Here is a 72089-nt window from a genome sequence, read left to right on the forward strand (position 1 = left end):
ATGAGGAATTCTGCTGAAAAGTGTAGAGAAGTACATGTATATTGTTTGTACATTAATGCAAGATGAAAGAGACTTGAATCGTTGGTACTTTTAAGGAAAACATCGGATTCATATTGCATATTTGGTTGGTAGTTTTATAATTAATCTAAAACCCGACTTTGATAACACTTATATTGACATTTTCAGTTTTTAAATCTGAGCGATGAGGCAGTGAAGATATTCATCTTTTGCTGAATCTTAAAGGAAAATGAAACAGATGGAGAAATGATCAGAATTTCCTGTTTTTTTAAGTGTATTCGGAATTACGATTGGATTTCCGAGTGACTTTATTACATAGTAGTTTTGTTGTCAACCATTTTATGTAATTTGTGATTTAAACACAAGAACATATAAACGAGGACACCAAATAATTGCATTTTGAAACCAGAATATATGATAGAAGGAATGATGTCATCTTTGCATTGTCAACTTTCAATTAATAAGCAGTACTCTACCCTCTCATTGTCACATAATGATTATATATTTCAGGTATAATTTAAGATCTAAAGATAGAGACTTTCATTACAGGGATGAGAACTTTAATAAACACCACCTGTTTAAACAGAGTTATGACGAAAACGTTTTTAAATCGACTGTATATAACTGAACGTATCATTTATACCAATATTGCAGTTATGTATGTTTGTGGTGCGTTCCATCTACAAAAGACTCATCCGTGACGCTCAAATAGGTAAATAAAAACACAGTACGTGGTCGAAGAGCATACATTTTAAACTTAAGATCAATATTTGGTTGAATGATATGAAGTGTCAGTTTTTCAGTTGATTAGTGGACTTTGCTTTTTTTCTTTAAATACCAATTTAAATATAGTTGTCTGATCTGTAATTTTCCGAAAATGTTCGATACCTAATTGTCAAATTTATACTGATTCTCAAAGCGGATTATACACGCATTTCAATAGATGTTTACTATGTCAACGTTCCCGGTTTTGCTCCTTTTAAGTTCATGCGATTCTTCTTGTTTTATTCGTTACCTTCATGTCCGTCTTATATGAATTAACAGGCTTTATATTTTCATGGGCATCACAACGGGTAAACTACTGATGGAAGTGTTTAATAAAAAGTTTTACCTTGCACATGAAAAAGGAGCGATCAATATCACACAACTTCAAACATACGTCTTGATTTCTATATAGAAACAAGGCTAAAGTTTAATCTGCATGACTGTGATATCTGAAAGCCATGGATGATATTATATAGAAATGAACATGTTATCATTTTTATCTGTTTCGAAACCACGCTAGTGTTTTCATGATCAGATTAATAAGACTATGACGTTTATATGACGTTTCTATGGTTACCTACTTTGGAATACATGTCCACAGACATTGATTTCCTCTTGAAACCATGTTCACGTGTTACCAACATAGTCTTCATATTTTAATTTTTATTTGGCAGATAAACAACATATATATTAAACTAGATTTCATAGAAGCAATGATAAAAGAATCATGAAATTAATGTTAATGATAACATAAACACAGTATTGTTTATAGAAAATTACAATATAAAAAATGATGAATATTGTCATAAATAACAAAAATATCTATGGTGCTTGTTTCCATAGAGACAATTCTATGTCTGGTATATCTTCGCATGGGATTCTTTTGTTCCTAGCAAAAACAAAACAATCATATTAGGACAACTGGATCCTCATTTTATAAAGTACAAACAGAATTATTTTTTTTAATGCAAACCTGCCATTCTCCATTCGGTGATGACATAAATATCAATAATGTGGTAAATTTTATAAATTTCTTGTTTACAAACATGACAAATCTTTGAATTGTTCGAAAAACTAAGAATTGTCTTATCCCATGCATAGATTACCGTAGCTGTATCCTCAATGCTCTTCAACTTTGTACTTGTTTTGCTTTATAAATATTTAGATATGAGCGTCACTGATGAGTCTTATGTAGACGAAACGCGCGTCGGGCATACTTAATTATAATCCTGGTAACTTTGATAACTCAAGCAATGTCAAACAGTCATTTCGAATGACATTTAGAAAGTCAATGTAAACATAATCTAGCTATAAACATATAAATGCTTTTTTCATCGTTATTTAAATTTTTGAGGATAGTTGTTTTCATTGGCAATTTTACCACATCTCCTTATTATGATATAATAATGTAAAATTAAGTTAAATTGAGTATTTGCTACCAAAGACTTAAAGTCATCAAAGAGGGACGAGATATACCAAAGGGACAGTCAAACTCAAAGATTGAAAATAAACTGACAACGCCATGGCTAAAAATAAATGGAGAAACAGTCAAATAATAGTACAGATGACACAACATAGACAACTCAAGACTAAGCAACACGAACCCCGCAAAAACCTGGGGGTAATCTCGGGTGCTCCAGAAGGATAAGCAGATCCTGTTCTACGTGTGACATGGGTCGTGTTGCTAAAATATCATAACACTATGACAAGTAGTTCGCGAAATTGCACATGTTTACTGTTTGTCAGTATTTCAAGGACAGTTAAAAAATTCGCTTCCAGCAACCAGTAATTTTCCCATTTCAAGTTTTCAAACATGGAACAACAGTAAAAATAATATTTTCCGATTTTGACCTACTTTTCCTTATCCCAAAACAACCCCAACTTCATCCCTTAGGTTCATAAAGTGCATGTTTTCAAATGTAAACAAAACTTAGCTCAAAAATAAGGTTAAGTTCACATGCGTAATACACAATTGTTAAAAGTGATGTGACGTCGCTATGGGACGCAGTTTGGGCCATATCTTATGAACTTTATAATTTAATTCAATATAATTATCGGACACATAATGCCCTAAAATACTGTTGCTGTGACAGCAAAATTTTAATTACAGTTGTGAAAACATCTTATAACATATAAAGAATTGGTTCAATAATTTAAAATCATCAAAAATACATTAAAAATAAATATTTTATGCATATTTTTTTCCTTGAGTGATAATTCCTAGGATATCTGTTAAAGATGCCTAAATTGATCGATAAGACTAAAATTCACTAAACAAATAATTCTTTCTTGAGACAAATGATTCTTTATTGATACGTTCTTCAATTTGACTAATTTTCAATCTGTATTAATATCAGGCATGCTTACCATACTGTACTTTCACAACTATCGAGAACTGATGAGCTAGTGCACACAATGTCAAAATTGAGCACAACAACAGATGTTTGTTTTTTCTTGATTTACGCAAGAGAAAATCGTGAGGATCATGGGAAATGAATAAAAGTATCTACTCAATTAACACAAACAGCTTTGACCACATTGATTTAAAGAACTGGCCATACAGAGCTAAAGTTTGATACACTATCGAGAACCGATAACCCTAGGATACGATACAGTATATGATGCTCATCTTTAATGACCATATTTCATAATTACATTATGTTCTTGTGAACATCTGGCTTTCAACATATTAAAATGAAGTTACCTTGCAAATGGAAAAAAAAACAGCATTTTAAAATTTGAAACATTTTAGATTCTTTGATTTGTTGAGATATCTGATTTAAGGAAGTTTGTTTACGCTGGCAAGTTCCATATACATACATATTTCTATATGTGTCTGCTCCTAGCTAGAGCTTGTAATTCAGTGATTGTCGTCGGTCGATCACTACAGTATTTGTTTTTTTATTGTTTTGTCACCAATAAGGCACTTGGTATCGTTTTAATAGTTTTACATTTGTTCATGTCAGTACCTTTAAAGCTAACCATACGGTTTAAATTTTTCTTATTGTTGAAGGCCGATTGATGAACAATTGAAGGTCTGTGGTTGATAGCTGCCTAAATGGCAATTATAATATGCGTTCTTATTTCAGTATTCTATGATATATTTTGTGACATAATGTGACCTACCGAATTAAACTATTTACCGGATTTGCTATCACATAAGCAACACGACGGGTGCCACATGTGGAGCAGGATCTGCCTACCCTTCCGGAGCATCTGAGATTACCCCTAGTTTTTTGGTGGGGTTCGTGTTGTTTATTCTTTGGTTTTCTATGCTGTGTCAAGTGTACTATAATATTGTTTGTATGTTTGTCTGTTTGTCTTTTTCATTTTTAGCCATGGCGATGTCAGTTTGTTTTAAGTTTACGAGTTTGACTGTCCATTTGGTATCTTTGTCCCTCTTTTAATTCTACAATAGTGAACCGACGAAATAAAACTAGAAAAGAGTGCCTCGGTTTTTGATTTGAAAAAAGCAAACTAGACATAAATATGCAGTAGGCAAGTTTGACCGCTTGAATTGGTATTTGATTCATTGTAGAAACAGAAGTACTTAGTTTGTAACAATATTGCAATATTTACTTACCCTTTTCTTTGTGGAAGGAGAAACATATTTTCCTGCATTGTATTAATACCAAGGTTACGACAAAATATTTTGGATACACGTGTGTTTTCTTTTATAGATCTTAGTTGCTCTAAAAAAAAATAAGTATACTGATTGGATCATATCCAGTCAAATCAATCGTGTTTTATCTATCTTAACCTACTTTTAAGAAAAAAGTTCTCACTCATTATTAGTATTAAATTTTTTTATTTTTTTTTTTAATAATCATTCAGTTTATTGCACTATTGGTTGTTAACAAATACCCTAAGAGGTACAACTATCCCAGATAGGTTCATCCCTGTGTGTGAATTATCAAATGAACCAGGGGATTCATAACATAAACTTATTCTAGTATTAAATTAACAAAAAGGCAGAAACTATTTTTTAAAACATATCCAATCTATACTTTTCTCGTCTGTTGTTCCGTCTTTTATTATCTCATGTATCTTTCTTCGGTAGAAATTTAAGTATGACATTTTTATAAGATACCACGTATTGAATGGGTAACTATTCACCAAGATACATTAATAATACACATATCAAAGCAGTTGATATGCTGTATAAACCCTGTAGTAAAAGATTATGGACCAAACCAATTATAAGCAGGGTTTATCTTTCTTTATACCATGAAACAACCAAATTAACACACATTTCATGATATAAATGGTTAATCGATCTCGTTCTAGTATTCATATAGTTTTATGATACTTTTGTATTGACCATAAAATAGGTCAAGACTTAGTTATACTTCTATTAAAATATCCCATTTTAAGATGATAAATTCCCAATAAACGTCATTTGAATATATATTTCTATTGTATATTTAATATGATATCACTCACATGTAGTAGTAATGTAGTTTGTTTTGTATGCATAGGAGGGATTTCTTTTCTATTTTATTTAGTTTTTAACACTATCTGGGCTGGGTATTATTATACAATTTATTTTAAATGTAAGATATATTCAAATTAACTATACAATTATTTACTTGTATACATATATGTATATGTCAATGCTCGGATATGAGCCCTTTTACTAGAATCAATACATTGTCTTCCTTTTTTTCTTGTTTATGAAAATCCTACTAACATTTAAAACTCGTTTTTTGTTTTAAACAAATCATTATACTTCTTTGTGGAATAGCTAATATGTCATATCGTCAAGAAATATTTTATTAAGTCAAAACGTATGATTACACTAACAATAGTTTAGTCCATTGAAATGTCATTTAATTTTTTTTTCTCTTTCCTCTAAACGAATAGAGGGAAAGAACAAACTATATGAGGGAACTCGGTTGCCGAGGGTCTAAGTAATTACCACTGTAATATGAAGCAAGAGGGCACCTAACAATGAGGTTGTGAGTTTGAAACTCGCTCGTGTGGGCGCACTCGACTGCATTATTAATTGACTAGGATTGTCAGTGTTTATATCGAAGGTTGTGGTTTTCTCCGGGCACTCCGGTTTCCTACATCAACACAAATTAGCTGCCACAAAATAGCCCAAACGTTAAAACACTTAAAAACAAATCAAATAAAATGTTTTGTTTTACGTTCTTGGTAAGAATATACCACAAACCGTTTAAATTGTTAAGTTTACCTTTAGTAAATGAAAACGCCTCGTCTGGTCGTTCATACCAAAACCTGTCACCACGTTTGATTCTTTGATATTGCATTCCTAATAAACACTGGAATGTTGGCCCAACATTGAATTCTGGGTCTTTTTCTAGCATAGCACCCACAAATAAATCTACATCATCAGGATCCCTGAAAACAAAGGGATAAATGCACTACAGACATGTGCAATGTGTATAATGATAAACTGTATACATAATATAAGTATAGAATTAGTATCATTAGATCAGGAACCTGATTTGTAACTTGGTAACATTGATTTGTATATAAGGTGTATCCATTAACCTAAGATTTTGTGTATTGTTATGCGTTTACTTTTCTGCATTGGCTAGAGGTATAGGGGTGTGGAGATTTCATCAACATGTTTAAACCCGCGGCAATTTTGCTCCTGTCCCAAGTCAGGAGCCTCTGGCCTTTGTTAGTCTGGTATGATTTTTAATTTTAGTTTATTGCGTATAATTCGGATTTTAGGATGACGTCCATTATTACTGTACTAGTATACATTTTAAAAGGGCCAGCTGAAGGACGCCTCTGGAAGCGGAAGTTTCCCGCTACATTGAAGACCCATTGATGGCCTTCGGTTGTTGTCTTCTATATGGTCGGGTTGTTGTCGCTTTGACACATTCCCCATTTCCTTTCTCAATTTTATGTACATTATTACTGAAAAAAAAATACAGGAAATAATTAAATGGTGTTTTATTTTATTTTTCTGGCTTGCTACTACAGTGGTATCTGAATAGGATCATGCCCGGTTATGTTTTCTGTCATTATAATTTATCAAGTGTTGAATGTTGGATTTTCCTTAAAGATTTTCAATATAATTTAGGTTATGATGAATTGTCTATAATTACCAATATTTCATCCGCTACACATTCATACAGCCGAACGCACTAAACAAAATTAAACTGCAATTTAGGTTAACACTTGAAGAGAACAACGTGAAAATAAAGGAAAAATATATAGACAATCGTTCAACAACAACAAAAAAGGGTAAAGGGGGTTATCACTGTTTATGCTTACTCATATAATTCTTCAAGTGCCTTTCCAAACTTTCCAAAATTCCTGAATGATTTCATAGGTTTAAGGTCACATAGTTCCCGCCATGTGTTGTATCCAGACACTCCATGTTCCCGCCCTCTCTGTATGTTTCTGGCGACAATATCAGATCCTGGTGCTTCAGGTAAACGGAATAGTGTGTTGCGCATCCCATCGACTATAAAGCTAAAATGAAATACTAATTATTTACGAATGGACCTACGATTATATTGAATAAAGTTTAGTGATATTTACTTTCGACATTATTAATAGCATAAACGGAAATCTTTTTCTCCCCATTTTTTTTTGTGTTAGTCTGTTTGCATATTTACAACTTTTGAATAAAAAAACGTCTTTCAAATATTTGACAGCGAGCATCTCAAAAAGAACTTTGATGTCGAAATGTGCATTTAGAATAGTATGACATTGATAAGACTACAATTGGGTTGATACCTCTGCTAGGGAACTGATTGTCCTTAAGGGCATCGCAAGCCCTGTAACTATTACTTTCGTAATACGTGGAATATTCAGTCATTGTTCGAATAGGGTTGAATGCTATTTACTTTTGAAGTCATTTCAAATGAATAGAGATATCGCTCTCTTGCTGAAACATTAACACCATATATATCACCCTACTAGTCTTAATAGTTTTGGTACTTTGTCAAAAAAAATTCAGAATATATTTTTTTCACAGATGTAGAAATACTCAACATGAGTAAAGATGAGTCCTGTCTAGAACAACAGACAAAATGTCATATATCATTTCATTGCATATAACATTATAATCATCACTAGAAATTAAACAATCAAATGTTACCTATATAAATATATATATATATACGGGAAACTAGAAACACTTATGAACCACATCAACAAACGACAACCACTGTACAACAGGCTTCAGATTTGTTCCCCCTATAATGACTTACTTATCAATCATGTTACTGGCCGAACATGCTAAATGTCTTCCAATAAAAGGAACATTGACTCCACCATTCTCCTGAGTAAGTCGAGGACTTTCAAAGATATCCTCCAATTTATTGACTGTCACTGTTTTACAGTTTTCGTCAGCAAAGTTCTGCTCGTTTGTTAGTTGGGAATGACCAAAACGATGTGCAGCAACGTTGACCGAATCTAGAATTTGTGGATTAACATCATCCTCATATTGGTCATCAAACACATCGCCGTCCACATCCTCCGAAAATAATTCAAATTTCTTCATTGTAGATTTACCAATAATAAGAGGTAAAAAGTCATTGTATGTGATATGCTGAAACATAGCTATAACGATCTTCCGAGCTTCCTGGAAAACAGTTTCATCGTTCCAATGCGGGTTCAGTGTGCGCAGTTCTGAAGCAATACGGTTATGTTCCCTATGCCAAACTAAATGCTGAACACTAAGCATCGGTACATCTGATACTCGATTGTCGCCTACAAAATGAAACAAGTGGTGCATAAATGTTGAAGATTATATACAGAATGACAACGTCCAATGTCAATATCATGAGTGTACAGCATGACAACAGGCTATACTGAGTATAACAGACACGAATATGGGGAACTTATTATTGTAACTCAAGAAAAGAAGCAATCAAATCAGTGTAAATAAATTAACATTGGAGCTCCAGGTTGAGATGCCACAGTGATTTTTTGTGGATTTTAAAAACATTGTGTACTAAAAACTCTATATTGCAGTTGGAAATCGAAGGTCGTGTTAAGTATAGTAGAAATGAACAAATTGGTAAATTTACATGAAAAAGAAATAAAACGACTTGGATAGCGAAAACGACATCACACAGACAAAATAATAGTTAACACTTGTATTCACTATACACTTTGCCAGGCTTTAGATATCTTTTTTTTTTAGTTTAACTAGAAATATGATTATACAGGGGATACATCTATATATTCTACTGCTAAATAGTCCTTGTCTATTCAAACTATAAAAGCTATATAGAAACATAAAATGTGAGAATAATGCTATACGTATTGATACATGCTATACCGATTGAATAAAAGAGGTAACGGTTCCTCAAACACTTTGAATTAATACAATATGAAGTCTTGTGTGGGAAATATAAATAATTGTAAAACAAACACCAATAAAAAAACTGATGACATGTTGTGTCCGAGTGAGAATATTTTTTTTTTATTCTGGACGTTTGACGTAATGATACTATTACCGTACATAGTTCGATTGAGTCAAACATAAAACGTTACAGATTTTCTATCAATATATTTGCAGAATAGAAATCCATCATGGTAGGAAGAACAACTGCAATCGTTCTTGACTGGAGACATGTGAGAACTTGAACTGAATAATACTTCAAATTTCTGGCCTCCCATTTTTCTTATTTTGAAGTTCTTTTGTCAACACAAACTATCTTGATAACAATGATATTTGTAATTGACTTAAAGAAGGCTACGTATGTGTATGTATATATACTTTAATATACAAAAGATTACTTATTACCGGGTGTGTACTACCATTAGAAACACGACGGAAACGGAATGTGGAGCAAGATCGTATACCCCTTCCAAATACCTAAAATCACATCAATTTTTTATGGGGTTCGTGTAGCTAAGTCTTTAGTTTTTCTGTATTATTTGTTTTAGTACTGTTGTTGTTCTTTGTCTGTTTTAACCATGTCGTTGTCAGTTAATTTTTCACTTATGAGTTTGAATGTCTCTTTGCTCTCTTGTGTCTGTTTATCGGAAATAATTAATACCTGCGACTGGACATCTACTTGGTGTTACTGGTTTAAAGCATGAGTTAACTCCAGCGGGTGAGGGTAAGAGATTGTCATCGGTTTTCAACAAATCTAAAAAAAACAAAACAATCAAATTGCGTTTAGTGATTACTTTGTAATGACAATATTTGTGTACTGGGATTAATGAAACTATGTTTTTTTTTTTGTGATCAGATGTAAACATACGTTATCAAACGAAAGAAATGAACATCAGTCTTAAACATGTTAAAAATATAATTTGTTTAATATGTTTCGCTCATTTTGGAGTTTCTGGTGTTTTTTGTTGTTGTTGGTTTTAATCAATTCCTTTCCTTTAATAGTGGTTATTGACCTCTTATAACATTGTAAAGTTTGATTTTTAAAAGATAATTATATTTTATTTATGGTGTGATAATTATATTGTATTTATGGTGTGATAATTATATTGTATTTATGGTGTGATAATTATATTGTATTTATGGTGTGATAATTATATTGTATTTATGGTGTGATAATTATATTGTATTTATGGTGTGATAGTGATAATTATATTGTATTTATGGTGTGATAATTATATTGTATTCATAGTGTGATAATTATATTGTATTTATGGTGTGATAATTATATTGTATTTATGGTGTGATAATTATATTGTGCACTTGATGTTAAATCCAGCCAAAAAAGTCAACAGACAAAAGTACAAAACATTCCACAGAGTATCATCTTGTACAGGCATTTAACAAAATATCGCTGCTAATTCAGTTTCGTATATCTTTTGCACATTAAGTAAATACTGAATTGAAAACTTAAAATAACTAATAGTAAAAAAAATATAAAAAGCGAAAACACTCACAGCTATCAGGCACTCGCAAAATCTCAATCAATTCTGGAGTACTGCCATAAACAACACTGGCATCAACGAAGGCTGTTGCGAGGTTAACTTGTTGTCTAACTGTAATATTAATAAACTTCATACACTAAACAAAATACACATACTTTAAATGATATTCTAATAATAAATAAGACAGAAACTAAATCGTCGTATAAGTTACAATTAATTGTTACATAAATACTTCATTAAAACAAATGATATATTGATATTGAGCTGCAGCTCTCAACAAAATGTTGGCCCAGTGTGGTAAGTCCATATACATGGCAAATTACTGACAAAACCTCAGAATGAAAAGTGTCTGACTGTTGACAGTAAAATTGTATTCTTAACAAGGACATTATGCACCTGTTGTATTTGAATACTGCAAAGTAATTATGATATTCGGAATGATTATCAGCTTCTAAAAAAGTTGTGCTTATTTTTTATTTTATGCAATTAATTGGAATTGACTCAACAAAATTGTAAAGCTAAAAAACAATAGTTTGCAATATCGTATGAATTTATATTCATATTGGGCAATAATTACTAAATAAAGGGATTTTTTTTTAGGTAAAACAATTATCATACCTCCGTTTTCGTCTATTTGTCCTTTTGCTCTTACAAAGTTAATACATCCTGGTGGCAAATCCTTATCATTCTCGGGGATTTCAAGTGGAAAGCAAATATCCGGACTGTAAAGAAAATATATTTTAAATACTTTTTTTTAAAATTTCTTAATCCTGACTATAACATGTATAACATAGATAAAAGATCAAAACTTACTGACAAGTTCAGAAAAAACCAATAGCTCACATTTATTTTTGTGACTGCATCATATTTACTCATACAAAAACAGAGATGACGGTGAAAAGGGCAAGGTAATTTCATAGTATAAAGTCTATTAAATGTTTAGTTAAAGTTAACGTGGACAATGTCGCCATAGCAGGGAATACTCATAACAATTATTTATGATCATTGAATACTAATAATATGATTCATCCCATGTAAATAACATGAAATCTCTATGCATAAGTTCATCTCGTAATCAAACACATGAACAGCACGTCTAGTTCCAAATGTTGAGCAGAAACTTTTAACTCTTTTGGAGCAAATGAGTTCACCCCTTCTTCATCGTTGGATTCGTGTTACTCATTCTAGTTTTCTATAGTTTTATGTTTATTGTCTTGTTTATGTTTTATTGTTTTGCCATGAAGTTGTTAGTTTTTCTTCGAAATACGAGTTTTGACTGTTCACTTGATACCTTCTGACTTTTTTTTCAGATTTTTTTTTTTGTTTAATAATGCTGAACTAGAATTTTCAATTGATTTTCAAAATGTGATTAATAGACAATGAAGAAAGTTTTCGATATGTTCGACACGTGCTTTAAGTACGTACTTATTTCTGTTTGGGTTTTCACAGCAGTTATTCTCAGCAAATGCTTCAAAATAATAATAACATTAACTTTAAGTACTATCTTTGATATGACATTAATAGTTGCAAATGTTATTCAGTAACATACCAAGATAAAAGAGAGTATTGACAAATACAAGAATGTTTAATCCAGCTACGGTTATTTTGGCCTACCAAAGCCTGTCAAAGACGTCAAGTACGTCTTTTTTCAACTGTTCGTTACGATTCATTCATTTTTCTTATTATTTTTTTATGATTTTGATGTATGCGTCTGTAACTAACAGGTAATACATTTTTATGACTTTGATGTTTGCGTTTATTACAAACAGACAACATCTGCAATACTGTGTAAATGACCACGTTTTTTGGATTGATGAATAATTTCGTAGTCAAAGTATTGGCAAGTATTCTACCTCTCTAGTTTGTAAGTTTTAAATAGCCATTTAAAGGGGAAAACATGCATTATTATTATTAAGTTGCAAATGTGGCATTCAAATATGTTTTCTTCTGTCAAATACCTCAAAAAAAAACATACGGTACCATTGTGAAATGATTCTGATAAAAGTCAAGTTTGAAATAACTATTTCAAATGTATAAACAAACCATTATTTTCGAAGGGTTAAATATTACGCAGTGATGTCTTGCCATTGTTTTGTTTGGACTTGTTTGTTTAATTTGCTTTTTGGTCTTGAACGTGTTTCCCTAATATTTTATTAACTGTGTATTTGCATTCGGGTATCCCAGATCAAATGTATTCGTTCATAGTCTGTTAATTTTCGGGTTCTGATTGAGTCAAGCCTTCCAATTGATAATTTCTCGTGTGGTTTTCTATGTTGTGATGTTATGCTATTGTTTCGGCAAAAGGGAGAAGGTTTAGTACCTGTCCTAAGTCAGGAATATGATGTACAGTAGTTGTCGTTTGTTTATGTAATTTAAACGTGTTTTTTGTTTCTCGTTTTTTATATAGATTAGACCGTTGGTTAACCCGTTTGAATGGTTTTACATAAATAATTGTGTTGAAAACCGTACACATTTTATAAATTGTTGTTTGGATGGAGACTTGTCTCATTGACACTCACACCACATCTTCCTATATCCATATTCTGTAAAATTGGCGATATTTCAAGACGGAATAATTATTATTTAGTTCTTACATGGTATCTCAGTTTGAAAGACATCGTGAGCTAGTAGTTGAGCGTGTGAGACGACTTGGGCAGACCTGGTTCTATCACTTTGTATAGGTGGTCCTAAATCTTCGTCCATTATTGCTTTGGATATTAAACGGGCGTTTGGTAATTCGTCACCATTTTGTGCAACTCTGGGTAATCCTTTACCTACAAATTTGTACAAAATGATTGTTTAAATGTATATAAGTCCTATATTTAGTCAGTTGTGAGTTACACTTTTAAAAATGGTAAGAGTTGTACTTATAATGGAAAGAGATTACCAAATATTCTGTATAAGATTAACTTTGATATTATATCGGTAATAACTTTAATTTAAAACTGCTATATATGAATTATATGCTAGAATTTAGAACAAAAAGACACTCGATAATCTGAAAAAGGGATAACAAAACTGTATTTATGACAAATGAAATGTTCAAAGCATCAGGATGATACAGTTGTGATTTAAATTGCTGAAAAGCAGAAACAAGTTATTGTTCAATGATTCTTTAGTTCATATATCGAATACTATACTAAAAAATAGATCTTGCCAAATTGATTTCGGTGCTGTGTAGGAAAAATGTAATTTAATCGAACATATTTCGAAGCACTGACGTCAGTACTTTGTTGATATACCAAATTAATACTAAATTAATGTCAACAACATATCCGTATAAATTTATTATTGATACACAACATTTATGTATATTGATGTGATGTGTCTTGATCTTTTTGTAAAATATATGCAGCATTTGCATGATAAATCTGGAATTTTGAAAGAAAACAAGTCCGCAGCCAAACAGTGACAGAAATACTTTAAAAAGATAAACAATAATGTTCTTACCATCTGCATAATCAAATATATAGTTTCCATCTTCATTTACGAATCTCTCAAACAAAGTATTAGCTTTCCCGAATCCTGGATGTTCAAGGTTGTTACAAGATCCATCAAACGTTCTATATTTAGCATCCTCATCACAAGCTTAAAAATAGAAAAAAAAAAAATTATAAGGTGAAACTCGCTTTCATCCTTATCATTTTCGTATTGAGAAGGAGTTTATTAAACTTTTCCGATCAGAAAAAAAGTGAACGAACGGCATTTAATAATATTTTATTTTGATTATGAAAAATATAACGTGGACTCATTTGTCATGTTTGATATTTGTGTATTATGATGTTTGGTATTGTAAATGTATGTCAAGCAACATTATAAAAAAAGAATATAATTATGAGGCACCACAAAAAGACGGTTATTAACGAATGTTGCTTAACAGATCACAAACAGGACAAATGAAAGCAGTAAAAATAGCATATAAATACACAATAAACCGCACGAATGTATCTCATAGTTTTCTTCGTTATAACATAACGCTTCTTTTTCATAAATTTAGAAAAGCGTTTGGGATGATCGAAATCAATGCACTTTTATTTTTATATGAAAACATCGTTATTATGTTTAAGATTCTGTATACTGCGAAATAAATTTGATAATATGTGTTTAATTTTCATACAAAAAAGATCTTTCATATATTATTTCAATCAGCATGATCAGTTTTCAAAATGAAATGTACACTGAATTCAAAGCTGATTAATTTCGTCATACAACATATTGTGAACTGGAGATGACTCGACATAAAAAAATGTTCTGTGATTCTCATCATCTGTCCGTGTATTTAAGGTGGTACCCAACACCTTGACTAAAAATAATTTGGCTCGTTTAATTTTCATAAAATTTTGACAAAGTATTTACTTTTACCCTTTGACTAAAATATCAAAATTTAAAAAAATTTGAACAAACCATTTTGTCAGAAAAAATACACTGGTTACATAGCAGTTTGACAAAAACTAATTTTGATCATTGAGAAGCTTAATATTTCTTTAACAATGCAACGTAATTAAAACGTTTAGCTGATTTTACAGAGTTATCTCCCTGTAGTGTTAGGAACCATCTTAAACTATACTTACACATGTTGCCTCGCACGCTAGAACAACTCTTTGAATATTCCTGGTGTATCGGGTAAATGCATAACAACTAATAGCATTTAGATATACGCCTAAACATTGAAATTTGTTTTGAATATTTATAGTGTTGTTTTTTGTTGTATATTTTCTACAACTCAGACCTCTAACCTAATAACTGTCAATTTGAAACCAAGTAATAGTTAGATGCATGTCCATTTGAAAAGGTTTGGGTTAATAACATGTGACACATTAATTCTTATTTATATTTAAAACAATAGCAAACTTTAAAAAAGTCTTATAACTAGACCAGGATAAACCAAAAAAAATATATTTGCAAAGTCACGTCTACGAGAGCATGTAGAAGAACAATCGACAATAAAACAATAAAACTGCAGTTTTATGTAAAAATAAACAACTACCAAAGTTATATAAGTTTGATGAGACTGTTATTAAAGTGAGAGGGTAGCGCTATAGAACCAGGTTTAATCCACCATTTTCTACATTTGAAAATGCCTGTACCAAGTCAGGAATATGACAGTTCTTGTCCATTCGTTTTTGATGCGTTTTGTTTTTTGATTTTGCCATGTGATTATGGACTTTCCAAATTGATTTTCCTCTGAGTTCAGTATTTTTGTGATTTTACTTTTTTCTGTATTTCTTAAGAATTTGCAGCACGTGATAGATGTACAGGTGTTACATACCTTTAATGAGGAAGTGATAAAACTGACTTGAAACACAATTTTAAAATACATATCACTTGAAAAAACAATCAAATGATCTGAGACTGTCACTTTTATTGTTATATTGACTGATAGTATTCCTGGTTGAAATAAGTGTAAGTGGCTTTGAACAATGTTATTCTAAGTCTAACAGCTTTTTATTAACTATTGTTAGTAAACTATTACCTTATAATACTGAGTTAATCGCCCATTAAACATATAAACACGTGGCTTTTATAATTTTCAATTTTATGAAGTTAGAATAATATGAATTTGAATATCACTTCGATATTTTAAAAATAGTTTTTTTTTTGTTTCATGATTGAAATAGAACAATAGGGAGATAGGACCATACGCAATAGTTATATACAGTTTTGATAAATACAGACAATAAATGAAACGACACATCGTTTGGAACCAGTTTTGTTTGTTCAATTTATTTATTTTTACACATATTTCTTTCTGGTAATTGCTTTACTCAGGAAAGCAAACTTATCAAGAAAAGTGTTTCGCTTTTCTTTGGTCACCCTGCATATGCCTTACAAGGACACCAACATGAATTTAGCAGCGAATAATTTGCTCCGTCACTTAATGTCAAACCTGCGTATTAACCCCAACGTAAAAATCAGTAAATCAGCACAAATCTATTTCATAACTATTTTTTTATACTTTTTTATGAAATAATAACTATAGATTCTCACGTTTTAGAATGTCATCAACATGTTTAAAACGTATATCGGTTAGTCCTCCAAAAATTGCTTATACATACTGATTGATTCAATTATATCGTTTATATTTGTTATTACTATACCAAAAGGATCCGCACACGTTCAGCCTTGTAGAGATGTTTGATCAGAACAGATTTTAAATGCACAAGAAAAAAGATAAAAACCATATTTTGTTTTAATTTTAGTATAATAAGATACCTATTTAACTTTTATTTCTTTGAAATAAAATGAAAAGTTTTAATAAATTTAAACAAGCAATCTGGAAAACCTGTCCTATAGTACTATTTTGAGCACACAGTTATATAACATAATCAGACATATTTCTTCAAGTATAAATATGTATATCGTAATGATATTTTCATTGTCGATACCAGAAAAATATTTGTTACCAACAGTAAATACGAGGAAATGGGTTTATCAATCAAGGCATTGATGACGATGATGCGTGGCTGCTTTGTGTCTGGTGAGCAATTAATAAGCAAATTCAGGACTGAAACATGTTGATGTGATATGCATATTCACCCTGTAATGTACTATACTGATACGCCAGGCTGTTCTTTAACATGCTAGTTCTTACAGTAAAAGTCTTTAGGAAGACAAACGTGTTACATCTTACGCGAACACATTACTTTGACGCCTAGCCGACCAGTCTTTGTTCTTACACCTTAATGCCGCATGCTTATCGGAGAAGCAACACATACCAATTCGCAAGTCTTTTGTTTGAACCAGCCGCGGATCGATCACATGATCTCTCCTGGTAGGGAGAACGCGGTACCACTAGACCACCGATGAAGTACCAATGCAATGTATAATCATAACACTAAAATTTACAAGTTACGTTGTTTTAGTCATTTGTTAGTAATATTACCTCCAGTAAATTTAGTAAACTAATGTTTAATGAGTATCTATTCTTAAAGATACAGATTATGTGTTTCTGTAGGGTCACAAATTGTTTCAATTACGTTTGTCTTTTCAAATTTAAATTTATTTAGTTGTTCATGTTGTTTTTATGTCAAGTATAAAATATGAGAGACGTACGTCAATGTTTCTGCTTTTGAGTTAACATGCTATATATGACATGATGTTTGTTTTTTAAACTTTCACATCCCCGTCATTCAAAGTTTCATGTCGCATTTAAAATCATAGCAAATAGGCTTTTGGAATTACAATGTACATGTAGGGCGCGAATAGGGGGATCACACAATCGTTTAAGACTACAACCCAGCCAACTTGTATTTCTAGCATTATGAATGAATCACTCCTATTTGACTTCATATTCAAACGATCATTTTGTTAAATGTACACGTACTTTGAAAGCAACCTGTTTACATGTACATTTAATCGTGAAACGATATAGATAATTACAGGTATCTACTGTTATAAAAAACCATTTCCCTTCACTGGTGTTATCATCTATATAAAATGTATTCGAAAACAATAACTCGAGTATGAAATTCCATATAAATATTGTGTATATAGTTATATCCGACGATATAATCTAATGACTTCAGCGTTTTTGCATTCGGCTTTACTGGGATAACTGTTTGTCATTCAAGATGCTCGAGATAAAAAAAAAACGATTTCATAGTAATATCATAGGTAAACCTGATAATATAGAAGTACACATAGTGAAACACGTCGGTTTTCAATTGCAGACAATAATCATTTTCAATCTTTTTAATAGAAGATGCAATCTTTATTCTTCTTAAATAGTAGGTATTCCTATTTTTTGTATCGTGACTTTTGTAAGTTCATTTCTTAATAATTACATAAGATGTATGTTTCATTATAATACGTTATTCTGATTGGCTAATTGCACATCACATGCTATTCCGGAAGCAATTGCATGAGACAATAACATTTCATTCATGATGACACGAGGTCCCACAATAAAGTGCACAGGTGAATTTAAAAATTAAACTTCATGAAAATCGTGTTTTTATAATCCTAGCTAAAAAAATGTAATTATAAGTATTGAATGCTTCTTTTTGTAACTTTATAGGGTTGTAAAAGCGTTGACCGTGCGTACATTTTTAGAATGAAGCGCTTCCGCGCTTCATACAAAATGTACTTCGGTCAACGCTTTTACACCCCAATAAATTTACAAAAAGAAGCATTCAATTCTTAAACATACATCAAACTTGAATCTTGAACATATTTTAGTAACAGCCTACTAGTAATCAATACAAATTGTTCAGCACCAGATGAAATTAATGTGTCCTCAGGGATACTCGAGGAAAACTATTTTAAAATCCAAAGCGTATTAAAAGAAAACCAAAAAAAGGAAAAAAAGTATAACCAAAGTCGGACATACAATCAGAGCTTTGCATGAGGGTAATAATACAGTCCTTAATTTTAGATAGTTTTAAACTTTTGTTGCAAATTTCAATAACACAAAATCTGTTTTGTCATGCCAGTGCCAAAGCACTGGCTACTGGGTTGGTGATAAGATATTTGGGTATATGATTGTTCAAACTATATACGTATAGTATGCGTACTACAGGTATACGATAAATATATTACAGGTGTACTACAAAAAAGACCGCTATCATCGCAAAGGCCTCGGAAAACATGACAATAATTTATAGACAAACAAAGGCAACAGTAGTATACCGCTGATCGAAATTCATAAATCGATTGATAGAAAAGACAAATCCGGGTTACAAACTACAACTGAGGGAAACACATCAAATATAAGAGGAGAACTACGACACAACAGAAACACAACATTAAAATGTAGCACACACAGAAACGAACTATACTCCAGACTCGCGTTTCCTCCACACAAGACTTACCAGTCACCCTCAGATGAAAAAACTTCGAAAGCAAAAAGGAAGTACAAAGTTGAGAAGCATTGAGAACCAAAAGTTCCAAAAAAGGTGTGCCCAGACTCCATATAAACAACAAAGGAAGAAAAACAACCCTTATATGTTGCATTGTTGTCTTTTTTTTTTTTGGGGGGGGGGCAATCAAATCACATTTCATATACCAGTAAGAAAAAACAATTGAAACCTTTTATCTCAATCAATGAAAATAAGCAAATATAACAAAATATTAGAACCATTATAAATATATCTAAATGTAAGTTGTCCAACAAAATAACCCACTTACCTATAGCTTAAGAAAAAAAAGTAGCTGTTTTACAAAACATACCTTGAGAATCTGCCCTTTGCAAAATACAAACTATGCCGAAGACCAGACTGAATGGAGTCTTCATTGCTGAATATTTGCATAAATGTTTTCTTCCAAATGCAAACTGATCTAAAGAGTTTTGCTATTTATACAGGTTATACGTGTAGGTTATATATTTGTCCCTACTTAGATAAAAGCCACCTCTTTGCGTTGACCAATCAGTTGAGTTATTTGCACTTCCCTGACGACAAGACCTACTTATCAAATAGACACATTTTTTTTATAAGTATTCAAGTCAGCAATCTTTTTTTACCTGATGCATATGCAATATATTTACCTTATTATTACATGTATTTATTTTAAATGACGACATAGTCGGGTATTTGTATAACCTTCATGCAACATCTATGTCACATAAATCAAAATATAATTACGGATTGAAAAGGGTATTTTGTTTGTATGAGAAAAAAAAACGATGTTGCCAAAAAAAACTTCTTACGATATTTCTGTCGTTTGTTCAGTAAATATATATCGAATACAATTATAGACGGTTATATATAAATGAAAACCCATATACGACCTGTAGGTCCTGTTCATTAATATCTCATTTTGATATTAAGGTGTAATTGCAGATCGAAAAGGGAATTTTATTATTTATAAAAAAAAACATTATACGGTGATACAAAAATAGTTACATTGTTATCGTTTGTATTTTAAAAAAAAATACACCATTAAAGAGTATGCATTACATTTTTTCAGTACCATTTTTGTATATCATTATTCAAATAGCGTTAAATAGGCTACTAATTGAATGTTCCCTTTTGTTATAAGATTCTGTATGATTTAGAAAAATGACGATCTATGAATTTCAATTGATTATAAGTGATTGTTCCAGATGAAAATTGGAATACAAATTGAAAATTTCAGACAGACATAAAAAAAATTCTGAAAAGTGTGTCGTTCAATTTACTAAAATAAAACTTTGTTGGTGCCACTTCTAATTGAATGTTGGCCCCATGCATATTATTAACTTGAGTGTGTTTTTTATATACAAGTATGTGTCATCGATCCTTTGTTCTTACATTTACTAAATATAAAGAAACGAAGGGTTCAAACTCCTTCAGGCAAGTTATTTTTGGTTAATTTTGTAATTTATTAAAAACTCATTTTAGTCATATAGCTCTTCATGATTTTATGTTTTCTATTGTCATCGGATTTCAGATGATAGGTTTTCTACATTTTAAATCTGATCTAGCAAAGCAATTCGGATACTCAAAAATTGTTTTCAAACCGTTAAATGTTAGCCTTACAGTATGGGATTTAAAAAAAAATCTATTCATAAAACAATTTTTTTTTTATGGGAAATAACCTCGTCCGGTAACAAATTTATTTAAAAAACTAATCACTTAAATTCGAATCCGGGTACGATAAATTATACTGTTATGATCTCTTGAAAGTTCAAGACTCAATTACATTAAGTCAAAACTAAGAGGGCGACATTGCAAGGTCATTCACAGTTATAAGACACAAAGACTAGACAAGATTATGTAAAAAAAATATTTAAAGAACAAAATGAACAAATTATTGCTAAGACATTTTGAATGTAAATAATATAAACCGGAGCAATATCTTGGGTTTTACCAATACTCGAAAGTGAGCGATGATAGTGGAAACATATGTTGTTAATCAGGAAGATAAGATTTTTGGTTATCCTCAATGTTATATCTTTGAAATTGAATAGAATAATCCTTTTAACCCTGCAAAAGAGAGTATTATCTTATGCTCTCAATAATGATGTTTGTGTCTCGATACCAGAAGATTCTAAAACAAGTGTGTTGATCGTGCAATCTGTGAACTGCTAATGGACCAGTTCTGATGATGATGTCTTTTTTTTGTGACATTGTAACTGGTAGTATATTTGTATGCCTGACGAGTCATGCTTTGCCGGAGACGTTAACATTGTATACGCACCCAGTGTCGCTCCAATTGACAAAGATGGCATTATATGAAAATTCTTGTCATATAGGCTTTAACTGTGTCGGTTGTTTTAATTCAATCAAATATTAGTCTTTTAGAAATCCTGACTTGTGAAATCGATAGACCAACTTCGGGCGCCTTAAATTTATAATAATAATGCAATTGCAAAGACTGTTAAACAATAAACATCTGTAGCATAAATGGGTTTTTTCTCGAATTGATCCTACATTGATATCAACCTTTAAGTTTAAGTTAAATTTAGATTCTTTTGATGAAAATTATAGATTGATTCAAAATGAATTAACGTTACTAGCAATAATATGTATTGCTCCGTTATAATCTTATGATTAAAATCCACATCTGCTGCAGCTATTTTTAAAAGAACTATTCGACATCTCCAAGGAAGTGTTCATTTGTTAAATCTGAAATGTGAAAATGTAGTCATTCATCTATTAAAATTTGATTACGTGTGTTGGTTGGCTAATGGAATTTTCGTTGTTGAAGGCCGTACGGTGACTTATAGCTGTTAATTTCTGTATCATTTGGTCTTTTGTGGGGAGTTGTCTCATTTGCAATCATACCAAATCTTCTTTTTATTTTTAACCGATGAGTCATTAATGATTATTTGATTGATTGTTTGATACTTGTCTGCTAGATATATATTGAAGAATGTATCATTCAGGTTCAAGATATATATCTAGATACATTATGTATAAGAAGATGTGGTATGAGTGCCAACGAGACAAATCTCCATCAAAGTCACAAGTTGTTAATTTAATTCATTGTGGTAAGTCAAAGTACGGCATCCAAAAAGTAAAATCACAAAAATACTGAACTCCGAGTAAAATTCAAAACGGAAAGTCTCCAATTTAAATGGCAAAATTAAATAACAAAACATTTCAAACGAATTGACAAACACTGTCATATTCCTGTTTGGTTGAGATATTATCAAATGTAGAAAAATGGTGGATTGAACCTGGTTGTATACCGCTTAACCTATTTGTATGACTTGTATGACAGCCGAATCAAATTCCGTTATATTTACAACGGTGCGTGTACAAAACAGAAATAGTATCATGGTCACAGTAGTCATCGCTGTGTTACAATCTCAAAACAAAAAAACATTTACAAAATAGCACAAAAAGCATCCATCAAATTAAAAAAATACTTTCACTGCTTCATGTGTTTGGGCGTCAGAAAATGTAAACGCCACATAGGAAGACATTTTGTCGTTCAATGTGTATTAAAAAATCTATAATTTCATATTGGGATTGGTGGTATACAGGGTAAAAAAATCAAAAGTTCTGTTAGAATTAATTTTAAAAAAGACCAAGATTTAAAATAATCCAGAAGTTCTTTAGAATATTTAAGAATACATATATGGTTAATACAATTACGCGAGTAAATAATTTTGTCGTTTGTCGTTCAACATATTTTCAAATTTTTAATAGAACAAGAACATCATGACATATAATAGAACAATGACTTAATGACGGGATCTTTTAAAGTACAGAGTCACGTTATAAGAACAAAAGAAATACAAACAAAAAACATATTCAAAACACATTAGCAAAAATGAAAAATAATGCAAACACATTGACGGGATGTATAAGTACTGAGCCACGTCAAATGGATAGAACACAAAAAAATCAAACAGTAAAAGTAATATTAATAATTGAACAAAGACAAACGAAAGAACATTATAACCCGTTGTTAATTAATAAACAACGTCCGTACGCAGAATCTATACATCAAGACCGTCATGTACTGTTTGTGAAGTTGATACGGAGCTTTGACTCCTCACTTTCCACAGCAAGCTAGCAAGGGCATAACAATAACTAGTGTAAACCAGTAAAACCGAAAAACCCTCAGTCTACTCTTTATAAAAAAAAAAAAACGAGAAACGAGAAACACTTATGAACCGCATCAACAAACACAAACTGTCTAAGGACAGATGAAAACAAATCCAGCTCTTTTAAACTTTGAACAGAAGTCAACGTTACGTGAAATAGTTTAACATCACAGCATAGAACGACACAGTATACAATATGAATTGAAATGGTTGAACTTGATCAACAAAAAACAAGAAAATATGAATCAACTCAAATGGGGAAATACTTACACAAAAAATCAGAAAGACAACTATGACATTGGACAGACTGCCGGAAAAAAATAGCGTTCACAGGTAAATATAATTGTGTTGTAAAGACTACGTGGAATATGGCGATATTTTTGCAACATAAATAAATTTGTTATGAAAGATGGCTTTATTCATTTACAAATAGACACAGGCGGTCAGATTGTTTACTATCACAGCGAAAAAAGATGTAAATGCATGTTCGAAAGGATTAATCATAAATTATGAACAAATTACAAGTAACAATCACAAAATGATCACTAGTTGTGCGATGACACTCTATTTTTGTTTTTTTATGTTTTGAGTAATTAGATATGCATACTATTGTAAGTATCTGACAAGGAAGACCAATTTTGTTATTGCCAATGACAATATATCCACCAAAGATGATTATTAATAAATGTGTTTGGTACTATATGGCCTTCGATAATGAGCAAAAACGTGATTTAGAGTCTCTTTCAAGGGCACCAGTATAACAAACAAAGGCAACAGCAGTATATAGCTGTTCGAAATTCATAAATCAATAAAGAAAAAATCCGGGTTACAAACTAAACCTGTGTCAAACGTATCAAATATAAGAGAACGACGAAACAACATAAACACAACAAACTGTTACTAGAAAATTTAAAAAAATAATTAACGGCCCTTACGTAGAAACGAGGACTTATTACGTCAGATTAACAAACCAAAAACAGCCTTTTGTATATCATGAGTATTAACTGATCGGGTTCAGCAGGTGTGCGAGGTCTGGACCAGTCATAATACCGTTTGTGTTATATAATAACCTTTAAATATGTATTGAAACGTAGTCGGTAAAAGCTTAGAAAAGGAATGAACTACGAAATGCAGTTGGAAAAAGCACCACTGATTCCATCGACACTAGGCACCAGAACAAACACAAAACTAAAAGGAAAAAAATCTTTGTTAATCTAGAAAGGATGTCGTATCACTATGTGACTGCTTCTATCCCATTAGGTTTACAAGTTAATCCCATTGCATTGAGTTATGTTCTTTTGTATGCTTAGTGACAATTTATGAGTCAGACATCGTGTTGACATTTAAAAAAAAAACAACCTCGTATCGTATTTTTACCGGAAGGTTAATCTATTATCCCAGATGAATAACTGAAAAATATCTTAGAGATGTTAAACATTTTTTAAAACATGCAGGAGATGGAAGTTCCATCTAAAGTTTTAAAATACCCCAGTCACCTATGTTTGTCCATGTATTATTGAGTCTTTGATGTTATATCAAATAGCATAAAAAAAAACCATTTTTTTTTACGTTCAGAAAAAAAATCGAAAAAATCCAAACAAGGTCATTTAAAAAAATATTTCAAATATATGCATTGCATGAATTACATCCATTCCAGTAGGACAAGTACAGCGATAAATAAAAACCGAAGTGAAAACGAGTGTGCTAAGGGAGTCACTGATCACTTGTTATCGCCTTTATGATTTGTTTTCCATAACATCTAGAAAAAGTCTTAACTTCGAAGGTTAACTAGAAATATGTTATCTATAAATATGCATCGATAAGTCTAGGCTAAAATTAGATAAATCACTGATTTAATCCGCTATTGTTTAAAAAGCGAAAGCTGTACGCCATATTTGAATGACATACAACGTTGCATCAAAAGATTTGTTATCACGGCCTTTTCGCTGCGTTTGCATTGGAGTGCATTAGAGGTTTTTGGAAGGTAAATATTATATATTAATAAAATATTAGACTGATAGTGAAGTATATTCCCGATGTCTTTTAAAGAGCCGTTGAAATTTAAAAACAATTGAAAAGTCAAATGCAGACTTTTGATATAATAAATAAAAACATCAACTAGATTTCCCAAAAGTAACCCTATGTTGTTGATATATAAGCAAGAATTCGTCTATATCGGGAACAGTTGTTGCAAGGAATGGCGATATTAAAACTTCTAATATTTGTTGCCCTTGCTTGTGTTGGTGCTGATGATATCGGTAAGTACCTTATACAGTTTTTCTTGATAATAATTTATATTTTAAATCCTAATATCTGTCTCATATCTTGACTACATATTCAAAAAATTAATGAGGGTCGGTTGTGAACAAACTTACACGACTAAAAGATGATTGCATCTTCCCAATTGTGTGTAACAACATTCCAGAAGCGCCTGCATACAAAATTGATACAATATTCCGTACTTGTATTTACAATTATGATTTTATTGACAGAGGCTTGCCGCTCACAAGGATTTTATATAACTAGGAATTCCAAATGGAGAAATTGAAATCAACACTTCGTAAATTTTACGGACGCTATGACAAATTTGTTGACTGTTACGAAAAATTGTATTTTGTGTTTCACAAATGATATCGATTATGTTCCTTATGTCGTTATTTCAATCCCGTACCCTTTCCACGAATGTGACCTCTCAATGTAGATTATGTACTAGGTTTGTGGTAACACGCGCGTCACGTCGGGTACCACATGTTGAGTAGAATTTGCATACCTTTCCGGAACACCTAATATCACTCCCAGATTTTGGTGCTCTCCATTTTGCTAAGTCTTTAGTTGTCTTTTTTGTGTCTTGTGTACTATTGTTTGCTTGTCCTTTCTGAGTCATGGCTTTGTCAGTATTTTCACCTGAGAGTTTAAATGTCCCTCAGTATCTTCCAATGTATTTTTGTCGTCAAAATGTTTGGAAAACCTAACGTTCAATTTATTTTCTTCATTTCTAAGGTTTTTTTATATAACGCCGTTGTTTTCTTGACTTTTTCTATCATTAATGATTTTTTCATCATGATGATAATCCTCATTTCCATAGTAGCTATAAACCATTTGACCAATTTCGTTTACATGCTATAGGAAAATGTCAGTTTAGAGAATTAATTAAACACAATACGTTTACTTTGAAATGTTTAAACTATCAAATAAATGAAGTTTATTCTTGTTCATGTTTTCAATGTCAGTTTATAAGAGGATCGATCGACAACAATATACTGTAAATCAAGTTATTTTCGCGGATACTTTATTTCGCGTTTTACACTTTCTTGACCCCTTCGCAGCTATTTAATTTCGAGATTTTCTTATTTACTTGATGAAGTTTATAAAGGAAAGATCAAAGATTGACAAATTCGCGACGATTTATATTCGCGTTATTTTTTTACTCGCGAAAGTTGCGAAAATAACGCGCTCGCGAAAATTAGTTGGTTTACAGTAATTACTTTTAAGCTTACATTAGTAGTTGAATTTCATTCTTAAACGGTCAATAAAGACCTGTTCGGTCTATGTTTATACTAGTATGCAGTTTGTACTCACATGAACACTAAAGCGATCAATTAGATTGTCTGACAGTCTACTGTACAAACTGTACACTAGTATAAACATAGACTGAACAGGTCTTTATTGACTTCAAACGAATATTTTGTACTTAACTGAATTTACCACATTGTCAATTCATTTTCGACTTAAAAGTCTCCTTGGTCTCTTTGTCCCTCTTGCCTTTGACTAATGTCTCGTGAATTAGTTTTGGGAAGCAATCTTGACAGTTTAATGAATTATTATGATATACTATTTTATCGCTATTTTTTATGCATGTTTCCTTTGATCTTTTTTTTGTGATAATTTTCATATCATGCCTCTCGCTTGAGATGGAAAATTATCGCTAGAAACTAAGGAGGCCACGTGGCGTTGCTAACGAAATTGACATTAAAATTGACAACGTCGTCATAGGTAAAGTAGCGATAAACAGATTATCATTGGTCATCTCAACTCGATTGCTTTTCTCACTTTCGCTGTTCCAGCTCAAGCGAGAAAATCAATCTCGTTGAGATAATCAACGATAATCTTTAAGTATAGATTACACCCGATTTTTTAATCATTTGTTTATATAAATTAATGATGACGTTGACATCAGATAAAATTGTGCTTATTAAATTAATCATAATAACACGAGTAAAAATTTATTTTTATCCAATGAAAAAGTTCGTTGTTTCAAATTCCAAATATAACAAAGGACAAATCCCAATTTGCCAAAGATAAGCTTGATCATAGTTAAGATATACAAAATAATGCATTTCCTTTTCTTATTCGCAGTGTGTGATATTAATGCTATGTACAGAACAATTGACGGATCCTGTAACAACCTTAAGAACGGAAAAGGAGCGTCAAATACTTTCTTTAAGAGGCTACCTGATGAAAATGAAAACAATGTATTTGACTACGCTGATGGTAAGAATATAAGTCTTATGTTTGTCGAACAATATTTTTTTTCTCTAAAATAATACCTTTTTTGAACTTACTTTTCTTTAATTTGACCAGGGAATTTAGTAATTGAATTCATATTAATAAGTAGTTGTTTTGTTTTACAACTCCGCGTTAATATTTAGTACAAAATTTTTACATACTGATGTCGTGATCATTGAGAGCAAAAATATCATCCAAACATCTAGTCATGTGTAAACTGCCGAAATCAAAGGGCATTACAAGTAGTGGAACAACATCTTAGAGTGTTCTTTGGTTCTCACATCAGATTTTATTTCGAAGGTTTTTTTCAGAATTTAGACATTCATTGTGATCTTGGTGATTCGTAACAGAAACAATTTTGTTTTTTTCTTAAGGATGCTCTGCTCATCTTGTGTTTAATCGTTTTGCCAGTTTTTCGGAATTAATTGTCTTCTGTTTATTTTTTGTAGGGATAGGATTACCCCGTGCTGCAAAAAATGGTGATGAATTACCAAACGCTCGTTTAATTTCACAGGCAATAATGGACGAAAAATTAGGACCACCTATACAGAGAGATAGAACCAGGTCTGCACAGGTAGCATCGCACGCCCAACTACTAGCACATGACGTCATTCAAACTGAAATACCATGTAAATACCTTATTATTTAATTTTCTAATATCGCACTTTTCAAAGAATTTTGCAATTTTGTCTATTGCATATATATGATATAGCTTCCTTCTAATATTTATTTAGTTTCTCTATATTTACTAATAATAAAATCTAACAAAGCTTTATTGTTCAATACACCAGAAACATGTTCCGTCCACATATGTAGCAAAAAGATCCAAAAAGACGATTATCACAAAAGTCAAACGACTAGAATCTGAACAAGGGGTAGTAACAACAGCAGACAAAACACTAGCTGAGGATGCAAAAAAAAGTTACTCACGATTTGTTGATCATTATATCGGACAGTAATAAAATTTGATGTTTAACTTCTATAAGAGATTTATCTTAAAATGACTGTATACTTTTCTTTTTGAAGCATTTAATGAGAATGACTGCTGTGCAATTCCAAACAGATATGAGTATGTATATTCTTGCTAAATTAGCTTTGCTTTTTCTATGAATCATTTGTGTATTAGAATGCAATGATAATAACTGCCGTATCTAATTTTGGAGGAGTCAAAAAAATTTTCAATGTCTTTTCTACTGCAAAAATTGCTTCGGGATAAACCTCGTAAAATTGTGATATGACATTTTTTATTTCGATACCAGTATATGTATACATAATTTCTTAAATCGTCATGATTGTAAATCTAGCATTTCGTATACATCGTCCTAAAAGTGTAATTGTATGAGAAAAAAATGTATTGGAATTGTACAGTCCTTAATGTAAAAGACATATGTAACCTTTGTTAATTTCTTTTCCGTGCATTTAAAATTAGAACAGACATGTTATAAGTTACCAATACTTAATACAGATTAGTATTCTTCTCGGATGTATTCATTTATCAGTTATATATCTTTTATGTATTTATTTATGACATATTGTATTTGCATATATTATATTTGTACTGATGAGCATCATTTGCTCAAAGTAATAAAGAATTGAAATTGAATATACTTTAGTCAATCCATCAAAATATGTTATTGTTGAGATGTTTTTTCTCTATCACGCCTACTCTCTTTATACTAGACTTAAAATAAAAAAAGAAATATACGAAAAACAAAATGAAAAATAAATGCAATGCAGTTGCAGGATGCTGGAATATCTTAATGAATCAAGGATTAACAATTTTGTAACATAAAATTCTTGTTTGTTTAAGTCGTGATTTTTGTTTTCCACTTGAAATTCCAAAGAATGATACTGATTTACCACCAGGATGTATTAACTTTGTAAGAGCAACAGGAAAACTGGATGAAGAGGGAGGTAGGTACATCGTTAAAAGTACGGGTAGTTTGTAAGTTTATAAAAGATCATGAATTATGTAATGTTTGCTTGATTATGAAAAAAATAATCAATAATTGAAACATACAATTGTGTATATTATTTCCTGGTTTTGGTTAATTTGGTCAGCAAAAATAAAACATATTTGAAGAAATTATGATATCTAAAAGCACTTTGATACATTCAAAAATTAAATACTCTAAAACACTTTTTTGCATATAATGATAATTGCTGATTAACAAGTCCCCACCTGTTTGTGATTTTCGTCTCTTATGGTATGGATTATTATAACAGTTACTGTAAATCCGGAAATTTCGCGATTTGAAGACTGAATTCATATTCATACTGGTTTCCTTTTACGATTTCGGAATAGTGTATATTCATATACGATGTTGGTCCTATCCATCCAGTTCGAATGAAATTTCGCAGTATTTTTAATTTTGTGAATCCTTTACCACAAAACTGGCGAAAATTTAAAATGCTGCAAAGATTGCCATGCCTGCAGTAAAAGTATACATATTGTTTCATGCATTTTATCCGTATTGTAGTACGGCAACAGACAAACCTCGCAACAGCCTTTGTTGATGCCAGTGTTGTTTATGGAAGTACTCCAGAGTTGACCAAAATGTTGCGTGTGCCTGATAGCTGTGAGTGTTTGGATTTGAATCTTCTTCAACTTTTGAATAACTTAATATTACCAACTTCACAAATAAAAACCTTAAAAGGAAAATCACAACACTACTGAATTATGAGGGAAATTCAAAATAGATGTACTAATCAAATGTCAAAATCAAAAGATCAGACCAATGGATACCTACTGTAATATTTCTGACTTGGTACAGACATTTTCTCATGTAGATAATGGGGAATTAAACCTGGTTTTATAGCTAGCTAAACATCTCACTTGTATTACAGTCGCATCAAATTCAATCATATTGACAACGATGTGTGAACAAAACAAACTGTCATAATAGGTAAAAATGTCAAAAATTGTGGTACAGCAGTCAACATTCTATAATTATCTTAGTCACTATAAAAACAAACAAATATGTAACAAAGAAGCTTAAAAAACACCGAAACAACTATAATATATCTCTTAAAAATAAAATGTTAGGTTAATATGGACCAATATCATCGAAATAGAATGTAAGTACAACATTTTCATTCACTATTTGTATTAATACTGTACATTCATGTCCATACATTTTCATTTAATGATACGATCTAGAAACTCTGCTTGCTTTTAGAATGTTTCATTATTAAATTCTTAAGTGATATGTTCAAAATTCTAGTGTAAATTCGACGCAAAGGAATTGGAATGCAATTGAACACATATGTATATCCTTACAAATAATACAAATACTTTTGCAAAGGTTTGTATGGGATTCTTAACCTTTTCATTATTTATGGATTACACTTACTCACTTTGCCTTCACTTGATTTTCACGCAAATATATCCATTAAAATGCATTTTAGAATATAACAAGACGTGGTATTTTTAATATACATAAAATATGGATTAACATTTAGCTTTATGTTAGCGATTTCTTAGTAGTACATAATTAAGCATTCAATGTGAATATGTTAATGTAGCAATCAATAATAAATAATTCTCATTAGTGACCATTGAGGTTTTCCGAAATAGTTTGCCATATACAGGTGAGGTTATCATCTCCTTCGATTTAAATTATTTTCATTTGGACATTTTCATTCACTACCGCGGTTTGTTTTCTTTATCTCAGATTTGTTGAAAACCGAAGACAATCTTCTACCAACACCAGCAGGGGTAAACTCATGCTTTGATCCCGTTATACCAACGAGATGTCCTGTAGCAGGTATTAGTCATAGTTTTTGGGTACCAAAATCTCTAGTTTAATAGGGATTTTTCAACGATTTCATCTCCGAATACTTCTTTGTATTTACTACGGTAATAAATATATATTGGTAGTATCACCCAATATCGTGTTGATGAAATTAAAACTAAAAACGTTTATGGACTGACACAAATCAAAAAATAATTGTATGTTTATTAATTAACTTACTTTAATTCAGTCAAATTTTTATAAAATATCTTTATAAATTAAGTATTACTTGTTTTGGGGGATTTTACAATAGCATGTCTTCTTGTAATGTTAATGACAAAGTTGAATAAAATATTTTATGAAGTACAGCCACTATTAATTAAAGTTGTGTGGGAAGGCAATATGTTGTATGTATTAGTACATGTAATACGTTTGGTAAGTTAATCTTGCTTATCGAAACTAAGAACATTTGTTGTAATACTAATACTTTTGTTATTCATAATGCTCTTATTTCAATATGAAGTCCTTGTCTTGTGCTGCTTTATGAAGTTTCTTTTGTTGATTTTAGACCAAAATTTTTTTATGTACATGTCTGAAAACAGAAAATTTTGTATTTGTGTTATTAGGTCTTTCCACTTTTCTGTGGAAAGACCTATTGTTTTTCTTCTGATTATTTTTTTTTTCTTCCGCCTAATTTTGTTCTTGCGATAAACATTTGTTTCGCAATATGTCGCTTAGATATTTGGTATATGATATCGAACAGTTTATGCGCTTTTGAAATTTACCCTGCGTAAACGAATACTTTTCTTTGTAGGAATTATCTCCCCAAACACTGTTTTCCTTGTTAGCGCAACTCCTTCGCAACCGTAAAATATTATGAAAAATTTATTTTACCAAATTGCTCGTTATATCCTTCGCATGATTTGTCCCATTTTGACTGAAGTGATATGAACGCTCCATATGAGAGTTATTTCCCCTTATGCATTTGATATAAGTGATCTTGTAAATCATAAGTGCTAGAGACCAAGGATCTTTTGATTTGAGGTCCTTGGTCCAAAAAAATTAAAAATAGGTCAAAGTCAAAGGTCAAGGTCAAATTCTAAATTTTGATTTTGGCTTATTTACACTCTTTTCATTAACTTTATAAGATTTCGACAAATTATTTTTACTATATTGTTAGTTGCGACATGTCATAACTGATAAATTTTGATTGGAAGGGTGCGTAGACAATAAATGGGAGTTTTTGCCCCTTTTATATTTAGAATTATGCGTAAAGAGATATTACTCATGAACCATACATAATACAGACCTAGGGTCTTTTGATTTGGAATCCTTGGTTTATGACCTTAAAATTGAAAGGTTAATTGGACGTTCTAGATTTTGACCTTTGCTTGAAATTCATATTTATATATCATTAAGCCATAGGAACTGACATTTTCAACTGAATTTTAATATTTTCATATCAAAATAGATACTTATTGATGGAAAGACCTTCAATTGTTCTTTGAACAATTGGTTTTCAATTCTTATAGTTATGGTTTCTGTAATTTTGAATTTTGAGTTTTATTGCAAACCTTTTATCGTTTTTGTAAATTAAGGATATCATCTCCTCTCCTTTAAAAAAACAAGCGTTGTAAAACGCTATAAAAAGTAGACATTATTAAGATAAAGGAACTTGAACAAAAACAAATGGTCGGTGTCCTTGTTATTCTTCTTCAAATATAAGCAATGACAAATCTTCAGGGAAATTATTCTTTCTAGATTGTTCGTTCATTCACATCTGTTTCCTTCCAACAACTATAAATTTACAAATGCACCACATGGATATAAATATAAACTTCCAAATGTCTGACAAACATTTCAAGAAACAAGAATAACGAGCACTCTGAGTTGGTCACAATTTTGATAAACTTTTGGCACTGTAAAGCTTTACATAATGTGAGGACATATAAAGTCTACTAGTGAAGATTATGTGTTGTCCTTCAGTATCATTATGGTATTTGTGTCGTGTTGCTGAATTTGTACAAATACGTTTTTTTTTATATAATATAGATTAGACCGTTGGTTTTCCCGTTTGCATGGTTTTACACTAGTAATTTTGGGACCCTTTAAAGCTTGTTGTTCGGTGTGAGCCAAGGCTCCGTGTTGAAGGCCGTACATTGACCTATAATGATTTACTTTTTTTAAATTGTTATTTGGATGGAGAATTGTCTCATTGGCACTCACATCACATCTTCCTATATCTATCAACAGAATGTTTTGGTACATCTTTACATCCTCATGTATTATACTTGGCAAATAGATAATATTAAGAAGTGATGAGACAGTACTCGCACATACTTGTGATCTTTCAAAGTCGGACATATTGTCGTTATCTTATGTAAATGTAGATACTTATTTCAGATATAAATGTATCAAAACTGAAAGGAATACAGACTTCTTATCGGAATATGCTGTTCTATTTGTCATATGCTCTTGGAATGTTGCATAACATGATATAGCAATTATCTTTTTATTACTTTTATATTATATCTTAAAAAATAATTTCAATTTTTAGGTGACAGTCGGGTAGCGGAAGTACCCATGCTAAGTGTTCAGCATTTAGCATGGCATAGGGAACATAACCGTATTGCTTCAGAACTGCGCACACTGAACCCACACTGGAAAGATGAAACGGTTTTCCAGGAAGCGCGGAAGATAGTTATAGCTATGTTTCAGCATATAACCTTTAATGACTTTCTACCTCTAATTCTTGGTCAAGCGGCAATGAAGAGATTTGAGTTATTCTCGCGAGATGTGAAGGAGGGTGTGTTCAGTGATCTATATGATGTAGATATGAATCCACAAGTATTGGGTTCTGTCAATGTGGCAGCACATCGCTTTGGTCACTCCCAGGTTACAAACGAGCAGAACTTTGTGGATGAAGACTGCAACACAGTGACTGTCAATAAACTGGAGGATGTTTTTGAAAGTCCTCGGCTTACTCAACAAAACTGTGGAGTAAATATTCCTTTTATTGGACGCAATTTAGCGTGCACAGCGAGTAATAGGATCGATAAGTAAGTTTAAATGATTTTGATAAGAAAGAATATAATATAACTGTGGATACATTATAATTCGTAGAATACCAATTTTCGTGTTTTTTATGGGTATGGAATAAGCACGAATTAAGATGTTCAAATGTGTACAAGTTTTGAATAGGCTTGTAAGCAGACCTTAGTCAAACTATGAAATATAATTTTCCTCAATACACTACAATTGGTACCAATGAAAATATATAGCTATGTGAATGTAAAGAAATCATCTGCTTCGTCTAGGAAAAGCTTTCTTTCAAACATGTCAAATAGGCTAAACTATGAAAAAAAATTAAAAAAAATTAGCAAAAATAATTCCATTTCTTAATCAATTGAAAGATATTTCCTATTATGATTTCCTTGATAGATGATTGCTACTCACAATGAAGCTTTTTACATGATTAAACCAAGAGTTCCAAATGGTGAAATTGAAATCAGCCCTTCGTAAATTGTACGGACGCCAGCATGAGTTGGTTGGCTATTATTATGCTTATTGAAAATCTGTTTCACAGATGATGTCAGATATGTTCCTTATGTCGTAACTACAATCCCGTTTCCTTTTCACGCATGTGACCTACCGAATTAGATTATCATAAACCGGGTTTATACTAACATGAGCAACATGACGGGTACCACATATGCAGCAGGATCTGATTATTCTTCCGAAGGACCTGCGATCACCCCCAGTTTTTATGGGGTTCGTGCTACTAAGTCTTTATTTTGTGTTTTGTTCACTAATGTTTGTCTGGGTTTTTTTTCTTTCTTTTTAAGCCATATCATTGTCAGTTTGTTTCTAATTTATGAGTTTGAATGTACCACAGGTATCTTTTGTACCTCTTTTTTAAAGGAGATGTCGTGCAACTTATTACACATTTATCGTATTTGAAACATATCATTCGATATTTGCACAAATTTAACGTTATTATGAATATTTGCTGATCACAGAATAAAAAATGTAAAAGAATTAAAGATTGACACACCTCCCGCACCGAGAATGAAAAATAATGCACTTCAACTATAAAGTGGTTCAGATTTTGATGATATATGTAACCCTTTTCATAATTTAAGCTTCTAATTTTTAGCTTTTTTGTCGATGCAATGCGTAACAGATTATACCGTAAACCAGAGCCACCGGGATCTGATATTGTCGCCAGGAACATACAGAGAGGAAGAGATTTTGGAGTGGCTGGATACAACAGATGGCGGGAATTATGCTTACTGGAGCCCATAAAATCATTTGATTCTTTTGAAAAGTTTGGGAAGGCACTTAAGGAATTATACAAGTAAGCATGAAAAGGGAAATTCAGATTTACTTGTTCTGGTTTTTTTTGTGTTTTTTTTTTACCGTACGTGTTGTGCTGCTTTAATTTCAATATGCATGTTTTTGTAGTACTGAAACTTTCTGAGTGTTTTTTTAGTATTGACAAAATTAATGTGTGTTCATGTAGCAAAGAAAATCTGATGTTAGATCGGTATCCCATGCCCTGTATCACACCTACCGTATCGCAATCATTTCTAGAACATATTGTAATAGTTTTCTAATCTCCTTACAATTATACGATACCGCATAGTTCTCGATCTTTTTGAAAAGATTTTGATTTTGACATACCTTGGCCTCGAACATCCCCGGGGGAGACATATATATATATTAGATCTACAAAATCAAACCGTTGCCGCAACAAACAGTCACTGCATTGAGATAGTTTGATTGAGAAAAATTAGCTCACCAACAGTCTGCAATAGACTACGACAATCTGCGTTAGATGTTTCCACGGTTTCGGACTGTTACACAAGCGGAATATGGTCCGATGGTACAAGATATTGAGGGTCTAGACACTCCACAAATATTGCGGAATTTTGTCCAGTGATAAACCCCGTTTTTATGCTTCAGATACGTGATGGGAGAACTCGTGTTTATACCGGCGCATGTATATTATTTTTGATTCCTCTTGTGTAAAAAAAACAAAAATAATCTGAGGTTTCGTGATGCGGGCGGCTATCTCTAATGAAAGTAAAACGGGTTTGGTACTTGTTCCGAGTAATTTAACAGCTCTTATTTTCAGAACCAAAATTCGTCAACCTCACCTCATGTATGTTATTGATCAATGTAGGGAGTTATTCCAAAAGGGGGGCTTGTTTACACATTTGCGTTAAACAATCACAAAAACTGTATCGGAGGCCCTTTATCTGCGAATATTTGATGATGAAGAAAAAAACATAGACATTATGGTAGTAGACATTTTTTTCATAAGATAGAATGAACCATCCTTCTTGTCAATATTTGTTGCAATCATTAGTTTCTAGTAAATAATATTAGTTGTTTTTCAATTAAGATAAACAATTCAAATCAAATCCCTTTTTTAGCGCTTTATCAATTTCCGATCAGTATAATCTTTGAACAAGAGTCTTCTAATTGAATAAGCTAAATTGCTCTGTTTATATGTACGATGAAATTAATTATACAAGAGAAATATCGTATCACATGCTGTATCACTGTTGACCAATCTCAGCCGTCGATTCTACGACACTCTACTTGATATTGGATACTCAGAACTATTCTCCAAATGTCAATGTCAGTCAGGTTTGGTTCCGATAATTATGATACTAATGTTGTTTTCTGAGTTAAGTATTTTGATTTTACTTTTTATCATGATACAAAATTTTAATTTTTATGGTGCCTTTATTTTTTCTATTTAAGTGATATTGATGATATAGATTTATTCGTTGGTGGACTGTTAGAAAAAGAAATGGGTTTTAATGTTGGACCCACATTTCAGTGTTTGTTGGGATTTCAATATGAACGAATGAAACAAGGCGACAGATTCTGGTATGAACGACCGAACCAGGTGTTTTCCTTTACTGAAAGTAGGTGAACCATAAATAGTTGTGTATTCTTACGTCGTATATAACGACAAGATAGTACATGCATACATTCTAGTCCTGGGAAAAACAAGAGAGTTAATTTATAAATTTATATCATCGTAATGCCGCGCGTTAATAGTATTTGTTAACAGTTTAAAAAAAAGGCATTTTATAAACTTCTACTACATTCCTGTAATGCCAATTCATTTTTTTAAATTTTATTATAAATAGTAAGCTATAGTTTGTTTCAGACAAATGAATTTTCGGACGATATAGATTACCACAAATATAAATAAGCATTTGCCTTCATAGTTGTTGCGTTATCGTCAGTTTTTAAATGATATCGATAACACTCGGTTGAGGCCAGTCTTTAACGTGTTGTTCCTTCGATGTTTGTTGGGTTTTTTTTGCTGTGCATACATGTATACTGATTTTGTGTCATTGATGAATAGCCGAACTCCTGTTTTGTCTTTATTATACCAAAATTGTTATTTTTAAATGATTGTTTTTTTTCAGAGCAACTTAGATCTATAAAAGAAAACGCACGTGTATCCAAAATATTTTGCCGTAATCTTGGTATTGAAAAAATACAGGAAAATATGTTTCTTCTACATCAAAGCAAAAGGTAAGTTCTTTGAAATGCAAACAAAAAAATCAAACACCTTGCATTAACATTGCTTTCATTTGAAATTAATCACCGAGTCTTACTTTGAATCATTTACTCTCGTGTTACTTGTAAATTAAAAAAAAATTATAGAATTGTATTTGCATAATGAAGTACATAAAGAGGATTCACATATTTAAATATCCAAATAGAAAAGTTTAAGTCGTTTATCATCCTTATTAAATTGTATAAAAAGTAGCATTTGATTACGAACAAATAGAGATATGGGAAGATGTGGTATGAGTGCCAATGAGACAACTCTCTATCCATGTAACAATTTACAATTGTAAACCATTATTGGTCAAGGCACGGCCTTTAACACGGCGCCTTAGTTCACACCGAACAGCAAGCTAAATATAAAGGGCCCCAAAACTTTCTAGTGTGAAACCATTAAAACGGGATAATCAACGGTCTAATCTATATAAAAACGGGAAACGAGAAACACGTATGAACTACATAAACAGACGACAACTACTGTACATCAAATTCCTGACTTAGGACAGGTGAAAACATATGGCTGATAACATATACAAGAAAACCTGTCATTAAACATAACTTTGTGTTTTGCCCTCTGAAAACAAGGGGGAAAACACGCTATAAAACGAATGGAAGGACTGTGCTTATGTATCATAACCTTGATGACATGAAGTGAATAAGCATACCACAAACATCATAACGACTTTAAAAGGTTATAGGTGTTCAAATGTTTAACATTACTGCATAGGAACAAAATTGCCTTTTCACATTTCATTCGAAAAAAAACTGTTTGTAGATCCTTTTCTCTCCCGATTGACATTTTTTTTAGAAATAGAAGCTAAGTGGTATGAGATTCGCTCATTTTTGAAGGTCATATGGTGACCTTTATTTGTTAATTTCTGCGTAATTTTTTTAATCACTTGTGGTAAGAGCTTTCATTGGCAATCATACCAGATTTTCTTTTTATATGAACAATAGAAAGTCTTTATTTTATTTTAAAATACTTTCTATAAAAACCTTTATCATAGATTCATTTATATTCGTTGCATACTAGTTTTCGTGGATTTCGTTGTAACCAGGAAACCACGTATTCAAATGTTCAACGAATTACACATTTTCAAAAGGAATGTATGCAGACTTTGTCAAAACCACGAAATTAAATATCCACGAATATGCAAGTTTTCCTCAATCCACGAACTTTGGTAACAACTAAAATTAAAAAAAATTGTAAGGGTTCCGCGAAATCAGCTGTCTAGCATACTTTTGCTGTTAATCAAAGGCTCAACAAAAATGAGGAACCACATTTATAAAATTATTCCTTTCGATACTATCTTTTGAATATAAAAAGCTTCTGTCCAAGTTCGGTAAAAATCCAGGAAAGTTTATGAATCTAATAAATGTTTTAAAAACTTTAACAACAGACTGTATGTAATGTTAACTGGAAGACAAACTAAGTTCATTTATATGCAAAATACGGAAAGCAGGTACAAAATTTTAACAAAATTTCCTTCTACATATAAGCTTTTTATCAAAAACAAGCTTCTGTCCAAGTGTAGTAGAAATCCAGAATAGTTTAAGAGAGTTATTAAAAATTTTAAAAATCTAACCACAGAGTGAATGTGATGTTTCCTGGCAGAAAAAAGTCCATTTATAACATGAATAAGTAAAATATGGAAAAAAATGGATTTTTTGTTTTACAAAATTTGCTTCTCGATACTATCATATGATCATAATTAAACAAGCTTCTGTTCAAGTTTGGTACAAATCCAGGATAGTTTCAGAACGTTATTCAGAACGTTACGAAAATAAAAAATAAACATTAACCACAGAGTGAATATGTGTGGACGCCGCCGACGACGCCGACGGAATGTAGGATCGCTATGTCTCGCATTTTCGACTAAAGTCGAAGGCTCGGCAATGAATCCATAGTATCTGCTGAAGTTTCAGTTGTTCTGACATGATGTATTTATCTTTTTCTAGGAACAAAAGAGTTGCATGTAACGATATACCAGACATAGACTTAACTCTTTGGCAGGAGCACTATTAGTTTGGATTCTTCACAACTTTAGTATTGTTTATATTATCTGCCAACTTATAATTTGTGATTATTGATTTATAACAAACACTAATAAATGGTACTTTTAGTGACCATGAGACCCGGGTGATAAGTTGAAATAATCCCTTCGAAAATTGTATAGACGACATCAAGATGTGGTTGGCTATTATGCAATATCTGTTCACAGGTGTCGATGGAAGTGTTCATAAGTCAAATCTACAATATCTGTTTACAGGTGTCGATGGAAGTGTTCACAAGTCAAATCTACAATTTTGTTCGCTTTACCACAGTGACTTACCAAATCTCTGGGTTTTTTATTACACATTTTACACGAAACAACGTATGCCACCATAGAGCATGATCTGCTTAATCTTCCAGAGTATCTGAGATCAACCCTGGTTGGTTGCTCACTTGTTAGATTTTTCGAAATGTTTTGTATATTGTTGTAAGTCTTTTGGTCGTGTTCGTTATTTGTGCAATGACGTTGTTAGTTTATGTTTGACTTATATGTTAAATTTCCTTTGGTATTTATGGTTTCACGTTCTTTATATAAAAAAAAAGATGTAGTAAGATTGCCAATGAGACAACTGTCCACAAGAGACCAAAATGACACAGACGTTAACAACTATAGGTCACCGCACGGCCTTCAACAATTAGCAAAGCCCCTACCGCATAGTCAGCTATAATAGGCCCCGATATGACAGTGTAAAACAATTCAAACGAAAAACTGACTACCTTATTTGAATAAAAAAATGAACGAAAAACAAATATGTTACACATAAACAAACGACAACCACAAGCTCCTGGCTTGGGACAGGCACATACATAAATAATCAATGTGGCGGGATTAAACATGTTAGCGGGATCCCAACCCTACCTCTAACCTGGGACAGTGGTATAACATTACAACATAAGAACTAACTATTAAAATCAGTTGAAAAAGGCTTAACTCATCAGATGGACAAAAATACAAATGGACGTGGCCGGGTACTTGTAAAAATAACTAAGAAATAACAGTTTTAATACCATCGTGCTAAGAGGACCTTGGATGGATAAAGCTATAAAAGTTATGTCTTTTTTGACATTTAGCTCTTCAACTTTTTAGATTCTAATATATATTCTCGTATTCAAATATTCTGCTGTGTGCGTTCCTCCTGACGGAAAACATAGAATAAAGGTTCTGGCGAATGAAATTTATAAGGGATTATTTTTTTATATTTTATATTGGTTCTACGTATAAAAGCATAAGCAATTCAAGTACACAAATCTCTGTAATCCAATGAAGGTAACGTAAATATTATACCTGAATCCTGTTTCAATACTTATATTATATTAAAGGTTTATTTACATAGAGTATATAGCATCGGTTACAATAATCTTAATGATAATGAAATTAAGAAAGGAAATGCTGAATGTATCAAAGCGACAACAACCCGACCACAGAGCAGACAACAGCTTTATTTTTAATTTTATGAATGAGTATACTATAGAAGACAGAATATTTAAAAAAAAATATTTGTCTACAGTTGGGTTTTATTTGCACTATTTTACTTGAAATGTGCGTTTAAAGAAACATACAAAAAAACAACTCAGTTTCGTCTTCTGATTTCACTGGTTACTATATTTTGATATTCAAAGATAATTCTTTTTCAATTGTTCACTTATTTAGATCTGTTAACTGTGGTTAGTTCAATTTGACAAATTGCGTGTAATCGATTAAGATCTTGTTAGTGTTGTTCGTACTTTTCATTAGTTGTTATTTATCTGTAGACCTCAAAATCATATTAAATAACTTGAAAAGATATTTGTCTTTCAACTCGAGGCTATCAATATTTTAAGCGATCTGCGCTGAGAAGCTTATACTGCTTTTCAGAATGATAAATAATTATTGTCTATACAAACTTGTTTCTTAATATACATACAAATTACAGATGGAGTCCGCAAAACGATTAGCGTGACACTATAGTTTCAAAGTATGTTCTACTTTATGTTTAATCGCATCACTATGTTATATTCAAAGTATATATCAATAAACAAATTATGGTTATAATCATTATCTTAACTAACAGATGAAAAGAAAACCATGTTATTACCATCAAGCCTTCAATCAGTAGAATAACCCCATACCATTTAGTAAGCAATATAAACATTTGGATCTACAATTTGTGTATTAATCCAAAAGGGAACCAACACCATATATAGCAAACAACAACCACTTGATGAACGTTTCATCTATTAACATTACATGAAGGTGTGATGCCGTACAAATCCTGACAGAACTATATACAAATTTGATAATATTCTGATTTTATAATCAGAACCAAGATTCCTCAATTAATGAGACATATTTTTCGATCATCGTGAAATATGTGAGTCAAACTTTAAGGGTTCAAATACTATGAATACATCATACCTTTCTTTTGTTTAATTGGAAATGGCAACTCATTAGAAAAGCAAAATAACATTAGATATGAAATATTTTCCATGTGTTTACATCCTAGTTCATTGTTATACAATCTCTTACGTGAACGATTGATGTCCTACTAATTCTGACATTAAAACTATATTTACAAGCAATTTGGGCAAACATTTCTACGTCATTTAGTCTCTGGTGAAGAGTTGTTTGATTTGCAATCATACCACAGCTTCTTATTCACATATTGAATGTTTTACTGATATTATGGGTATAATATAAATAGAAATGTAAATGAGGCCTATATTTCGATCTCCCAGTGACCAATGTAGGTAACTCTACCATTGATGATTGATAGATATTATACCACAGTACATAAATGTAAACACGACCATCACCATTTAACAAAGTCAACCATTCATAAAAAATACAACTGCAAATATTCTTATATAAAGTGATATGCTGTGATATATAAATGATGTTGTTCTTTTTTCTCGATCATTACAATACTAATTCAAATAGAAAGGAAATAAATATATGATCTTAAAATCTTTTCATGTGTTTACTTTCTCATTTTCTTTAATAACATCCTTTCCTTTACAAGAAGTTGCGATGCCCTACTAATCCTGACTTCTATATCTATACATTTAATGCAATATTGATATTTTAATCAGAATCATAATAAAATTGTTAACGAGGTGTATGTTTGTATCACTAAGTTTCCAAATAGCATAACTCTTTTTTTAAAGGTCTGCAAATGTTTCGCCAATGTCTATCAATATAAACATTCGACTTACCATTATGAAAATTCAACGAGTCATAAAAAAGTGGATTGCAAATAATGCTGAACGATGTTTTTTATCAATACATTTGTAATTAAAATACGCAGTTCATTAGAAAAGTAAAATAACATTACATATCAGATATTTTCCATGTGTTAACTTGCTATTTGTTGTTTATGACATATTTAGAAGACGTTGCACAACAAAATATGACTTTATCACTACATGTACCGATAAATGTATATTCAACATGTTCAACACAATATTGATATTTTACATTGAAATTATAATCAGGAATTTTAAATAAATATCTTAATAAAGCGATGTTTACCATCGAACACGGTCACAAAAAAAGTATTTACACCTTTGAAAATGCATACATTTCATGCAACGTTCTATTATAAATATAAACCTGAGCGTCACGATTTAACAAGTTCAGCGATTCACATTTAAAAAAATAAATTGATATGTATTATTAGTGATGTAAAAAAGGGAATTCATGGTAACATAGAAAACATATTAGTTTAAAGAATAACTACAAGAAGACATAACCAGATGCTCCGCAGGGCGTAGCTTTATACGACCGCAGAGGTTGAACCCTGAACGGTTGGGGCAAGTATGGACATAACATTCAAGCTGGATTCAGCTCTAAATTTGGATTGTGATTAAATAGTTGACACAGCATAGGTTTCTGACACAGAATGAATGTGTTCTAATGACATTAAAATTTTTGTTTTCTCTTAGAGCAATTCACTATGCTGTTGAATATTATTCCTCTCAAAAAAATGTTTGAAGAAATTTTCTTTTTATTTATGAAATTTCAAATGAGAAAATTGAACCCATTTTTTTTAATCACATCCCCCTTTCCCTTATTCCAAAACTAATCTCAATTAAAATTTCTAATGGAGTTTGCAACAATTACTACTCATTTAAATACATCATAAAATATTAAGATGTAAAAAAACTGCTTGTTATCACTGAATGGTAAAGATTATTTTAATTTATCAGTTGGTAGTAAAAAGTGAATATACATTGTATATTGTATATATAACAAAGATTTAAGTTGATTCTGGACAAAGAAAGATAACTCCAAATAAAAAAAATTCTTACAATTAGATATCTCTTGCATACTATTCTGGACAAAGAAAGATAACTCTAATTAAAAACAAAATTGCTATTTCACAATATTTTGCAATAAGATATTTCTTGCCATTGCGCAATACTGTGCAATTGAAAAGACTTTCTATTGCACAATACTTAATATAATAATTTTGAATCCTGATTTGGACCAACTTGAAAACTGGGCCCATAATCATAAATCTAAGTACATGTTTGGATTCAGCATATCAAAGAACCCCAAGATTTCAATTTTTGTTAAAATCAAACTAAGTTTAATTTTGGACCCTTTGGACTTTAATGTAGACCAATTTGAAAACAAGACCAAAAATGAGGAATCTACATACACAGTTAGATTTGGCATATCAAAGAACCCCATTTATTCAATTTTTTATGAAACCAGACAAAGTTTAATTTTGGACCCGATTTGGACCAACTTGAAAACTGGGCCGGTAATCAAGAATCTAAGTACATTTTTAGATTCAGCATATCAAAGATCCCAACCGATTAATTTTTTGTCAAAATCAAACGAAGTTTAATTTTGGACCCTTTGGACCTTAATGTAGACCAATTTGAAAACGGGACCAAAAGTTAAAAATCTACATACACAGTTAGATTCGGCATATCAAAGAACCCCAATTATTCAATTTTGATGAAATCAAACAAAGTTTAATTTTGGACCTTTTGGGCCCCTTATTCCTAAACTGTTGGGACCAAAACTCCCAAAATCATTACCAACCTTCCTTTTATGGTCATAAACCTTGTGTTTAAATTTCATAGATTTCTATTCACTTATACTAAAGTTATGGTTCGAAAACCAAGAAAATGTTTATTTGGGTCCCTTTTTGGCCCCTAATTCCTAAACTGTTGAGACATAAACTCCCAAAATCAATACCAACCTTCCTTTTGTGGTCATTAACATTGTGTTTAAATTTCATTATTTTCTATTTACTTAAACTAAAGTTATTGTGCGAAAACCAAGAATAATGCTTATTTGGGCCCTTTTTTGGCCCCTAATTCCTACACTGTTGAAACCAAAACACCCAAAATCAATCCCAACCTTTCTTTTGTGGTCATAAACCTTGTGTCAAAATTTCATAGATTTCTATTAACTTAAACTAAAGTTATAGTGCGAAAACCAAGAAAATGCTTATTTGGGCCCTTTTTGGCCCCTAATTCCTAAAATGTTGGGACCAAAACTCCCAAAATCAATACCAACCTTCCTTTTGTGGTCATAAACCTTGTGATAAAATTTTATAGATTTATATTCACTTTTACTAAAGTTAGAGTGCGAAAACTAAAAGTATTCGGACGACGACGACGACGACGACGACGACGACGCCAACGTGATAGCAATATACGACGAAATTTTTTTCAAAATTTGCGGTCGTATAAAAAGTCCACGAAACTAAAGACTAACCAGACAAATGAATAACGATCAACAATAATGCTGTCAATAGTAAGGGTCTTACTAAAGTGCACTTGATTGGAAATCAGTTAAGTCTAATTTCTTTTTTTTATTACTGAAGTGAAGCAAAAGCAAACACCTACATACATAGGAACAACTTATTATATGCCTGACTTTGTACAGGACATTTTAAGAAAATGTTATAGGTTTAACATGGGTTTATGGCAAGCCACACCTCCCGATTATGACAATGTTAAAACATAACTAGAAAACAGAATTGCAGCAAAAACACACACATCACAGTGAACCGTGGCATTTTGTGATGTTGCAGGTAAAAATATGAGGCAGACGTAATTGTCACTGTGGTGTTGTTTTATTCAATGTCTTAGAGATACATGATATCAAAATATTTACAACGAGAGTATCTATTTGATGAGAGAACGTCATCTATATAGTGTTACCTTTCATTTTCTAAATAACAAATGCATTCGTGTAAATAATAAATTAACATATCAAAATGATAAGTAAGTCATCCGTATTATAGCAAGACATGTATCACCCACATGGTACTTGGTTTTTTTCTATATATCTAACCATCATTAGAAGTTATGATGCTCTAGTTATCCTTACCTTAGTAATAGGTATAATTTTAATGTTAGACTGATATAATTATCAGAACTAAAATGACTCAGTTAATGAGGCGTATAATTCAGTCATCTTAAAGTTATAGTCTACTTTCATGACCTTTGCGGGTTCAAAAATATATTGCCTTAATCTATAGATTTAAAAAAATGTCTGCATCACCATTGAACAGAATCAACGATTCATAAAGAAGAATAAAGGCAAATTTAAAAGGAATCAGATTATGATATGTAGTGACATGTAAGATAGTTTATATATTTTTTAAATGAAAAAAATGATGAAATAAGCACTTCATTTAAAGAATACAAAAACATATGATATTAGATTTTTTGCATGTGTTTAATTTCTTATTTATAACATATTGCTCTTATAAAAATTTGAGATATTCTTCTAATCCTGACTTTATACATATAATATAGTACTAACTTCAAATTCATTTAGTGTCTGGTCAAAATATGTCTTATTTGCCAAAAAAACATAACTTCTTTTTTATATTTAAAAAAAAATACAGATATTATAAACAGAACCGAAATAATACTGCTAATGAGGCGTATTTTTTAATCATCCATGGAGCAATTTATTTAAATTTTAAAGTTTCAGAAATATAATTCTATGATATATTAATATAAACCTTAGCATTACACAAATTATTATAATTATCGTAATCGCTATAAAATTTATAACAACTGTATAAAAAAAGCATAACAAAATGGCAATTAGACGCTATATGAACAAAGCACATACGCAGAAAGTAAAGACCATACAAAACATGTCTATAGCTGAATAACATCGTACCATAATGAGGAGCGTATAATACAGAACTACAACAAGAATATTACTAAATATTACTAAATAGACTAACAGAAAATAGTTAAAGGTACCAGAATTACAATTAAGTACGCCAGACGCGCGTTCGTCTACATAAAACTCATCAGTGACGCTCATATCAAAATAGTTATAACCCAAACAAATACAAAGTTGAAGAGCATTGAGGATCCAAAATTCCAAATAAAGTGCGCAAAATATGACTAAGGTAATATATGCCTGGGATAAAAAATAAAACTTCAGTTTTTCGAAAAATTCAAAGTTTGGTAAACAGAAAATTTATAAAAATGACCACATAATTGATATTCATGTCAACACCGAAGTGCTGACTACTGGGCTGGTGATACCCTCGGGGACGAAACGTCCTCCAGCAGAGGCATCGAACCAGTGGTGTAAATAGTTATCAAAGGTACCAGAATTATAATTTAGTACGCCAGACGAGCGTTTTGTCTACATAAGACTCATCAGTGACGCTAATATCAAAATAACCGAAACAAATACAAAGTTGAAGAGCATTGAGGATCCAAAATTCCAAACAAGTTGTGCCAAATACGGCTAATGTAATCTATGCCTGGGATAAGAAAATCCTTAGTCCTTCGAAAAATTCAAAGTTTTGTAAACAGGAAATTTATAAAAATGACAACATAATTGATATTCATGTCAACACCGAAGTGCTGACTACTGGGCTGGTGATACCCTCGGGGACGAAACATCCACCAGCAAAGGCATCGACCCAGTTGTGTAAATAGTTATCAAGGGTACCAGAATTATGATTTAGTACGCCAGACGCGCGTTTCATCTACATAAGACTCATCAGTGACGCTCATATCAAAATATACTAAGACAATAAAAATGAACACTATGAAAGGTAACTAAGATGATTAATAACACCAGTACCTAGAACATTTTCTTCAATATCATCCTGTTTTATTTGTGAATACAACATATAAAAACTAAAGACTCAGCAACACGAACCCCATCTAAAACGGGGAGTGATCCTAAGGGCCTCACAAAGTTATACTACAAAAACTGAATATATGACACAACATTCAAAACATAATTTCCTCTTTTTAATAGCAAATGCATTCGACCATTTACATATGATATATTACAAACAATGATCAAGTTGTATTGTCATGCATTTTTGTCAGATATGCATACCCCAAAGATGTTTCTCCATTTTTGTCATAAATGCATAGATCAAGAATGTTTCTCCAATGTTTCTCCATGAGTTTTGTAAGAAATAAAGAGATAAATGATGTTTCTCCATAGAAATGGCATGTATTTTTTTCAGAATTATATAGCTGAAGAATGCTTTTCCATAGAAATGTCATACATTTTGTACTATTGATATAGATCAATGATTTTTCTCCAAATCTTTCATTGCAACAGCTGCTACAAAGGCGGCACCTTCACCGCTACCATCCTTGAGAAGAAATAACTTAACCTGAAACAAAGTACTAGGTTTATTGATTGATTGGTTGAGAGTGTTTAACGGAACTAAAACTACACTTTAAGTCAAAAACAAAATATAAGATAGAAAGGTATTTGTGGTGTATAGCTCTTCGTCATTTTTAATAAGCTTTGAATCTAAAATATTTTAGCCTTAAGCATCACTGAAGATGGTCGGAATGTCTACTGGTGCAGAAATATAAGTACAGTTTATGTTAACATAAAAATCATGAATATAACTTCAGTTTTGTTCTGCTTTTTCTATTACTGTAAACCAACTTATTTTCGCGGATACTTTATTTCGCGTTTAGCCCTTTCGATTCCATTTCGCAGTAATTAAATTTCGCGATTTTCTAACTAACTTGATGTAGTTAAATAAGGAAAGATGCAAGTTTTACATATTCGCGACGATTTAAATTAGCGTTATTTTTCTACTCGCACAAATCGCGAAAATAAATCGCTCGCAAAATTTACTTGGTTTACAGTATGACAACGACGTTTAAATAAAGCAAGTAGCAAACTTTCGATACAATTTCCATCGATTGTGATCTTGAAACTGTTATGAATGTTCGCTATTCTGAAACAACAATAAAATTGAGAAAGGAAATGGTGAATATGTCAAAGCGACAACCACCCGACAATAGAGCAGACAACAGCCGAAGGCGACCAATGGGTCTTCAATGTAGCGGGAATTCCCGCACCTGTAGGTGTCCCTCAGCTGACCCCTAAAATATGCATAACAGTACAGTGACAATGGACGTCATACTAAACTCTGAATTATACAAAAGAAACTTAAATTTAAAATCATACAAGACTAACAAAGGCCAGAGGCTCCTGACTTGGGACAGGCGCAAAATTGCGGCGGGGTTAAACATGTTTATGAGATCAAAACATGAACACTTTATAAAAGACTTTTTTAAAAATTGTAACTCTATAAAATACAGAACTTAAAAACAACAAGCGAAAACAAGTTGCAGGTCCATGTTCTTGTTTTTGAGATATCAGACGTTGAATAAATAACGATTTAAAAATAAAATTAAGTGAAACTTAATGGATTCAACTTGAGGTCTCTGAAAAGTAAAAGACAATTGTTAAACTTACTTATGTTCAGTAGTTGTCGTTTGTTATTGTGGTTCATAAGTGTTTCTCGTTTTTTGAGGGTTTTTTTTATAGATAAGACCATTTTCTTTTCAATTTGCGTGATTTTACACTAGTCATTTTTGGAGTCCGGTACAGCTTGCTGTTCGATGTGAGCCATGGCACCGTGTTGAAGACTGTACTTTGACCTGTAGTGGTTTAGATTTATAAATTGTGACTTGGAGGGAGAGTTGTCTCGTGGACACTCATACCACGTCTTTTAATATCTATTAAGTATGTAACAACTCATAAAGAAAATAATGTATATCCATTACAATACGATCCTTTATCAATTTTCAGTTATATGATTTACCTTAACGTCAGGCAGTAATCTGTTTAATACTTCCAGCATGTGTTTATGGTAGTTGGGATGATGTTCGTACAGGGAACCATCAATACCTACTGATATTTCTTTCTTTTCCATACGCTTTAAAAGCACTGTTAAAGCTACAAAAGTACATAAGTTGTCAGTGACTGAGCTACTAACATGTAAACATCAATTTGTGATCTTACTATACCTAAATAAGTAAAACTTAGGTAATTACACAATTTCCTCATAAATAAAATATAAGTTAATTAATTTAATCAAGCATATTTACATTTTAAACATGTGGATTATATGGACAGTTGTTTCTACGTAAATAATTTTGATGTGTTCTATAGTATTCCATAATTAATCAAATTAAAATAGCATAATTTTGTTCTCAGGATAAAAAAAACAAATATTCTTTAAAAAACACATATTCAAAATGTTAAAAGATTGATGCAATAAAGCAATGCTTACAATATGTACAAATGAAATAAATTACCTGTCGCTACAATGTATGCACCTCTCTGTGACACTAAGTAACACACTTCTTTGACTAGACCGATATCTTCTTCTGTAACACGTGTGTCATTGCCATGTAAATCAAATTCTTTCAGAACATTCAGAGTATTGTTATTGCTACCATCTGTTTCGCTATATTAAAAAAAGAATGCATTGCTTTATCATGTTTAATCTTAGTTTATATTTCAAAAAGTACTTATTCTTATTAAGCTTAAAACAGGTAAAATGTTTATGTTTTTTTCCGTTAAGAACATATATACCAAACGGGATATGGTTTAAGTGTAAATTACGACAGCAGTCTTACCTAACATAAACCAAATGACAACTAAAGATGGAGATATTATTCGTATGCATATGTCTGTGACTGAAAACTTTGACAGTGCATTTAAGGACCTTGGCCTACTGTGGATTCATTATAATTCGTCGGATACCAATTGTCATGGATTTCGTGGGTACAGGTGAAACACGAAATTAAATGTTCAACGAATTACAAAATATCTATAGGATTATATGCAGACTTCGGCGAAACCACGAAATTGAATATCCATAAGCATGCAAGGTTTCGGTAATCCACGAAAATTGGTACCCACGAAATAAATGAATCCACAGTATTAAAGGTCTAAGTGGTGCAACTACTGTATCACTAGTTTATAACCACTGAAATTATGACTCATTTCGACTCCAATCGTCACAGATTATGATTGACAGTTTTCCAATCGATGGTCGGTGTAAGTATCATCTGGCTCTCTGGTGTCCTTTTGGCAAAAAATGATCTTCCAAACATAGTGTTGTACGTTTCGTTATAAACCAATCAATCAATACTGACCTCTAGTTCTGTTATGTTTGTGTGTTGTTGCGTTACTGTCTCATCAGTGTATAAATTTTAACTAACTCGACAGTGACATCTTATGAACGCATTGTGTAAATAATTTATACATTTGTTATGTATGATTAGGATATCCGTTAATGGTAAAATAGATGCATTAAATTGTGAGATAAAACAGGTCAAAGATACCAGGCTTGTCTATGCCAGAAGCTCGCTTCGTCTACAGTAAGAAACATATCAGTGACGCTGGAAAAAAAGGGAAAGGCCGAAAACAGTACAGAATGTGCAGTTGATTTTGACTGTGCTGATCGATTTCAATCAGTTCAGAATAAACTCATCATAGATACCAGGATAAAATGTAGTATACGCCAGACGCCCGTTTCGTCTACAAAAGACTCATCAGAGATGTTCGAATCCAAACAAGTTAAAAAGGCCAAATAAAGTACGAAGTTGAAGCGCATTGAGGACCAAAATTCCTAAACGTTTTGCCAAATACAGCTAAGGTAATCCATGCCTGAGGTAGAAAAGCCTTAGTATTTCAAAAAGTTCAAAAATGTGTAAACAGTATAAATATAACAATATCAATGACATGCATATATAGCTAGTGATAATACACGATGCACTACTGGTTTTTTAAATACATGAACGACTATGTGTCACACTTCTATTTGCACAACTGCTATAATATGGTTCAAATTGGCCAACATTATCAGGTTCGCGAGTAATCATAGTTCTAATATGCTATTGTCACTTACCTTTCAATAGATGCCACACTTTTGGCATTGAGTGACCATCGAGTATCTAATTTCTTGGAAGATTTTCCATTAAAAAGGGTTTTATTATCTATCAATTTTACTAAACACAATCTAACAAGTTCACCAATATACATTCCACTGAAGGATTTTTCTAATCTACAATAGACAAAATACATCATTATTTTACAAATACATTGTTTACCAAGTTTTACAAGAATGCAAAAGCTCTTTAATGATACCAGGCATAAAATTTTGAACGCCAGAAGGTAGTTTATTTACTGATTTCAGAAATCATCCCTTAAACATGTCAAACATGTAGTCTATTATATTAACTTGGAGCAATGTATTTGAAATTACTACATACGGTATTGGTTATAAACAAATACTCTCAAACAAAAGCATTCTCTCTTTTATCCCTGTTTACCTTTATTAAGATAAATAACATACATGTAGGAAGTATAAATATTATTTCTTAACTTTACTATAAAGGTCTAATTTAAAAAAAAATACTTACGTATACGAATCTGGGTGGTTAGAGAACTTATTGATTTCTCTTTCAAATTCATTCTTGTAAAAATCTAAACATCCATTGTCTCCTAAAGCTCCCCATTCAACGTCAACAAGAATCTGAGATAAAAAAAAATATTTTTTTTGTTTTCACTAATCTTTTTTGTTAATAGAATGTATATCACAATTAACTAAGTTACAATATGATTAGCCCGGTCTATTATTACTCATTGCCGCACACAACGTATGAACCAAGGCATACTTTTTTTTTATTTTCTTAATACTTGTTAACAAATGTGAACAAATAAAGAAACATGTGTGTTTTCATTTAATCGAATAAAATCAATCGACTTACTTTTAGTGCATATAAATAAAACAAACGTAGGGTATGTGATAATAAACCTACAAACAAGGATAACAATTTATAAAAAATACTGATAAGATTAACACACCTTGTCTGAATGAGCATCTTCTGTGCTAACTCTTTTATATCGTGCTCTGTCTTCCACTATACATGCATTTGATCCAGTCCCTAAACAAATAAAAACAGATCAATGAAAAAAGCTCTTTATAGGCTTCTTTGTCGTCCAACACTACTCTTCTTTTTATTTTTGCATCAGGAACGCTAACGAAGGTAGACATAGGTTCAGAAAAATAACTATAACTTAATACTATGAGTACGTTTATGTTAACCATTGTAAATTAAAAAAAGATTCTAAGCTTTTAATTACATAAAATTGAAAAACCATTAAATCCTTAAAATCCCTCAAACAAGAAAGCCAGAGATATAACACTATATGACATTTTCAGTAGAAAGTTTTTACAACATAAGTTTAACCATCAAGCCTAAAAAAAACTCTACAACAAAACGTGTTGATTACAAGTAAGAAATAATGTATTTAGAACATAAACGATACTTCCGGTACTTCGTTACAGTGTTATGAATAGAGTCACAACTTTGATCTGAGCAGCATACATTTGTAGTGTATCATTAAATTTTATTTTGAATGATACAACCTATAACATATTGTTCTCATGATTTAAGTTTCACTTGACGCGTTGATAACATTTCAAATGATTTGCATAGTATTGTGTAATCTCTGAAATCACTGTTGCACAATTTTGGTTTTGTAATTATTCTTGTCTGGTAAGACGTAATCTACTATGATTTATAACACATCAGTGATCATCATTTAATTAAAATTGCTCGTGCACAACTTATTAATACGAAAGTGGTGACCTAACAAGTTCAACAATAATCAAAACAAGTGAAGTAAGATATGTGCAATGATGTGTTCGTTTTTGAACGCAACAGTTGGTAATCTTACAGATATACAGGGTATCCGTTTAGCAAAATGTAAACGCTTATGTTTCTCTCCTTTGCCATTTTTATTTGAAAAAAAAATACATCCATTTTATTTCACTGTTTACAAAATTTGGAATTTTTGAAATACTAAGGCTTTTCTACCTCAGGCATAGATAACCTTAGCTGTATTTGGCAACACTTTTAGAAATTTTGGTCCTCAAAGCTCTTCAACTTCGTACTTTTTTGGCCTTTTTCACTTTTTTGGATTCGAGCGTCACTGATGAGTCTTTTTTAGACGAAACGCGCGTCTGGCGAATAGACAAATTTTAGTCCTTGTATCTATGATGAGTTTATTTGATTGCACTCCGTTCGTATTGGCTGCACTTGTTGGTGTCAATATGACGTCTCTATTGTGTATTAATAGCAGGCGATTGTAGAATGAACTATGTCGCATACACCAGATAAAATAAAGTATTCCAATGTTACCATTCCTTCTAGAAAACACCAATAAAACATCAACTCCTATAATCTCAAACCCTTAAAATTTTGCATTTAACGCAGCAATTTGCAAAAAAACTTTTAGCCTAGGCATCACAGAAACAGCAAAAACTTAATTTCACTTCAATGTATTTTTATTGAAGTAACGCAACCTTTCATACTTGCTAAATTAAAAGCAATATTATTTAAACTTTCCTGTAATAAATGGGGGTAGTGTTGCTAAGTCTTAAGTTGTACATGTTACATGTACGTTTTGTGTACTAATGTTTGTCAGTTTGACTTTTTCTTTTTAAGTATGGCACAATCAGTTTATTTTAGATTTATGAGTTTGAATGTCTCTCTTATATTTTCCTACCTTCTTTTTTAAGTGATTTATACATGTACCGCTAAATTTGTAAGGACAATTTTCTAACCTAATATTAAACTAGCTGTGCATTGTTTGTCTGCATATATTGATGCCATTAAAGTCCCCGTTGAATCTCCTATCCTTGCTACTACGTTAACTGCAGGTGATACACCCTGAAATAAAATCAAGAGAAAGACTGTGAAATATAACGACAAAACTATTCATATTCATAAAAACGGTATAATTTTATTATATAACCGAAACTTCCGACATTCTCGATTTAACTCATACCGCATCGGTTTTTTTTCCTAATTTGTAACTATAGAACAGTACATTATGTAAAGAGGAGAGAAGAAAAATTTAAAAAAAAAGGAGAATGATTATCTTGGGCCTTTCTGAATAAATAAATAAATAAAAGGAAAATGGACTTTTAACACAATGTGTTTGTATGAACTTTAATATTTTTTGTTTTGTTATTGACGCATAAAAGGTTGTTTTAGTTGGCATGTTGCATTATCTATAAAGCAAATGTAACTGTATGCGTATAATACTGAGTGAGCTCATGTTTAATGGTAACAAAACATATCTTTATTTCGTTCATAGAGTTGCTTAACATTTCATACCTTTGTATTCTTATCGTGTAAAATTAACAATCGTTACCATTGGCTATGTCATAATTGCAAACTTTGAATAGTTACCCCAAGTCTGTGAAGGGCGTCCTCTAATAGAATACAAGGGTCTAACCCTACACCGGTGGTACACTGAAAACTTTTTGTCCAAGTTTTTATAGTACAATGTTTTAGACTAGTCTGTTCTGATGGAAAGGAAAATGTAAAACCTGAAATTAAAACATAGTCATAGAGGAGAGACATACATGTATATATGCATGTGTTTTGTGCGTTGTGCGTGTAGTTTACTGTTGATTTTTTTATTTTCATGTGTACCAATTTTCGTGGATTTCATGTTCGTGGATATCTAAATTCGTGGTTTTTCCGTAGTCTGCATACAAGCCTTTGGGAAATTTGTCGTTTGTTGAACATTTAATTTCGTGGTTCCTATGTATACACGAAATCAAAGACAATTGGTATCCAATGTCATTTTGAACAGTAATTAATGAACAGTAAAAGGTGGATAAGAATCTGTATATGGAATGTGCCTTATGAACATATATAGGAAGATGTGGTATGAGTACCAATGAGACAACTCTGCATCCAAGTCACAATTTATAAAAGTAAACCATTATAGGTACTAGTAAACATACGGTCTTCAACACGGAACCTAACACCGTACATCAAACTATAAAAGGTCTAAAAAATTACTAATTTAAAACTATTTAAAACGGGACAAACCAACGAACTAATCTTTATAAAAAACGAAAAACGAGAAATATTTACGAACCATATAAACAAAGACAACTACTAAACATCAGATTCTTGACTTATGACAGGTGAAAACAAATGAATATGAAGATAAATAGATACAAGGCTCCGTGTTGAAGACCGTATTTTGACCTATAATGGTTTACTTTCACAAATTGTGACTGGGATGAAGAGTTGTCCCGTTGCCACTTATATTCCATCTTCTCATAATTATTATCTTTCCAGGGCGTCACTTTTGTACACAGTTAATTCCTGCATTAAGTGTAGCAGTTTACTTGTTAATACTGTCGTGGGCAATTTTTTTTATTTTCAACTTATGTACAAGGTTTAAATATTCATTTTCCTATTCCTCTTGGTATAACAAAATTGTCTTCCCCTTAGTTATATGTATCGGTTTATAATTGCTGTTATACACCTTTCCATACATTATTCTCATACTAGTAAGAGTATTGTCCAAATGGTTATGCTAGGATTGCCTGGAAGGCGTCACAGAAAAATATTAAAAAGCGCCTTTCAAGACGTCATAATCATTTGGACTAGTAAGATTACTGACATGGCACCTAGCTCAGTAAAAGAGGCCCGATTTTGTTTTTCCTTTTATTTTCTTTTGTATATTCAAAATGTAAATTACCAGTTACGAACACATCGATTACGTTACCTCTTATCTTTCACATGTATTGTGAATTGTATGCGACTGCCATACAAGTGAGAGGTTTAGCTACCTATAAAACCAGGTATCACCAGCCCAGTAGTCAGCACTTCGGTGTTGACATGAATATCAATTATATGGTCATTTTTATAAATTTTCTGTTTACAAAACTTTGAATTTTTCGAAAAACTAATGATTTTCTTACCCCAGGAGTAGATTACCTTAGCCGTATTTGGCACAACTTTTTGGAATTTTGGGTCCTCAATGCTCTTCAGCTTTGTATTTGTTTGGCTTTTTAACTATTTCGATCTGAGCGTCACTGATGAGTCTTATGTAGACGAAACGCGCGTCTGGCGTATAAAATTATAACCCTGGTACTTTTGATAACTATAATCAATCCCCCACTTTCTTCATTTGAAAATGCCTGTACCAAGTCAGGAATAGAGCACTGGTTATCCATTCGTTTGGTGTATTTGAGATTTTGACTTTGCCATTCTTAAAATTAGGGACTTTCCGTTTTGAATTTTCCTCGGAGTTCAGTATTTTTGTGATTTATTTTTTTTGAACTGATCAGTGCAAAATATATAAGCCACATCACATGAGACATTCTGGGTTAGATACTATGTTTATCACGTCTCATCAGACATACCGAGTGTGGAAGGTTAATCACATAGAAAAACTAACTTCGTCAGATACCAGGTTTGATGTTTCACGAACCCTGCCGAGTGAGATAGTTTGTTCCTGTCTAATACAACTTATCGATAGACTTATATAATATATTTATTATTTATTTTGTACGTTAACATAAGAAACATAAAATTGAGAATGGAAATGGGGAATGTGTCAAAGAGACAACAAACCGACCAAATAAAAAAAAAAAAAACAACAGCAGAAGGTCACCAACAGGTCTTCGATGTAGCGAGAAATTCCCGCACCCGGAGGCGTCCTTCAGCTGGCCCCTAAACAAATATATACTAGTTCTGACAGAATACAAATATAGACCTCACTTACCAAAATATATTTTTACATATTTAACTAGACTTACCCAGAGGGATAGGTTTGTCATTTCTTACTTCTTCGTCATGTAAGAAAGTTTGTATAGATGCTGCTATTTGGTCAAACACCTAAAATCATGATGATTATAATTATATCAAATATTTTGTTTGTAATACAAATTCTTTTATTATATTAAGCAAGTTTGGCATTATAAAATGGTCCGAGTACACAGTTATTTCGTAGTGCATTTCTTTTAGACAATAAATGAAAATTAAAAAAATCCCACCTGCGCTTTCTCAATAATATTTTTACAGTGTGTTGTACTACTTTTGGGACAAATTATATCAAAATTATAGAAAACTTCATCAGCTCTAACTCAAAATATGGACAATTTTATGTTAAGGGGGTCTTGCAATCTTTTGACAGCTTCCGAAGTGCTAAATTTTGACCTTTTTCAGCTGGACCTTATCACTAGATATAGGAAGATGTGGTGTGAGTGCCAATGAGACAACTCTCCATCCAAATAACAATTTAAAAATTAAACCATTATAGGTTAAAGTACGGCCTTCAACACGGAGCCTTGGCTCACACCGAACAACAAGCTATAAAGGGCCCCAAAATTACTAGTGTAAAACCATTCAAACGGAAAAACCAACGGTCTAATCTATATAAACAAAACGAGAAACACGTATATATTACATAAACAAACGACAACTACTGTACTTAACATTAATATTTATGACCCAATTTTTTTTACAGTGTCATTTGACCCCCCTACTTGCTATATGAGGCATAAAACATGGAGAAATAACTTTGGAAGGGGTATAACAAAAGTTGACAAGTAACACACTGTCCACACTAAGGACTATATTCGTGGACAACGAAAATCAAAGGACGATGGCAGTATATTTTATTTGTCAAATGATGTACATTGCTGCCGATAAATTAAAATGACGTCTAAATGCATGCCAAACGTTGGTATCGATATATTAAATGGGGTAGTCCAGTTCGGGGTTTGTATAAATGCATGCCAAACGTTGGTATCGATATATTAAATGGGGTGGTCCAGTTCCGGTTTTGAATTGCGATGTTTATGAGTTGATTAGTTTCTAGCACAACATTTGGAATCTGGTTCAGGGTTGGTTTTTTTTGTTTTTTTGTTTTTTTTTATAGTATCTTAATATATCCGATCTCTTTATTTATGACATCTTTTAATTTTATATTTAATTGGTTTAAAAAAATTATTAATTAACATTGTACGTCATGAAACTCAACGTGCATATCGAGATAAAAAAAAAATGCACAATTATTTTAAACTAAAAACCAAAAACCAAACATTTGTATAATTAATAAATATAAATCTGGAATTTTAATTTCTTATCTATAGATTAGTTTTAACAATAATATACGGTTAGCTTCCTCCGATATTAACGATTTTCCTTACAAAAACAAATATTATCAAAGACTTCAGTATTAATCTGAATTGAGTAAAAGCTTTAATTTTGCTATGATAAAGTTGTTTGTCTCTTGGCGGTGAGGCGACAAGAAAGTGTAGGATCAGCAAGGAGATAGATTTGATTTCAATCAGATTGATTCAGTACAACAAATGCGTGTTTCATCTTAGAACTAAGACTCATCAGTGGTGCTCGATGGAAAAACCTTAGTAAACCCAAATCAATAACGATTTTTAAGCAATCTAATTAAAATATTGATCTCTGATTACGTTATACTGCATATGAGCTATGCAGTATAACGTAATCAGAGATCAATATGTTAATTAGATTGATTTTTAAGTGCACTAAACATGAGAATTCAGAGACGTTTGCCATATCGGGCTAAAACAACTATGAATACATTATACCAGGGGGAGGCAAACTTTTGATTTAATTGTTTCTAATGATTTTAAAATATTATGAACTTTCTGTACGTAAATTACAGAAATTTTTGATTAATTGATCGATGTTTAACGCCACTTGTACCGCTGTTGACTTATTTGTGGGGGTCACTTTTTATTGGTGATAATCGCTGATGGAAGCCGCAGTACCCGGAAAGCCACCAACCTTCGGTTAGAAAGTGACGATAACAGTCAAATAAGACTGTCGACAAACACATATGTCACGTGCAAAACTTGAACACATAAAATCAGTACCGACAGGTTAATGATACATTTACATTTAGTTGGACTATTTAAACGCGGCCATCGAGGCCCCAATTTAAAAAAAAAAGGATGAAATCTCGTCGACTCCACCCAAAGCGGCTTCGACCCTAGTAAAACTAAAACAAAATGTGGCAATTTTTGCTATAAGGCCATTATAACAGTCTAGTTACCTTCTCACATGGTCCCGTTAAAAGCTGTCTATGTATGTTGAAGTATTTTGTTGTTGTTTCTGCTATTCCGTTTACAAATTCTACCAATATTATTCTAAAATGGGTTCCTCCCAAATCTAAGCCTATATATTTACCGTTTTCTGAAGAAGAGAAAAGTATATCATAATTATATAAGAAGATTTATAAATAAAGAGTATTTGAACCATAGACAATCTAAACCGTTTAGCAACAGATTGTTGGTACGAATTCCAGTGATTACATATTATCACTGAACTAGTATATATTTGTTTAGGGGCCAGCTGAAGGACGCCTCCGGGTGCGGGAATTTCTCGCTACATTGAAGACCTGTTGGTGACCTTCTGCTGTTGTGTTTTTTCATTTGGTCGGGTTGTTGTCTCTTTGACACACTCCCCATTTCCATTCTCAATTTTATCACACATCAATAAAAAAACCTACCTAAGACTTGTAAAGGTCATGTTCTTTAGCTACACTGAATGTCTAATATATATGCGTTCGCACTGGTGTTTTTTTTGGTTCTGTTTTAACAGTCCTTATTTTGGAATGGGTAAAATAGATGACTACATGTTATTGTCAAAATCGTCACCCTCGGATCCAATACTAGTATACTAGTAGATAATACAATCGATGGTCTTCACTCGAGGTCAGTTATAATCTTGTACCATATTTGATCACTTAAAAAGTATATTCTGTAGAGTTTTAATATTTGTTCCATTTCACAGCTTGACTGACATGAGATAAAATTAACATCTATAGTTCATTGTACTGCTTTCAATAATGAGCAAAGCCCTTACAGCAAAGTCAGCTATACACATGATTAAAGGCTCTGAAGTCACAAATGTAAAACAATTCAAACGAGTAAACTCACCGCTTAAATAAAGCAGAGCAACAAACGAAAACCACTGAATTACAGGTTCCTGACTTGGGACAGACACATACATAAATAAAGCCTTTTCCTAGACATGAAATACACTGCATCGAAAGTTACTAGTGAAAATATAAGATGGAACAGGCATTTGTCCTCTTTAATTGATACATAAAGATTGCGATCATTAATGCAATGACAGAATGTTGTTAGTCATTGAAGTGGTATCTTGTACTTTTAGAGATTAATATCAATTAGTTTTCTCCTTTACAGTTGAAATAAAACAAAATTGTTTTCATGTTTACTCTGGATTGAAAATCTGTGAAAATCTACCTTCCAAATCTAATAAATCTGCTCAAAAGGGAACAGACCAACTTTAAATGGAATTATGCAAATTATCCAGTGTATCACAAGTATATCTCAAATTGACAATAAATTGCAATATGGTGGTGTCATACTCAGTTTAATTTTAGGAATCAATAAATTGTTTTAACAAATGTATACATATACATATATTAGTAATATAAGATGCATGTAAAAGTTTTTCTTGTTATTATAATAACTTTTAATCTACATTATTCTGAATTACCTTCATTACAAAAAGCATGGAGACAACGTGTTATATGATCTAGCAATAGTAACTCGTAAAGTTAAACAGTCCACTGTATGTAAACAAATTTTACAGACTTGCTTGTAGTAAATGAATAAAATTGATAATTGAAATAGGGAATATATCAAAGACACAATAACCCGACATAAGAGTAGAAAACAGCCCTATGCCACTAAGGAAACCTCTCAATAACCCATTAACTCTATTTTCCTGATACATATCTTCGAAAAGTTATGTACAAAAAAAACTATGTTGAAGATTTTTTTGTTCATTCAGTTTTTTTGTTTTGTTGGATAGCAGCTCTTTCCCTTTTTTAATTGTCGTGAATATAGTTTATCCAAAAACTCCCCTTCATTCAACCTTTTAGTACATGTATATGCCAGATATATGTGTTTTTACATGAAATCTTACCATTGCCTTGTAAAACACCACTGACATAAGTGTAACCCCACCAAAGGTCAGATTTCTTTTGTTCAGATTCATTCGGATTGTTTGCATAATTTATTTGTTCTTCAAAAGTCGACATAAATTTCTGCATATGTTCCTCTGTGAAGATTAGGTCCTGTAGAATGTGGCATACCTGAAATCAGATTTTATACAAGATATATAAACCAACTTTTTGTTAGTCCTCTATCGACGTTTTTTTAGTAGTTTGCTCAAACTACCTTTACATGTCATGATTCGTTCAACTGCATTATAATTATGGTCAGAAACGCACCATCTGCCAGTTTTACGCTTTGTTTACATATCATAATATTTCAATAATATCGTTATGATTATTTTTCTTCTCATTAATTTTATGTTTATACATGTAGCACCTACCTATGGTCATCGAACTCGCCTTCGCCTTCCTTGTTCTTATTGCAAGCATAAAAGTTTATAGTTTATACGCTTTTGAATAAGATGAAATAAAGTTTGTTGATGTTTATGTACATTATACTAAATAAGGCAAGCTTATGTCCGATATTTCTAGTGGAAGAGTAGTGGACGAAGAGTATCGTTATCATATTAAATGATTATATTGCATTCGACGTGTTGCCTTCTTTCAAAATATCAAAATGATACACATTAAAATAAATAGCTTATCTATTGAATGAAATACAATATTTACTTTAAGTACAATGATTTCGGGCCCCTATTAATATATATGGTGGTATTTAAAAATAGTAATTAGAACTTAAAATAGACTTATACTGCGTCTTAGGAGATCAATCAATAGAAATAATTCCAAGGCCGAGAATGTCTCGCCTTGACCAAACAATACACAATGTAGTGGTATAAACATTAAAAAGAGGCAAAAATTACGATGGTACCAATCACATAAAAACCCTACCTTTTTTTGTTTGTCTCCCGCCAAAGCTTGGACGAATGGTCTTCTGTCAACGGATTCCATCGTAGTAATAGCGAACGATTTTGTTTACAGTTAAAACTATATCGAAGTCTGTGAACTGTGAAAGATAATAAGATACAAAGGTTTAAATAACTTGTGTATTTCAATACCAATTATTACAACTGATTTGTGGGTAATTATATAACGCGTTTATTTTCAACAGTTTTAAATTGATATAAACATACGTATAATAGATCTTATATATATATATATGAGTGTGTGTCATTAAAATGCTTTTACATAATTTTACATAATATAGAGGCAAAATTGCTGAAAGATCCTAGCAAAGACATCCTTTTTCCTATTAACTTCCTAATTTACAAAATCAGATTAAGCATGTTAAGTGACTGAATGAGACACATATCACACATTATTATATTATATCATTGATTAAATCTATATCGAAATATCAATATATAATAATTTTAATAATTTTAGCCAGAAGGGAACATATAATTCGATCGCCTCACCAAAATCATATAAAAATTAAATACATCGACATAAGTATGATAAGAAAACAAACACAAACACATGCCAGCTGAATCAATAGTCAACTACATGTACGTTGTGGCATATCACTACTGGAAGAGCACATATCTATATCATGTATAATGTAAAAAAAACCATTCATGCATACACATGCTTCACCATGTTCAGTAAGCGTATAATAATGTAAATTATAAAATTCCACACTTAATATCTCGACCATTTCCGTAAACAGTTATAATATTATGCATAATATAATAAATAACACATGCAACAAAGCAATATTTTGACTGAAAGACGATTGAAATAAAAATAAAATTGAAATCATGCAATAGATTCAGAAAAAAATCCCAATGCAATCAAAACTTATCATTAATTTTACATAATTTGTGGAAACTTGAAGAAATAAGTTATTTTACCTGTTTCTTCTGAATAACAAAAACATCTGTCAATAACACACGTGACATACAATGTAACTCGTTATTTACAGATCAACTACTTTATGAATACAAATGTCATTGAACTGCTGATGAACTCTGGTGAACTCTTGAACTGTTGAAACGGCAAGTCGTATATTTATATCATGGTAGCAATTATTACGCTTATCTACAGCCTATCAATGACAGTTTGACTTCTGTTTGACAAAAAAAATCAAAAAAATCTATACCTTTGACCACTGGTCAAGCTTGTCAAGTTACAGGACATATTTATCAACTATAAGCCACCGTACGACTTTCAGCAATGAGCAAAGTCCACACCGTATAGTCAGCTATCAATGGCCCTGAAATGTAAAACAATTCAAATGAGAGAACTATCGGCCTATAATCTATGATAAAAAAAAATAGAGCAACAACCGAATATGTAACATATAAACAAACGACATCCACTGAATTACAGGCTCCTGACTTGGGACAGGCACATACATAGAGAATGTGGCGGGGTTAAACATGGTATCGGGATCCCAACCCTCCCGGTTACCTTGGACAGTGGTGTACGGAACAGAACAACATAAGAACGAACTATAAAAATCAGATGAAAAAGATTTAAAACTCATCAGATGCATAAGGACACAAATATAAATTTGAATCGTTTTACATTGTCTTATCGGGGCCTTTTATAGCTCATTGTTGAAGGTCGTACGGTAGGCTATAGTTGTTAATGTTTCTTTCATTTTGATCTTTTGTGGATAGTTCTCATTGGCAATCATACCACATCTTCTTTTATATAATGAAAAAAATCATACATCTAAGACTAAATTATCAATCATCAATCAGTATATACATATCCAAAGTCCAATAGATTTAGTGTAAAGACGTCATAAACAGTCAGAGAAAAAACAAAAGCTGGCATGTTGGCAGTCAGAAGTTCAAAAAGTGTAAGGTAGCTTTTTTTAATCTTAGTTGTCCGAAAGCTATTGTATTTACGACCAGCTGTACAAACAATGCAGTCTATCGTGTTTACTGCTAGTTATCCGAAAAGTGTGAGCTAGTGTGTTTACTGCAGGTATAGTCTTGCTTGTTTACTCACCTCTGATCTTCCGGCTAGTACAAGCCAACATAGTCTTACAAGTATAAGCAATCGTGTTTATTGCTATAGTTATCTTACAGTTATAGACTAGAAGCATTTCAGCTTGATGTCCGCATGGTCCAGTAGGTGTAGGATACCCTATTTACTGCTAGTAGTAACTAAGCTACCACCATTGGACAAATTTAAGCTTTAGTGTTAACAACAAGTTATCCGGCATGTGTAAGTTTGTCATTCAACAGGAAATTTATTGGTATACGCAAGTTTTTTTTTTTACTGCCAGTAGTTTGACAGGTTTAATGTTGCATATTTTCACGATGCAATAGTTTGAAAGGTGTAAGCTTTACCGCTTATTGTGTGATTTCTTGTTATCAAATATATTTTGCTAGCATGTTTATAGTCAATAATATTCCAAAAGTGGAAGAAGCAAGCGTGTTTACTGCCAGTTGTCCGAAAAGTGGAAGCTTCAACATTGAGAATGTAATTAGGAATGAAACCGATCAAAGAGCAGATATCAGCAGAAGGCCACCAATGGGTCTAACATGTTTACAGCCAGAAGTCCAAAAAGTGTAAGCTAGCGTGTTAACAGCCAGCAGTGCAAAAAAGTTTAACCTAGCTTTGCTACTTGTTCGAAAAGTGTATGCTAATGTGTATACTGCCAGTTATCTGAAAAGTGTAAGCTAAAGCGTGTTTACTACCAGTTATCTGAAAATTGTAAGCTATCGTGTTTACTGCCAGTTATCTGAAAAGAGTAAGATAGCGTACTTACTGCCAGGTATCTGAAAATTGTAAGCTAACGCGTTTATTGCAGGTGTAGTCCTGCGGTTTTTAACTACCGATTCTCAGGCTGGTAGATGCTAGCGTAGTTTTAGAAGTGTAAGCAAGTGTGTGTTGTGCTAGTTTTCTGGTACCATTTCAGCTGCATGTACGTCCGGCAGGTGTAGAATACCAGATTTAAACAGTGTTATCAGTAAGTAAATGTAGCCCAACATGTGCCATTATTCCGTTTTACTGTGTACAGTTTTAATTTACTGCTGGTTATTTATCAATTTTATTTCGTTGTATATTTGTTTACTAGATGTTAAATATGGATTTCTTTTATCTCTTATCATATTTTAACTATTAACGGCACATATATCCAAAAACTAATAATTGAAAAGTGTCAACTAAATATGACAAGCTGCTTTAAATTTTCTTTTGTATCCTAACTTGGAGAGTAAATTACACTGATACATTTGTGAAAAGGACAATAACTAAAATATCGTTCTCAGAAAAAAATTCTAAACTGTTATCCCTATGAAAATGTCAAAATCTGAAACGAATGGATAATAACCGTCATATTTCTAGATCTGACTTAGAAGTTATTTCCTTATGAAGATGTTTAATAATGAAAATGGTGGATAAAACTTGGTTTTACAGCTAGCCGAACCTCTCACATGTATGACTGTCGCATAAGGATCTCGATGGAGTTTACACAATGGAAAATATTGAACCAAAGCCACATGAAAATTAATCTAAGAAAGAAAACAACAGAGAATAACGTAAGTTGCTGCTAAACACGAATGAATAAATAAAGACCAAATTAAAGAATTCACAAATCCGAATCCTTTTTTATGAAGTGGGAGAAAGACTAGTGCTAATTACCAATATAAGATTCAGCTTGTTTATAAGTTTTATTTAAGGTTGGCTTGAGACACATGTACAGACCACTTCTTCCCCAACATCATTTCACAAGTGAGAGGTTTAGCGGTATATAACCAGGTTTAATCCACCATTTTCTACATTTGAAAATGCCTGTTCCAAGTTAGGAATATGACAGTTCTTGTACTTTCGTTTTTGATGTGTTTTTTTTTCATTTAATGATGTCATGTGATTAGGGACTTTCCCATTTGATTTTCCTCTGAGTTCAGTATTTTTGTGATTTTTTTTTTCATTTAACAAAAGGCTTGAGAATGTTCACTTGTCATGTTATGGATTTTTTGGTCAGATTTTCGAAATACTCTGGTTTGAATGCCTTTTAAAAATTTGCCAATTGCCCCCATATTTCTTTTTATAAATCTTTTACATGTATAATTATAGCCATTTGTATAGGTCTTTTAATTCTTTTTTATTTTTAACTTATCAATGATAAAGCTATTTTTTTTCAACTTATCAATGATAAAGCTATAAAAAATCAAGAGAGAACATTTCTCGCCAAGATTAAAATGGCTAATATCTCTAATACAAGTACATTGACCTCTATTTTGTTTTTGTGTATTTGATTCCTTAATTAATCCCCCATCAATATATATATATACTAGTGTTATGGGAAGCTATTAATTTTGAAACTGAGTAGCAAACTTCCTTAACAAGAATGTCTGATAGTACTGTTCGGTTCTTCCTCAAAGTTATAAGTTTTTAGAAATACTGTCAATTCAGAAATCATTGCAATGTTGTTATCTATAATACTAAAATTACGAAGTCCAATTTGTCAGCCGTCATCACGTAAAAACGACGAATCACAGAATTCAACTTTATATATAACTAATATAGTACAAAGGTGTAGATTAAAAATTACACCACTCCAGGCCCTTTTGTTTTCCACGTAATTAAAATTGCCAATAATTAAGAAGTTCCGGGTCGAGTCCGATACCGATACCAATAGTATATTCACCTGTTACCTATTACCTTATCTGTACGTTCCGCATCTGACAGGCGCACCACCAAACGGTGTATTCAGGATTAATATGCTATATATACGGGTCATAATCACAAGGTTGACACTACTTAATTGTCAAATTGTTACCTATTGTAATATTTTAATCAGTAAGACTTTCTAAGATAACAATACGAATACTAAAAATCTGGACTAAAAATAGGGCGTATAGGTTTTCTATTTGTTAGTGGGCATGACGTAAAACTGCGAAACAAAGAATTTTACTTTATTTTTAACTAATATAGACAATGCTATTGACTCCATTCCAGGACATATTGTTTTCCAAATAATAAATATTACCAATAATTGATAAGTTCAAGTTCGACGGGTTCAAACAGAAAGATTTGAAAGCAGAGAAAACTGCCATGTATCTTATAATCGACATGACTTTATCAGGTTACAATACTAATACTAAAATAAGGCTTGCGCATAGTTATATACTTTAATTCAGTCACGGACCCGTGAGATCACGGGTGTGTTCTAGTTATAATGAAAAATGCGAGAGGGTTATAATCGCAATAATATAAACTCGCATTTAGAATTTTTTTTTATGAATAAAACAGAATATTTCTCAATATTCTAAGAAACAAAATCATAATTTAGTCTTAAATGACAAATTTGCAATAAAAATTCACGCAATAATTTCTGTAAATAACAATATTACACATGTGTGTCCTAAATGTTTGTAATTTGTTAAATGCTCAGAGGTTTTAAAGATGTAAGAAGATGTGGTATGATTGCCAATGAGCGACTCTCTCATCCAGGTCACAATTTGTAAAAGGAAACCATTATAGGTCAACACTAGAGGCTCTAAAGATCCTGTGTCGCTCACCTTGGTCTATGTGAATATTAAACAAAGATCACACATGGATTCATGACAAAATTGTGTTTTGGTGATTGTGATGTGTTTTTATATATATCTTACTTTACTAAATATTCTTGCCGCTTACAATTATCTCTATCTATAACAATAGTTTAAGTAGAAAATGTTAGTGAAAATCTACAAACTTTATGAAAATTGTTAAAAATTGACTATGAAGGGCAATAACTCCGTAGGGGGTCAATTGACCATTTTGGTAATGTTGACTTATTTTTAGGTCTTACTTTGCTGTTCATCATTGCTGTTTACAGTTTATCTCTATCTATAATAATATTCAAGATAATAACAAACAAAAGGCTCTCAAGAGCCTGAATCGCTCACCTTATTTTTTTTGGTTAAATCTCTCATCAATGATTATTTTGGCTTTTCAGTTTATTTAAATGTTCTTTGAATCATCCTATTTTCTTCAAAAGCAAAAAAAAACAAATTTTTTCTCCTATGTTCTATATTCGCCATAGGAGCTATGTTTTTTAACATACAAGGAAATAAAATATAAAATGTATACTAGATACACAGGCACTTGTCTCAAATTTTTTTCCCCTTATATACCTTAATATAACACAAGGTACTTAACTAAGTTTTTTGAAAAATGACACCCAGTCCCGAATTCCCGTGATTATTTTATTTCTCGGTTGTCAAACCTACTTAAACTTATAATGCCGTAAATCTAAATTGATTTATCTACACAATGGTATTTGACACGACTATCATTGATGTCGGGATCATTTGTAGCAGGCCTCAGACGTCGGTCAACGGGATGTTTTTTTGCATTCGTCTCAAACTTTGGCAACACCAAGCCCGCAGTTATTGAATTATTACAAAAACATATTAAAATAAAAACTGTCAGCTTCCCTCTGACTATGAATTATAATCTTTATTGTTAATTCTTTACAGATTATGTGAAACAAACCCACGTGTACACAACGACACTAATGTAGAGTTATAAATTGACCAAAATTTCCCACATTTATTTTTATCCAGACGATTGACTAATGAGAAACCAGTATAAAATTACATGTGGACTGGGTGTTGCCAAAGTTTGAGACGAATTCAAAAAAACATCCCGTTGACCGATTGCTGTGGCCTGCAAATAATGATCCCGACATCAATGATAGTCGTGTTATATACCATTGCGTAGATAAATCAATTTATATTTACGGCATATTAAGTTTAAGTAGGTTTGTCAACCGAGAAATCAAAAATAACGTGAATTCGGGTGTCATTTTTCAAAAAAATTAGTTAAGTATCTTGTGTTATATTAAGGTATATGGGGGGGAAAAATTGAGACAAGTGCCTGTGACTAGATACTCTGAAACTCATTTAGCCTAAGTTTGGCTGAAATTGATACAGCATTGCTGCAAGTTTTGTTAATCCAAAATCGATTTTAAAAATATCCTTTTTGGTCAATCAATTTTTTTCCAAATTAAATTAAGAGGGAGGGTGTAGGGGTCAGTGAAAAAACTATGTGAATTAAGTTTTTCATCCTTCATTGAACTTTTGATATCGTCCCTTACTTTGATGAATATTATTGCTGTTTACAGTTAATCTCTATCTATAATAATATATTCAAGATAATAACAAAAAACAGCAAAATTTCCTTAAAATTATCAATTCAGGAGCAGCAATCTAACAACGGAATGTCTGATTCATCTGAAAATTTAAGGGCAGATAGATATTGACCTGATAAACAATGTACTCCATGTCAGATTTGCTCTAAATGCTTCGATTTTTTTAGTTATAAGCCAAAAACTGTATTTTACCCCTATGTTCTATTTTTAGCCATGGCGGCCATCTTAGTTTGTTGGCTGGGTCACTGGACACATTTTTTAAACTAAATATCCCAATGATGATTGTGGCCAAGTTTGGTTAAATTTGGCCAAGTAGTTTCAGAGGAGAAGATTTTTGTAAAAGTTAACTCCGGACAATGACGGACGCCAAGTGATGAGAAAAGCTCACTTGGCCCTCTGGGCCAGCTGAGCTAAAAAGGTCTTTAACACGGAGCCTTGACTTACACGATCAACAAGCTGTAAAGGGTCACAAAATCAAAATTTCATGTCTTAAATCATTCAAAAGGGAAAACGCACCAGTTTGACCAGGAGACAAAACCGTAACTATTTTATATAACATCAATAAAAGGGTATATCAAGCCAAGAAGCCAGCATGTGTACTGGCAGGTAAACTTTAAAATCAATCCTGAAGAGATATTAATTGAAAATAATTTTTAGTTTATTCTTAGTATTTTGTTACATCACATCAGTCCTAGGTAAAGGGAAGTGGAGCAATTACTTAAAATTAATGTTTAACCCTACTGTTTTCTGTGTATGCCCATCTCAAATCAGGAGCCTGCTATCTACTATAAACAGCCCTACCCCAGTTTCACTATTTTGAAATTTTTCAAGTTTAGACCTTATAATGCACCAATACATTATCAATTTCACTAGTTGTTGATGTTTGTAGCCCAAACTGTAATAACTAACATTCACATCATTGGACTGTGTTTGATAGTTCATCTAACAGGCAATTGCAATCATACCACATCTCTAGATTATTATATGAAATATTTGATGCATTAACTTTATAGTTTGTAACATTCTACTTTCTTTAATTGTAATTTTGTTGTGGTGTTGCTGTCTCCTTAACGTTTACTACATAGCTCCATTCAATATTTAGTTATCAATACAAAACAAATATGTGTTCATAGTACATGGATGCCCCACTCACAATATCATTTTTCTGTGTTCAAAGGACCAACGAATTGCGGTTAAAACTCTAATTTGGCATTAAAATTAGAAAGAACATATCATAGGGAACATTAGAACAAAGTTTCAAGTTGATTGGACTTCAAGTTCATCAAAAACTACCTTGACCAAAAACTTGAAGTGATAGCGAGAAAGACGGACAGACGAGCAGACACACAGACCAGAAAACATAATGTTTACTATTGTAGGAGCGGCATAAA

General features: G+C 31.8%; 3 protein-coding genes across 3 annotated transcripts; 1 reads left to right on the forward strand and 2 right to left on the reverse strand.

Moving 5' to 3' along the window:
- Positions 1–7031: 7031 nt before the first annotated feature.
- LOC134694444 (myeloperoxidase-like) lies at positions 7032–19871 on the reverse strand. Its single transcript, XM_063555456.1, has 9 exons — positions 19789–19871; positions 14071–14208; positions 13215–13394; positions 12046–12088; positions 11239–11342; positions 10633–10731; positions 9780–9872; positions 7980–8481; positions 7032–7236 (listed from the first exon to the last, which is right to left on the reverse strand). Exons 1-9 carry the CDS (start codon positions 19850–19852, stop codon positions 7032–7034), a joined length of 1428 nt encoding a protein of 475 aa, XP_063411526.1. The 5' UTR covers positions 19853–19871.
- Positions 19872–25793: 5922 nt separating this feature from the next.
- On the forward strand, positions 25794–40459 carry LOC134694445 (chorion peroxidase-like). The gene is made up of 10 exons (XM_063555457.1): positions 25794–25854; positions 27953–28087; positions 28552–28666; positions 29913–30016; positions 30583–30681; positions 34394–34895; positions 35993–36193; positions 37609–37775; positions 38289–38397; positions 40393–40459. Exons 1-10 carry the CDS (start codon positions 25794–25796, stop codon positions 40457–40459), a joined length of 1560 nt encoding a protein of 519 aa, XP_063411527.1.
- An 8243-nt stretch (positions 40460–48702) lies between these two features.
- On the reverse strand, positions 48703–64657 carry LOC134694804 (hexokinase-2-like). Its single transcript, XM_063555867.1, has 13 exons — positions 64451–64657; positions 63489–63603; positions 62567–62735; positions 60663–60802; positions 58384–58462; positions 56009–56148; positions 55378–55483; positions 53613–53692; positions 53168–53280; positions 52654–52809; positions 51053–51204; positions 50557–50690; positions 48703–49101 (listed from the first exon to the last, which is right to left on the reverse strand). The coding sequence occupies exons 2-13, from the start codon at positions 63546–63548 to the stop codon at positions 49012–49014; spliced, it is 1419 nt and encodes a 472-aa protein (XP_063411937.1). The 5' UTR covers positions 63549–63603; positions 64451–64657; the 3' UTR covers positions 48703–49011.
- Between the last annotated feature and the right edge of the window lie 7432 nt (positions 64658–72089).

Source organism: Mytilus trossulus, chromosome 13, assembly GCF_036588685.1.
Source record: "Mytilus trossulus isolate FHL-02 chromosome 13, PNRI_Mtr1.1.1.hap1, whole genome shotgun sequence".
Classification (NCBI taxonomy): Eukaryota; Metazoa; Mollusca; class Bivalvia; order Mytilida; family Mytilidae; genus Mytilus; species Mytilus trossulus.

What these genes read in the sequence shown, in the direction of transcription:
- LOC134694804 (XM_063555867.1), bottom strand. Translation starts at nt 63,548, where the DNA reads ATGGAATCCGTTGACAGAAGACCATTCGTCCAAGCTTTGGCGGGAGAC. An exon ending in TGGTGTTTTACAAGGCAATG is followed by an intron (nt 60,803 to 62,566) that starts GTAAGATTTCAT and finishes TCTCTTCTTCAG; the next exon opens with AAAACGGTAAATATATAGGC. An exon ending in CACAGCTAGTTTAATATTAG is followed by an intron (nt 53,693 to 55,377) that starts GTTAGAAAATTG and finishes TTATTTGTTTAG; the next exon opens with GGACTGGATCAAATGCATGT.
- LOC134694444 (XM_063555456.1), bottom strand. Translation starts at nt 19,852, where the DNA reads ATGAAGACTCCATTCAGTCTGGTCTTCGGCATAGTTTGTATTTTGCAA. An exon ending in TATATTTGATTATGCAGATG is followed by an intron (nt 13,395 to 14,070) that starts GTAAGAACATTA and finishes ACAAATTTGTAG; the next exon opens with GTAAAGGATTACCCAGAGTT. An exon ending in TTTGCGAGTGCCTGATAGCT is followed by an intron (nt 9,873 to 10,632) that starts GTGAGTGTTTTC and finishes TGTTTTTTTTAG; the next exon opens with ATTTGTTGAAAACCGATGAC.
- LOC134694445 (XM_063555457.1), top strand. Translation starts at nt 25,794, where the DNA reads ATGGCGATATTAAAACTTCTAATATTTGTTGCCCTTGCTTGTGTTGGT. An exon ending in TGTATTTGACTACGCTGATG is followed by an intron (nt 28,088 to 28,551) that starts GTAAGAATATAA and finishes TATTTTTTGTAG; the next exon opens with GGATAGGATTACCCCGTGCT. An exon ending in GCACTTAAGGAATTATACAA is followed by an intron (nt 36,194 to 37,608) that starts GTAAGCATGAAA and finishes TTTCTATTTAAG; the next exon opens with TGATATTGATGATATAGATT.